This window comes from Rhipicephalus microplus, unplaced genomic scaffold, assembly GCF_043290135.1.
Source record: "Rhipicephalus microplus isolate Deutch F79 unplaced genomic scaffold, USDA_Rmic scaffold_50, whole genome shotgun sequence".
Classification (NCBI taxonomy): domain Eukaryota; kingdom Metazoa; phylum Arthropoda; class Arachnida; order Ixodida; family Ixodidae; genus Rhipicephalus; species Rhipicephalus microplus.
Window position 1 is genome coordinate 2448327 of NW_027464623.1, and position 72089 is coordinate 2520415.

Genomic DNA, 72089 nt, shown 5'->3' on the forward strand with positions numbered 1-72089 from the left:
TTTCTTTCTACTGTATAATTTCTAAACAATATATCCTCCCCTGTTCCACATTGCTCGAGTGGTCAGGCCCAAGGTGGGTCGGGCTATAGTCAGGCAGTTCATCTGCGTTTAGCGGTACCAATCTTTGAAATATGTCATGTTGAAAATCAATAAAAGCAGGTGACTCTAAAAGAGAAACCAAGGAAAGCAGAGGGGCCATTATTTGTATTGGCGTGAACTGCTCCGTTTTAAATATAACTCTAACAGTAACTAAATAAATAACGTAGACGAAGAAACACCCTTCCCGTCAGTGGGACCTGACGGAACCTAAAACCCACAACTTTCTAATCTGGTTAGACATCACATAACCTGGTGAAACTTGGCCAGACAACTAGAGGCCCGGAGTGAGACATTGACAGACCTGGCGCGGTTTAGCGTGATTCTTTGACAGCTTTTTAAAAAAAAAAAGTTGCATTAGTAAGAACATCGCATAGGTATTAGTTGGCTGCCTCTGCTTGTCCTCTGCTGGACTATAAGCGCGCTACATCAAAATACAAGTAGCTGGCGCGGTAGAGTGAGTTTTTTTTCCTAAACTGGGCATGAGATGATAATAATGGTGGTTACTATGATAGTGATTATGATTATGATAATTATATTATAAGAAGGGGCACATTGGAGTATGCTACCTTTATTGAGGCGAAAGCGTTAGATGCGTCATAAAACGCGATATTTGGCCGTCAGAATCAGCTTCTGCTTCCAGCGGCGTCGTGGACGAGCGATGCAAATTAATTATCACGTCATGATGACGCATTGCGTCACAGAAACCTGAGTTTTTGACGTCCTTGGGACGACACGTGACGTGACATCGCACAATGGCACCACTACATTGTATAGTATTACGTCGTCATAAGTGTTCCGATCATGGAAGCCACGCGAAAATGGGTGAGCTTCCTCTGATTTTTGGGGCAATGGCACACCACGATAGGTGCAGAAAGTTTTCGAGGGTCACATGGAGGCATAAAAACATCAACTTAGAAGAAAAAAAAAGATGGCTCTCGCCTTCCAGTCATCTTGCTGAGTGCATAGGGCACCCTGGAAGTATTTCTTGCAAGAATGCCTCCCCCACCCCCACCCCACTAAGTGTCGCATTCTGCGGCTACCATTATTACGGCAGTGCCGCGTTCAGAAACGTATGATCTCGAGTATCCAGTTACTCATGCGACAAGCACTCGCCTGCCATTTCTCAACTAGGCGATTAGCGACAACTGAGAGCGGTACTATGGTTACATCTAGAACTCAGACAGGAGCTCAGGAGGACATACAGCCTAAAGGAAGAATAGGGGGGACAATGATATGGCGGGTGGTGCACATGCCCTGGCCTATAGTTGTAAGTGGACACTGCCGGACGCATGTGGGTGTGGCTTGCCGGAACTACGGGTGGGCGACGTGTTCCATGCAGTAACACATAAAATTTTGGACTATCACACGCAAAGGAACTGCTGTGTCATTACGAGGCACGCGTAGCGGATGACGTACGATCAATTTAGGCCACCCAGGGTTCTTAAGGGTGCACCTATTATATTTAAGTATACGGGCCATTCAGTACTGTGCACCCCCATCAAACGTGGTCGCCGTAACAGCTAATTGAACGCACGTCTTCAAAAAAATAACATACCACGACCGCACATAATGCCACAGCATCATGTGCCCCGTAACGAGAAAAAAGCAACGCACGTCTTGCTAGAAAACATACTCAAATATGGGATGGCATGGCGTAGATTTGGGCATCCGTTTACAAACTCTTGTTGCAATAATTCAGAGGCATGACCAAGCAGTGGCGTCGTATGAATTATTGATGTGATCCCGCAAGAGTATTAATGCACAACGCCCTATGACTGAGTGATCACATCATGTGGAATGACGACGCAACCACGTAAGAACTTTAACCTGAGGCCACGTCACCAAGTTGGGACATCATGCGCCGAAGTCACATGACGGAGATGCTGATGTAGTGTGGGCGTCGATATATCTTACACACTCAGATACATTGTGCTTTCAGTTTCTGTACGGTTAAGAACACTGATTGATTGATTTGTGGGGTTTAACGTCCCAAAACCACCATTTGATTATGAGAGACGCCGTAGTGGAGGGCTCCGGAAATTTTGACCACCTGGGGTTCTTTAACGTGCACCCAAATCTGAGTACACGGGCCTACAACAGGTTAAGAACACTTAAGCGCATCTGCCTTTTTCGTTATCTTTCTTTCAAGCTAGACCTCACAGGGCAACTAAAATGTCATCCCCGTCTGATCAGCAGGTTCAATCAGTCGTTGAAACCACGTGACGATACCGCGGCAATACCAGTGACCCATCTGCTGGGTCGTGTTCAGGAAACGTGACAAAAAGACAACTGAAACTGTCGAGAAGCAGATATCATAATCTTCATTTTATCTCGATGCCCAATACAAGACGAAATCGTAGCGGCAATCTCTTATTGGCGCTGTCTTACGCTAGATGATTCCAAGTTCTTGCTAGTTTTGCGATTCATCACGCCAACCGATGCTTTCTCATCTTTGGCTAAAGTTGGTTGGGCTTGGTACGTACGCTGTAAATATTATACATATAGATTATGTGCCTTGAGCAGTAGATATTTGTCCCCTCTTCCCCCTTTGGTTGACCAAAATCGTAAACGTGAAAGACGCATAGTCAATACTTTGCCGCGGATCTACCATCTTCTTTAGAGCAAAAGCTCTACTTTGTTGTTTGTTTAAGGATATTTATTGCGTCGTAATGAGCTGATTAAGGGCAGTATAACGTCTCTACAAGTGATCCGCTGTAGCACTTGATCGACTGCGGAAAGGCATCGCAGCTGCGTTCACTGTAGCTGTCTCACCGTGGCGCCACGGGCGCTTGACTGTGAAGTCTGGCGACCACGTATGAAGCGGTCGCTGCGAGGGCGCTGCAGCGCAAGCGAATAGACTGAATCCAATTCATTAGTAGATATGGCTAGACGGCCGACTTCGAAATCTCAAGCAACGACAAAGTCGAACGCCAAAACTGGAGTGAATGGAGACCAGAATAGCTCGGTATATACACAAGCTTATTAATCGTGAAACTGCACCGAAATCAAAGCTACTGCACCCGCCGTCGTTAATCAATTCGAACAACAAAAAAGAAGCACGTTCAATTAAATAATGCACGCATAGCACTCGCCAAACCTAGCTAAACATACCTTTTATTTATTTATTTATTATTTATTTGAGCATACTGTTAACCGACATTTGTGGGTCATTACAGGGAGGGAGTACATAAAAGTAATAATTGGTATATAAAAACACTCAAGTAATGTCAACTGTCAACAACAGAATCATCAACATTGGCATGACAAAAGGAAAGCAAAACATCAACACATCATCCAACGATTTTTAGGTAACATATAGTTGTCAAGCAAATATTCAAAAGCCCTTGCATCCGTGCACTCAGCAATATGTGCAGGTAGCGCATTCCATTTTTCGATAACATTGGGGAAAAACGAATACCGAAAGACGTTTGTGCGGGTGACATATGTTCTAATGGCTGCACTATGGTTTATTCTTCTGCTAATTCTTCTGCTAATTATGCGTTAAAACTAAGGTTAACAGGAGTAAAAACTTGTTCCATTCTTTCATTCCATTATTACCATACTTATTATGATGTGGTGCTCAACCGTGTTCCTTTAGAGGTCGTTGAAGGTATGTGACACTTTCTAGATGATCCCCGCGCCAAGGGATGGCTTTTTGCTCTCCCATAGTAGAGTACAAAGTAGTCTAAATTGTGAAACACTTTTTCTAAACACACCATCTTTTGCTATCTCATAGTAGACTACCAAGTACTCTAAATCATCAACAACAATTTCTAAGCACACCTTTGCATTCTCTTAATATGAACTACGATATTTCTTCTGCTCACTGATTAGCGCTGCAGATACCATACGCCTTTCATTCTTAGTTACGTCTTTTCTTTGTGTATTTGGGATTGCGTATTTATTATGCTTATTTCTAAGCCAGCAGTGGCTATTCTAGAGATTCACGGCAGTAACAGACGTGTAACTTAGATTTTTAGCGAAGCACGTGGAAAAGTAGTCACTGCTATTTAATAGTAAGATCAACTAATCTATCCGAACATAAAACAAAGGGAGGTAGTGCTGCGGGCTGTGTAACAAGCGGTCCTGAGCCTGATATTAAAGGGGCAGTAATGAGGCTGGACAGGCCATTCTTTCCGTAATAACATCGAAAATATTCAGTAATGAAAAAAAGACTCCTAGCTTTTCTGTTTGCGAAGCTAGGTTTAAGTTAACGAACCGCAGAAACTGTTCTAAATTTCGGTGCCTTCATTTTGGGACATTGCCACAGGGATGAGTTTGATGCGGTGTGTAATTTTATTCTAGCCACTAAACGTGTCGTTCACCATATTGTGCATTTTAATAAACCCCGTTTCACTTGTAATCAAATACTCCGGAAGTAATTCTAAAACGTCATGAAATACAAGACATACATTCCAAATGAACCAAGTTAGGTAAATCTCGCTGTCTGGTCGGCTCCAAAAATGGCATTATCGTTATTGTCATAGCTCTAATTTCCTTTATTGTTGTTTCTCACTTTCTTGCTCTTTACAACTTTTTTATGTTTTCTTTCTTTCTTTCACATCATTTTTTTTTGCAAACCATAGTTCAGCTAACATTCATAGGCTACTATGTTTTCTTGGCCAATCTACCAGAGAGGCTATGTACCATGGTATCCAGGCTAAAAACAAACAAGGGTCCAGTTGGTCAACTGCCAAATATTGGAACCCAAAAAAAACTGAGTGCCCAGAGTAGTGCAGTGCACTCTAAGGCAATAATTGCAGCACGCTAGGTATTACATTAAACAGTGTATTAGCCAAATAAACAGTTAATTATTAAGCACGCATAACACATAGAGGTCACGACTGGATTATAAAATGCAAGTACGTGCTTAAAAACAGAAAACGCACAGGCCCAAGTGGGCTCAGTTTGTACAAGCCATCACTAATAGGAGATCGCTAGTAGGAGTCGATATCCTGTTGCAGGCACGATTAAAACATTGATGATGAGCACAGCACGTTATCTAACATCTTTCAAGGGAGGCGTGCTTTGCCTTACAGGATCTAACCTCGTCTGAATCATGAATATCAGGACAAAAACAAACTTTTGCGCTGAACCAAAGCTGCTGTGATGCTATAGCAGGCAGCCTCGTAATACAGCATGCAAGGAAAGCTCAGATACAGTGACGCTTTTTTTTTTTTCGAATCTCCACGGAAAGGGCGATCTTGCAACATTTCAATGGCTGTTACGCGCCACCTACCGCATTCTTGGGTCTTGGCAAGAACGACACGCTTCAACGATTATCGATCATTGTGGCGGCAGCGGCTTGCGCCTTTCCGCATTTTCAATCACGTCAGCGCGGGCGGCGTTCGGAGACATGCAGTTCAGTTAGGCGGTCGATGATCCCATAACTACGAAAGTTGACTAGTTCAGCTTCGAAGTATGCCCCTGATAAGGAAACGAACAAAAACACAAACTGACTCAACGCTATTCTCAACCTCGAACTTCCAACGCGACAATTGAAAACTTCGATCGTATGTTCTAGCCCTCCAGCTGTTTTATTTTTTTTTTCTTACATTCTTCCCCAGAAGATGAGTCAGTGTCTTGTCTTGTGGTGTAGCTGACTTGCAATCAAGGCTGATATTGCTCTGTTGTCAAACTCTGTGCGAAGAGGAAGGAGTTTACAATAGAGTGAGCTTGGGCATGTTGGTATGCTTCACTATGTTTAACAATGAAGCAAGTTTGTCGACCGTGTCTAATAGTTCCTGCGGAACTTTCACATGGACTGACGTGGACCCGTTAGTACCAGCTACATGTAGCGACGTGGCTTGAAATGAGACGCATGCATGCACAGGTCTATTATAAAAAATGTTAAGGCGTCAGCCTATAGCATGCCTCATCAAGCGCGAAAAGTTACTCTCGGTGACAGCGGCGTCAACGCATGTGATACAAAAATTGTTGTGAAGTGATGATGTCCCTCTCTGACGTCGTCATGAGGTCGCAGATAGTTAGGTGGTCCGGTGAGATTAAAAAAGTTCGCGGGTATACGTGTCAGCAGAAAGCACAGGACCGGGTTGACTGGCGGTTCACGGGAGAGGCCATTACCCGGCAGCGGGGGTAGTCAGGCTGATGACGGTGAGCTCGTTACATTGAATTACAAAAACCCGTCCTTTACCCGGCACCTGCGCAAGGTAATACCCGTCTGAGCCGGCATAGTCCACCGTGTGCGCCATTATTCACCCTGTCAACGGGTTGCTTCACGAAATGAGGCGTCCGGCGAGTTCTGCTGATGCTGTATAAGCGGCCGTAGTTGCGAACAAAACTTCCGCGTCCCCTTCATTTCTTCGTCGCTTAAGCGCCAGTGAGTGTGGACTCAAACTGAGGTGTTTATAGAGTGTTTAAGTAGTGCGTGCGAGTGTGTGTGTGTGTGTCACGCCACCTCGGGCACTCTGTCTCGTTTAGCCGAGTAAATTGCGAAGGTGCAGCGGTGGCGTCTCTGAGGAGCGCGCGCAAACGTACGTGCTACGTTTCAGGGGAAGCAACCCAATTTTTTCTTTGCAAGCACACTTCTATGAGCCGCATGAGCGGCCTTAATGAGCATCCACTAGGAGCCCGGCCTTTCGCTACGCTGGAGTCTGTTATGTGTATACAGTGCGCTAGCCCGCGGACGCCTGGTTTAATCACCCGTGGAGTATACTCTCGCACGGAATGCCCAGTTCCTGTGTTTTGGGGAAAATTACTAAAGCCCGCCTGCAGCATTGTCCGTTGAGCCTGCTCTAATGAACTTTTCCGTTGGAGCGCAGTTCCCGTTTGAAGTCTAGGTCGGCCAGAACGGTTTGGGGGTGACCGCTGCTGTTACAGCTAAGATTGACCGCCAGTTAACCGTGTCTTGTGCGTTGAAGGTCTATGTCATGTTAAAGCGTGCCAGGATAAACTTTATCGACTTTCGCCACCTTGCTTGCCACGATCAGCAAATGGTCTTTTGAGATAAAAAAAAAATGAATTGAGCTCCGTGTCACTTGGTTTGTCCTGCAAACGTTCGGAAGTTCTATGTCAACATTGGCCCGCCAGGGGGTTTTAGTGGCTGAAGCACTCGGCTGCTCACCCGCAGGTTACGGGATCAAATCCCGGCCGTGGCGGCCGCATTTTCGATGGAGGCGACACGGCTTGACGCTCGTGTGCTAAGATTTAGGCGTTGGCTAAACACCCCAGGTGATCAAAATTTCTGGAGCCCTACACTATGGCTTTTCTCATAACCTTCGGGTGGTTTAAGGACGTTAAACCCCAGCAATAATGACGGACATTGACCTTGTTAGGCCCATCAATTCGAATATAACCATGACGTTACCAACAGCCTTTATCCGAAATAAAAGCCAAACATTAATAGTAGACGAAGTCTTCGAAGCCACAAGTGCGAAGATTAGGCAAGTCGATTAGGCAAGCCGTTATTTCTATGGGGAATAAATGATCGCAGTGCCATAGCCCCCTTCATTTTATAATCTATAGAAAACTCTATGGCTTAGAAGACAGCATCGATCTCAAGTGAACCGAGTAGTGGGACGAATTTGGATGACAAATGCAGGAAGTGACGCTACCTCACACAGACGAAAGGTCAAAAGCAAACCAAATTCTTGTGTCATTAAACTTATATCGCTTACAGACCTAAGAAACAGTGTGCGAAGTTTGGCGTATTGGTCCTTGCTCCCTTGATTTCTTCTTTCTTTCTCAATTTCTCTCTTTCTTTCTTCCTTTCTTTCTTTTTTTCTGAAAGAAATAGCACAAAAGACGGAAAACAAGAGGACGCACATGCAAGAGCGCTGCATTACCTAATTTTTATTTATTTTCTTTCTTTTTTTTCTCTCTCTTTCATCATCTTTCCTTTGCTTCTTTTTTCTCTGTTTCTTTTGTCCTTCCTTATTTGTTCGTTTAGCTTGAGGGCCTCGTACGTTTATGTAGGTTCACGTATAAGAACCCCGGTGACTGAAGTTTTTTAGAGCCCTCCCCTATGCCATCCCTTATAATCATATCGTGGTTTTGGTACGTTAAACCACAACAATTGTATTATTGAAATACAAATACTACTCTTCCTTTTTATATATCTATCTCTATCCTAAAATGAAGTCGCCGCCCTTTGCGCAAAGATCTTTCCCTCCTCGGTGTAGGCGAAATGGTTGTTATTGCACTAAAGTGCTTATTTGGGCGGGTTGGCTCTTATGCGTCGCTGGTGTGGAATGAGGGAGCACCTGCACAGTTTCAATTGTGCCTAATGAGTCACGTTCTGCAGACTACTCAGGAAAGTAACATGATGAGTTCATAAACAAGAAAGTGAGGCCACATGAAGTGCCAAATGAGACGTCTATAAAACATTCGACTGACACATCTGAGTCAGCTGATCACCGACAAGCCCACAATTGACCGAGCGTGTAATATTGCTAAAGTACGCGTACAAATATGCATGAGTTTTTTTTTTATTTTTTGATACACTCATGGTCCAAGACATTACAAAACAGAGGTTAGTGAGGAAACGAGATCACAAGTAAAAGCAAACAACTGAGGCAGCAAACGATGAGTTCTTCGTATTCGGTTTACACAGCGTTAGGACCAGTTTATGGTCTTCAGTGGGGACGGGACTTACGCTAAGGTGATTGCAATCGTGCTAAACATAGGTCGAAGAACCCTTTGGAGCTCTCTCAGACTCACTCATAAAATACATTTGGCACTTTCAAAGTCACTCGGACTAAAACTCACCAAAATCTTCCTAACACAAACTCATTCCCACTCACGCTCATAACTCAATCTGAGTCTGTGTGAGTGGGACTCAGTCGACTCTTGAGTTGGCAAGCCTAGTATTATCTTTCTCAACGATGGTTTCAATGCTCTCTAACAGCAACATCTCCTGTAGCCGGTGCTCTTCTAGGCGTCGTTTCATATAGTACCTTCAAATTTGAGTCATGAGTGCTTGCAAACCATTTAGTGTCAATTTTCTTGAAAATGTCGTGTGTTTCAGAACTTCCCTGGACACCATGAAAAAAAAAGCGTGAAGTAATGATTACGATATATTGTAAATTATCAATTCAAACAGAATGGCAGCGTGGTTTAGCGATTAGTTCACTACACACTTAAATGACTGTTACTGAAGCATATTTAGTAAAAAAAGGCAGAAACGAGAAAAATATGGCTCAGAAGCAAGTGACGGTAAATAGAGACGTTCGTTTGATGGAAGAAATGGTAGTAGTCTGGTTCTACTTATTAAAGATGAATTTAATAGACTTATTTTGAACAAGTTTAAGGTAATCACTTAGTTTAGCAGTGATTGTAGTGCTATATAGCGTAATTGTACTTTATTTAGAGTGAATTAAGGTTTTCTAAAGAAGCACTTTTAGTTCTGCGGTGGCAGAAGAGAACTAACGTCGTAGTTATGCAAGCATTCTGTTTGAGGTGTTTATTATATGGTTAACATGAAGTAACCAAGTATGTTGTTATGTGTACTCCAATATATAGGGAGAATGTTATTCACTCAAGGATGGCGTTGTTACGTTGGCATATGTCTGTGTGTTAGAAGCGGTGCGGCATACACGTAAGACTTTGCATCTATTGCTGTTTAGAGCCACTAGTCAGTCGTTACACCAATCAGAAATAGCGTTAGATCAGATTGCATTGTGGCTACGTCACAGGCGTTTCACGGGCCACAATGCACTCATCAGCAAATTATTGTGAAAAGTATCGTGATGAGGTCGGGCATTACTGTAATTTAAGAAAAGGAGGGTGGGATATTGGCGCACCATGGGAATTGAACACCATCGAGTGGCCGCATTCTACGCAATATTTTGCGCACAACAACGTCTACACCAAAACCTGTTAATCATAGCTAGCTTCGCTTGAAATGAACTCTTCTGCGTTCGCATAATGTTATGCAAAAAAGATAAATGAATAAAGTACAAGGATTAAAGTGGCGTTTGCAGCGTTGCACTAATAAGGGCTTACGGTGAGATTGCGTTGAATGGCCAAACGTCATACAAAACGGCATTAGAGCATTTCGCGAAAAGTTGGCCGGCGAGTTTGTTTCAGGTAGGTGACCTTTTGTAATGGTCTGTTAAGCGCGTTCGGATACATCCCCGGAAGGTCCCGCACAGTTTGAAAGAGCCCCCCTTTGAAAGCTCTTGCGAGTGAGTGACCGTTGCGTCCACAGTTACGAACATCGCCTAAATGAACTGTTCGAAGAAGCACGTAAGGTGGGATATAGCGACGCTGTGCAGGTACCTGCTCCCTGCACCACGGGTGACTGCTCGCAGAATAACGCCACTCTACTCTAACTGGACCTGCCTCGCCTGCATGCGTTACGCGCTGCCGCTTCTGATGCACCTGATCTTCTGTTTGAGCGCCTCCCTTGACTGATTGTTCTTTGACCGTATCGGTATTAAAGCTGTTGGCTAGAGCGAAGGCGTAAGCTAGCAACACGGAGTGCATTCGGCTCTGGTATGTGGGATTTAACGTCCCAAATTGACTTGAACCGTTGGAAATGCCCGCAGTGGGGTGCTCCGGACAATGGGATAGCCACGGAGCGGCGGGTGATGCGAATAATCAATCCACCTTCTCTCCACCTTCCCCCGAATTATTTCATTTCTGTATGTGTGACTAGCTTTTTTTTTTCGAAAATCTCAGAGCTGCGATGGGTTCTTTACTTTAAGTACTTCAATTCTCCTATTTTACACAACCACTTAACTCAAGCTTGATATATTTAGCTTTCTTAATTACTGTACTAAGTTACTTTTTAACAAGCTTAGCGTGTCTGCCACTGCAGAAAAGCCAACTGTAAAAACTTCGAACAAACATTGAATTTTCCCTGATTTTAGATAACTTCGGACACATTTTTCTGAAGTGCTCGGTATGCACGCATAAACACACATACAGTGCCCGGCCACTTAAAAATATTTTTGACAATGTTAGTGGCTCCGGCTACAAGGCAACTTCCAACTTTGTGTTTTTTTTTACAGGCACCGACACATTAACCGAGAGTGAAGTCGAATTGATTGGCTCGAATAATAAGACAATGACAAGGAACACATAATATGGACAAGCGTACTACTGCAACTAAATTTTATTCTTTTGATAGCTCTGCTTCGCAAACATCTAGAATGCGTACAAGACTGAAAGACGCATGGTGTGTAATTAAGCCACCTAAAGAAATCCATCAACCAAACATGTATACTCATACTGCTAGCTGGACATGGAAATGAACCCGAAAGGAGTGGTGATGCGTTGATCCCTGAAATTTTTGTCTCCACCAGTTTCCGAGCCACCTGGTCTTATGTTCCTTTCCTTGCCTTGGTTGTGCTAATCTATTCAGCTTTGGGCTCGCTAGTAGGGCAGCAGACACTGCTAAACAAAACCAAGCGATGCTATTTGTTAAAATTTTATTTCTTGAGTATTTCTTCGCTGCGAAATGCAAGACGAGATAACTCGCTGATACCTCGCCGTTTCGTTTATGCGTTCGCAGGCAATACGCCCATCGCATAACGCACCGTCCTATATAGCATTTCGAATGATTGATTGATTGATTGATTGATTGATTGATTGATTTGTGGAGTCCCAAAACCACCATATGATTATGAGAGACGCCGTAGTGGAGGGCTCCAGAGATTTCGACCACCTGGGGTTCTTTAACGTGCACCCAGATCGGAGCACACGGGCCTACAACATTTCCGCCTCCATCAGAAATGCAACCGCCGCAGCCGGAATTCGATCCCGCGACCTGCGGGTCAGCAGCCGAGTACCTTAGCCACTAGACCACCGTGGCGGGGCCCTATATAGCATTTTGTCAGCCCCGAAATGTTACCGCTGCGGTAGGAAGCGAACCCACCATAACCACTGTACCACGGTGGAAGAAACTCGACTGGACGCACTGCCTGATGGAGCCTTCTGCAGCGAAATTCGGCTGGGCGAGGGTTTAGCGGTTGTGCAGCGTGCTTGACTGCTGCCTGTAAATTCGTGGGGTCGAATTGCAGCCGCGGTGGGATTCGATCCCGCGACTTTCCATTTCGATGGAAGCAAAACAGTATCATGGGCAAATTTTTAAGAAAGACTGGGCTGTCAAAACTTGCTGAGCCCTCCACCAAGGTATCCCTCAAAGCAGTATCTAGGTTTTGAGACGTAAAACCACTAAAGTTAATTCACAGTATATACCAAAAATAGGGTTTCGTAAGCTCTTTATCTTTGTTTTTAAAAGGATGAAGTGGATGCACCTTCAAGAGCTTGACAAAAATTAGGCGGGAACTCACTATTGTCCGCGTATTTAAAGATCGTCCAGATCGTCGTCATGCCCAAAAAACCATCCCGACTTTGTTCGTTGTTACTATAAGCCCTGAAACTAAAACCGACAATAATCTGGCTGTTCGTTCAAGAGCGGGAACGCTATTTCTTATCAAGGAAAGATGCCAACCTGCGCAGAGGAACTGAGCCGTGAGGATTATTTCCTGCTATGTTTAGCGCCAATCAAGAGTGCAGGAAAGACAATAACCGCGGAAACAGGAAGACGGCATCCGAGGACGCAGACAACTCGACAGAATAACAAGAAACGAAGAAAGAATCGGCAGGTGTAGGAAACGAGGTACCATTTGAGACTCAAATATCGGTTCGAGTAACGAGCGAAACTCCGGCAGCGCTACAGCGGCTACGTCGTCTGTCTTCTTGAGAAACATGAATACTGTGCACCGATGTCGCCGCAGGTTGATAAGAGCGATTTATATAAAGCGTATGCACGCGAACAAGGACAATTATATTCTCCTTACGGAATAACAAAATTTGCATTCTTCCTCCTTCGGTGCAACGACTGCCGCTTTTTTTTATCCAAAGAATGACGAAGGTCTCACATCCTTGTATATTTAGGTCCCCCTGTTTTGTGTGAGCTGTCCACTGTAGTTCGCCGAAAATTGGGAAGAGAAAGCCAGTATAGGAAAGGTGACAGCTTTAGTGTAATACAGCTGAAAACAACTTTTGCGCAAAAAAAATATGTCACGCTTCTTTGAAAGCATAAAGACAATAAACATTTTTCAACGGGGGCGCGTTAGCGCAGCCAACGTTTTCATAAGCGTGCTATATTTTGAAAGGCTGCAAGAGCCCGGTCGATACGAGTGCCATTTTCTACTGAATGCCGTCAGCCTATGAAAATTTGCAAGAGTGGAATGCACTGACCAACAACCGACACATCTTAGGAAAGAAAAGCATCCTGAATAATTTTTTCCGGTTTTAAATGAGTTTTTCAGGGTTATAATACGAATTTACGTAGCGCTAGATTCGACAAAACTACAGTATATACGGCTCTTTACTAGATTGTGGGACGCTTGCCTTTATAACCAGCGCTCTCAAGCTTATGAATGTCTACCCTAGCTGGGCATTGCGAAGGCCAAATTGGAAGCTGTTTGGCTGTCCTGCTTGTTTTAAGTGCGAAGTGCCTTGGGGGCCTCAGCTTGTAGCCGTCTCCTGGCCACAAGGTGCGTCGTGTCACACGTCCGTAATAAAGTTAAACCTCGCGTTACGACGACATTCACGGCTTCGTGACGACACAAATTTGACAAAATTTGTGGCGCAGTCATGACTTGACCATTACATCTCGAAGCGCCTTTGGGGTCTTGCCTCGTCGGCGTCTATATTATCATAACGGCGTGTCATGTTGTCGCGCTCCGCCTTAAGGACGCATATGCGGCACATTTACTGGGTGAACCCCTTTGCTGGGCATCACTCCACGAAAACTGGAAAAAGGCAGCATCGGTACCAACGAATAGGCGATCACATCAGCAGAGCTGGAAAAAAAACCTTGCATACATGGTGAAACACATTTACATATACGTATGCCGCTGGCATGTATGGAAGGATGTTTCGGCTCTGCTGACGTAAAGCCGAAAGGTTGGAAAAGGGTAGAACTGAAAGGTTGTGAAAGGCTCTGCAAGGGTGTTTCAGCGTGTGTGGAAGGGTGATCGGCATATAGGAAAGAAGAACAAACACAAAAATTAGAAAATGTTTCACCATCTCTAGGTTTCACGTCAATGGAACTGAAACACTCTCCCTTACATGCTTCGCTCTTAGTAAGGGTTTTTTTTTTTTTCAGAGCTCTCTGGAGTGACACTTTTTCTAATAAATTGCCGTCTCACATACGTCTGCAAATACAATCTTTCAATTATAGCATCTTGCCAATTCACATGGACGAAAATTATACATAAGTACAATGTATGCGTATCAGCTCCAGCTTACACTTTTATATGGTGTGTTATTGGCACATATTGTCCTGGAAAAGCTTTAATCTAAGAACCTCTTTGTTGGCATGGGTTCAAAGGTTGTCAATTTTTCTCCCGTCATTTTTACCGTTCGTCTATGCACTGATGAACTTTCCTGACTGCAGCGCCATGAAATTGTTTACCTACACGTATTTTGACCAAATTTTAAGAAAAACAAGTATTCATGTCGAATGGCTGGGTTAGTTCGGCCATAAAATTTACCACCGCCCTACTTTATTGCTGTTTATTATCCAAAAAATGTCCACCGCAAAGCAACACAATCTGCTTTCGTTTGGAGCCGCTCACACAAGTATCATTAACGTATGGATAAAAGGTAAACTTGGATTACATATAACTTTGAATGTATGTGACTATTGTTTTATAAAGATGGCACTAAGTTGAACGAACAAGTTGAACACTCCATCCCAACCTGCAAACGTGAAATATAAGCTTCACCACCAAGATTGTTTTGTTTTTTGCTGTTATTTTTCTTGATACATGATCTAACACATCAACCACATCTTCCGTGATCACTGGTGTATATAAGGGTGTAATGATCACTGGTGTTATCTACGTTATACCTAAGGAGTCTCAATTTTTACCAAATAATGTAATTCAAGAAGTTAACGATGTTTTCGCTTTGTGCTCTAAACAACGGCTACACGAGTTCACACGAAAGTACCAGGACAATGTCAGCCATTCTAATTCAGAAACATCCTATCTTATGCTGCATTCAATTAAGAACACCACACTACGAATACACGCACATCCGCATGTAGTGGGCCGTACTTCCAGCAGATCAAGAGCTTATAAAGACCACTTTCACGAGAGTTGTGTCCTTGAATACGGTTTTTGCCCGCAGGTTTTCGTGCTGAGCGGTGAGCATAACGATGTCACTGTGGACCTCCAGCAACAAAACATTGTGACAAAGTCTACGATGAAATGTATTAAATCTGCCTATTTTGTGCTGCGCAAAATTAAGGACGGGGTAGCATGAACCGACGCTCATTTGGGTGTACTGCACCGAACTTTCATCTATAATACCCCTGTCGCGCGGTTACCAACAAACTCTGTTAAGCTCCGTAAATCTTCCTTAACGTAAATCTCCCTTAAGGAGTTCGATAGAGATGGAGCTGTGGCAGCGTCACATGGCAATGGCAAGGTTGTAATAGTTGCCGCGAGTGGCTCAGCCGGTGCTGTTTGATTTTCGCAGAAATACCCTAACTTCTTATCCATTTGCTTTTGTTGTAAATCGACGTTATACGCATTTTACAAAAACACGCCTAAGTAGGTCTGAAGCGAACAAACATTTACAAATTATTTCAATTCAAAAAGCACTCGCTAATTGTAGCGACGCTGGCCACTTTGTTTTGTAGCCCGTGTACGAAATTTCTTGTGTTTTCTTGCCTCGTGAACGCACAATGATGCAGTGCTGACGATGATGCAGTGCTGTCAGTCGTGCCTCTCACGGCACGGCCAAACGCAAACACGGCAACAACCGCAGGTGCAGACAAAATATCATGGTCCTACTCGCGAGCCACTGTGAGGGGGGGATCGGCGTGTAGAGTATAGCTGAACTGTGGTGAGTGTATATATATGTGAAGAAACCCTTAAGTTGTTAGGTATGTGTACTACAACAAAAAAAAACGTTAAATATTGCCAAAATGTATTACTGTTTTCACTGTAGAGCAATATAGTGCTCGAAATCTTTTTTTCTGACCAGCAGACTACTGGGGACGAGAGTACCTCGTTCCGCTGCAACGGAAGATGGTCGAACTCCCTTTGCAAAATGCTTCGTTTACCTTAGTTTGCGTAAGGATGGCCGTGTGACACGGACCGCATCGCCATTGTCGCAAGGACGAGAGAGTAAAACGGTACTCGTGGGTACCTGTGTGACAGGGGTATTAGTTTTGGGGCGCAAGTAACCGCTTTCAAGCGTGAGAGCGGTGTCGCATGGGCACCGTTTCCAGGCCTGACGTTGTCACGCTCAGAAGCGAGTCATTTCGGGTCCTCTCATGGGAACATTCCGAAAACTGAACAAAACTATACAAGACCCATTGTGTAAACTATGTTTAGTTAGTTTATTTTCAGTTCAAACACTGCGCACAGTATTCAGGCGTAACTAACTGTCCCGGAGACGAACTAGGTATGCATGGTCAGTAGGCAGGCGCTTGGCTGCATAAACACCAAAAGGCTTCCGCTGGGTCACCATCCGTTCTCCTTCATGAATGCATATTGCTTTTTTTTTACTTTCCTCTACGTTTTCTAGTAGCACAGGAAGCCACCTTACATATTTCTTTTCTTAGCTCCACGTCAGGCGCGTCCGCTTATGCGGTTGACTGCAGTTTCTTTTTTTTTCTTGTCCTTGCAGCACTGTTCTTATTGACGTTTCCTTACAGATTCTTTTTTTTTTATTATCTGCCGCTGGAGCATGAGGCGATACGAGTTACTTCCAGCCCAAATGGCTTCTTTTGTCAACTTCCTTTTCGCTCGTTAGGAAGATGTCATCGAGGAAAGCATGCGGAGGTAAAAATTCACCCACTGAGTGTGTCTTAGTTGCTCCTTCCTTTCTTTTTGTTTTCTGTTTTGTTCTCGCCTTCTTTCCTTCGCTCTTTGAACGCAGTCGTGTACAGTGGTTTTCTGTCCCGATTTGTTCCAACAAACGCGTGGCGTCCCCTTTTTGTGCATGAAAAAAAGATGGCGACGTAAAAAGTGAGAAAAACAGAACTGAAAAATGCATGAGGTCGTTGTGGCTCAGCGCGACTTTCCTGCCTAGTGTTCATTTCTATGGCAGTTGAATTTGACGTTGTGAATACTTTCTTTATACTCACTGTATAACGATTTCTTTCGTTTTGCATACACCTACGTAAAGAATGTTTTTACTTTTTTTCTTTTTTATAATTTTTATGTACTGCACAGTCTATAATTTCGTTTTGCACATTGCATATTAGCGTGTCTTGTTCAGTATACACACATATATAGAATTCTTGTACACGGATTTAACTAACTTTATTTGTCATGGCCTTTCACAGCTCGTGATAAGTTCTAGGGTCCCAACTGTATAAACAGTGCCTATTGTGCTCCATTTTGTTTCAAATAATGAACTGATTGATTGAAAAAAATGAATCCTAGTTTCGGTGTCCCTGGCACAGCTACTTCCCAAATATTCAATACGCTGAGCCGCGTATGTCCGCAAATATAAACTAAGGCGAGAATCGGCGTTATTGACGAACGGTTACAGTTCGATTGTTGAAAAGACAGAACGCTTAAATAAAATCCGCGTCAAGTAATAACACACCGACATTCAAGGCCTACTAGCGTCTGTTTTTGGGCTGGTTGGTTCACAGCTGGGACGGAATTCACAGGCATAGAAGTAAGAACAACGACAAAGAACAAAGTGAATGGACAAGTGCAAGGACAAAAGAATGATGTCACGTGGAGTAACGCAAGGACAAAAGACTACCATCTATCTATCTATCTATCTATCTATCTATCTATCTATCTATCTATCTACCTCGTTCAGCACGATGACAGCAATGACATGCAGTATCTTATGACGCGAGGGTCAGGTATGGCCAAGGAGTGCCTCGTGCCAAACTACTCTCCACTCTAAACCTCTTGGGTTACCACACATACGGCTTTCTTTGAAGACTCAAACGAGCTCTCTTAGGCGATCACAATGCTCGCTTCGAAACGTCGAGGGGTCAAAAAAAAGTGTGAACGTGTCCCATTTAAAATGAGTCGTATATGCGGCAAGTCCGTACTCGACGATAAGAGCAACACAACCTTTTGCTGTTTTGTTTTTGCTTTAAGTTTCTTTTTTTAGTGTCTTGCCTGCGAGCTCCTGCCAATAGCAGCGCTGGTGATAGTAGTACCACTGACCACCGCGAAAATAGACGAGAAGGGGCAACAAAACAACACTCGTGGGCAAACCGTGAGGAATGGGAAGTAGGATAAGAAGTAAGCTGATGCAAAAATACCACTTTTTGCACCGTACGTAGAAGAACCTATAGATATGCACGCAACAGCTACAATAAGGCCGGTAATGCTTCTACGGTTCCGCACCCGGGGACTCGGGCAAAGTCTTTCTTGGTGAAAGCGGCTGGAACTATCGCACCCGGTATGCTAGAATGTTGCCGCGGCCACAATATACCAAAGTACAATCAAAATGCGGTGTTTTCTTTTTTTTCGTGATGCCGTATTGTGATACTCAAGGCAATAGAGGCCACAATGCGACGACCGAAAAATTTCTGTCGAGGTAAGAAGGTAGACTCTCTAGACCCACGCGTGTGGTCTCCCCTTTTGCTAAGGGAGGTACACGTTTTTCTATCACACCAGATCGTGCCCTTTGTCTTGTGGTGGCCAGCCTTGAAGCTAAAGCGTACGAATGAGAATAAAGTACACAGGGGCATCGTTGAACTTAAAGCACGTAAAGGTCATAGTTAGGGAGCACAGAACGTGAAAACTAAATGGTGAGCATAGAACACAAAAATCAAATATGAACGTAAAGAAGATGAAGGCCCCAAATTGCGGACATGGTACATAAGGATCATATATGGACACAAGGAAAGTATAAGACTGTAAATTGTAAGCATACAACATATTGCGGGTGATCATAAAGCACAGGTGGTAAGCAGGGGCCTTATGGACAATGATGAACATAAAGAACATAAAAAAGCATATACGGTGAGCAAAGAAGATGTGGGAGCACAGATGAATATACATACAGGGCGTAATGTTCGTTGGTGCTGAGCATTAAACACGGGTAGCATAAATGAGCACAAAGGCTGCGAAAATCATAGGTATTGGGCATCGAACATTCGCAACTACCACAGATAATATCGCCACCATGCGACAGCTGTCACAACTATCTCTTGTGGGGATCCCCACGCAGCCGGCCCATGCCCGGCGTTCAGTCGGCTTCACTTCGACGGTTCGCTGGTGCTTCTTTTTTAGCAACTGGCGGTTCGTACGATCACTGTGAGGTCAGTGCGATTACGAGACCCAGGAAGTTTGAGGAAAAACAGAAGCCAATCGGAATGGCAGATTTGGCAGCCAGACGACTGATTTGGCAGCCAGAAGCGTGCAACGCGGAAGTAAAATAGCGTTGCGCTTTTTTTTTGTCCTTTTGTTTCTTTTTGACATACGTATTTTATACAACCAGTAAAATGATCAGCCCTAAAGTAATTGAATGGTGGAGGTGGCGGTGGTATGAAATGTTGTCAAGTGCATGTCAAGCTCTTTCTGCATGGCATGCAAAAAAAAATAACAAGAAAAAGTGAAGCGCCTATGACTTTTAGTCTTCCTCTTCTTCACAAGTGAGCGGTGCGAATGCCACAGGGATTTCCGCTGGCGTACTCTATCCGCAAGCAGTAATCAAATGAATGTTCTTTTCTGTTTTTTTATTAGCCGACGCACTTCCGTATTGGTCTAGGTATATGGCATTGACGGCAGCACCCCGCGACAAGTGCATGCACTCGCTTGAACGGCTGCTGCAACCGACAGAGACGATTCAGAAAGCGGGATCAAAGGTTTTTTTCCGTCTACCATGGCAGCCACGATAATTATGTATGCAAGAAGTACGCCCACACCTGTCACACACCCCTCTTCAGAAAAGAAAAAGAAATAAATCAAACACGAAGGGAGCCTTACGGGGTGTTGTACGCCCGAAGAGGCTGCTCCCGGCGCACGACAAAACCGGATGAATCCGGAGGGATTCAAGTCTATACTTGAACGTTTTGCGAAAGAAAAAACAAAAGAGCGCAGTTGCGAGCGAGGGGCACACGAAATGTGTATGATTCGGGCCGTTTGAAACCTGATTATAATGCAGCTTTTCATCTAAAAGTCGCAATAGAAGTAGACCAACCCAACGTGGCAACGTCGTCGTAGGGTTGCACCACGTTTGCATCGAAATGGTTTGTTCAGACTGACCTTTATCGAAAACAGCAAGCTTATCACACATTCGACCCTCAGATCTGTCATGACAGCACCAGCAAGGGTTGCTGTATGGAACCTGATAAACTCGACCACACGCTCTGGAACTGAAACAGAAATACTAAATGCATCAATTCTGTTGTTTTCTCGCTGAAGTGGACCAATGCCCGGCACAGCTCAGAATTCGCCGACCAGATCAGGGTCGTCCAGCAGGCCCACCTAAGGGGCCATCATAGGCGAGGCCTGAACATTCCAACGTGTGAGCTCATAGCCCGCACCATCAACATGTAGGTTCTTTAATGAAAGCTTCTACAAACCAAGCGAGACGTCCACCCAGTCGTCTGCATTGGAGCGAAGCAAATGTGCGTATACCAAGTTTTGTTTATTGCATTCGAAGATATCTTGAGTTATCCCCCCCCCCCCCCTGCTTTTTCACACAATGATCGTTGAAAGCATACCGGATAAATTTACTTTAAGAGGGTACAAACTTGATCTCGTTGACATGGCTTCTTCGTAAAAGATAGCGTGGGTACACGGGGCAACAAAGACAACAGGACTTTGCACTGCCTAACGACACTGCGCTGGCCAGCTTGAAGTCCTGTTGTCCTTGTTCCCCCGTGTACCCGCGCTGTTTATTTTTTTTTACGATGAAGACTGGATAATTGTCCAATGCTCTATTTGTTGCTACTTAAGGACCAGTATTCGCATTAATTACCTTCGTTCTTCAAGCGTTTGGGCTGCGACGTTCTTGCTAGCTACGATTGGCGTGCCTCCATAACGCGTACGTGTCACACATCTTTTTTTTTTATTTTGCAATCGGCGTTCGTTGCTCGTTATCTCTCCCGAGTGTGCCCCTATGTGACTGCTTGAACTTGTAATTAGTATGCACGCACGCCTCGTTACGTATTGCGGTCATTCTGCAGAACTTGGAGATACGGGCCTGCGCAAACGGTTCTTGCACGTACGAATATGCAGCCGTTCAGTTTGGATATAAATCCTCTAGCAGTCGAGAAGAGGAGTTACGATGCAGTTATCTCCGCTACGAAGAAATGCCCGAAAAAAAAAACGGCCTTAAGTGCGCCTAAACTACAACATCGCACCCGGTGCTTCGTGCGAAGGATGTCTGCCTGTGGAAAATAACTACGCGGTCTCGGGAGGTTGTTAGCAGCATAAGGCCACTGCGCAAACTGGCCGTTGATGTTTACTCGTGTCGAAAATCTCATTTTATTGTTGGTTGCTTTGTAAACACTTGTATGCATAACGGTTCATCAGCAGTTCTCAATAGAATTCTTAGCACGCGCAGCGAGTTTCACGTGCTCGACCAATTAGTGTACAACGAGCGTTCGAGGAAATGATGAGCGTCGCCTCATTGTGTGTTTACTACTTTCTTATGGAAAACAGTAGCACTCACTCGTAAAAAAATATGCCTAAAACTTTTTGCTGCCCCTACAGGCGAGCAACATGCTTTTTTTTTTCTTGTTCCTCCCTTCTAGTCCTGTCTCTTGTGGCCTTGATTCTACCACCGTCAATATTCGCGTGCCACCTCGCTGCGCATGCCTACATCTGGCCAATTCTGAGTTTTACGCTTCTCCTGGGCGTCGTTTATAAAGAAGCATCTCTATACCAGGCCAGCCTATTTCGTTAGGTCATTTGGCCAGCCGCGAAGTTGACGGTGTGCCAGCTACTTGAGTGCGTTCTCTTCTTATACAGAACACAATCGCGTGAAAAGGTTCCCGTCACTGGGCATGACGCCTACGCCAGCCCGACAAAGAATCCACCTTTTTCTCGTACCATTTGCCGCATTTTTTTTTCTCTCTGTCGTATTGGACGTTACGATGTGTGAAAAATACAATGCTTTTTGTGAGACGAGCTCCTTCCACGGGAGCTGACAGCCCCGTCTTCGCGTCACTGACCCACTCTAATACTCCTTTTGTGCTCCAAAGTGGACCACGAATGACGCTTCCTGAATTCTCCTTAAGGAGAACGCTTTTGAACGTAGAGTCGTTTAATTCTTTCTCGCTTATCTTTCTTTATTTTGCTGCATATTCATAAAGTGGTTCTACGACAGCGCAACGCTTTGCTCTGAACGTCTGAGAGACGTTTTTTTTGCTGGAGCTTGTAAAGCTCTCGCGGAGTGCAACTGTTCATGACAAGGCACCGGTGTTGTAAGGAAAGAGATTTATATACGAACGAGCGCGGGAAAACCTGGAAAGTGCGAGACTCTTTGCAGCGAACTTCGGTGCAGGTCAAGCGTACACTCTTCGGAGAGTGCAGTTTGTTCCCTTTCGGCATCGCGCATGTTCCGGGCAGTGCAAGTGACGCCGCAGCCAGCGTCACCTGTTTGATTTCCTCCAGCAGACCAACACGGTATACTCAGGAGAAGTCGTGTATTCTTTGTTTTGTTTTTGTTTTTTTTCTATCTTTCACGGGGCAGTTGCCACCGACCAGGAAGAGAGCGATCTCGAGAAGAGATCCGTCGGACGTCCTTGGATGTATTCGCCACCTCACAAACGGGGAAGCACACAAAAGGCAGGCAGACCATCGCTATTACGTTTCGCGAGCCGAATCCAAGCGTTACGGAGTTGGGGAGAGTTCGGAGCGCAAGCACGCCATAACACCGCGACCTTGCACACCTGACTGACGCCACAACGTAAAACGTTTCCAACTTGAACCCTCGGCGCTGGCGCTGGGCAACACCTTGCTGGTGTTCCGTGCGCCCAAGAGTTAACGGGAGGGTTGCAATGTGGGAGCCTCGGGCATGGTTAGAGCAATCTTGAACGTCGCGCTCCGGTGCGCCGACGAAAAGGGCTGTCTAAAGCGTAGCGTGTGCCACGGGCGATGGAGCGGCGGACACGCGAGCTTCGTCGAGATCTCTGGGAATCCTTGTCTACTGCACCCTCAGCCGCTGTCAGTGACGCTCCCTTCTCTTCCCCAGCCCGTTTTCTCCTCAACGGCACGCCATCACCTGCCTTTCCATCAGTCGTTTTTTTTTCTTTCATTTACTGATTCTTCGTATTCTTGAGAATTCTTCTTTTTTTGGCATACCCGCCCGCAGGTATGTGCCTCTGTCTGACGGAAAGTGACTGACGTGAAGATACGAGAAGGGATTGGGAGATTATTCATGTCACGATCAGCAAGTCGTATCCGTCAAACCATCGTGCCCTTCCATACTAATTTTGGGTTAACCCAAGTTACAGGGGTGGTCACGAGTATTCAAGGAGAGATCCCGCATGGATGTGTCGACCACAGCTGGTGGTAGCCACTCAGCAGAACGCTTCGGAGTAGAGAACGTTCTCTTGGGCGAAACTCAAAACATCGCAATAGGCAGCAAGAGAGAGAAATGAGGGAGAGGGAAAATGGTCGAACTCTGGCTTCCCACTCGGGTGACTGCGTTTAAGGACCTACACGCGAAACGCTTGGTGCCCCCCCCCCCCCCCATGCACACACTTCACCTTCTTCCACAGAGGAGAAAACTCTGCCGTTCCGTGCTGTACTCGTTCTTTTGCCGGCAGCGGCCGAAACAATTTTCACCCCCTTTCCTCCTCGTCTACTTTTTCTTCTTAGCTTTTGTTTTTTGTTTTTTTGTGTGTTGTTGTTGTTCTGAAGAGGAAGACTTGCCAAGCCGAAGAAGGTGAGAATGTGTTCGCTGACAGGATTCAGTTCAGCGATCCATTTTATTCACCCGAGCCGCGCGGCAGTCGATAGAATGGACCGGTTCTCCTCACCTAGCGCTAAGAAGTTTGTTCGGAGGTGAGGAGGCGGGGGAGGCGGGTCTTTTGTTCGCGTGCCGAACTCGCGCAGCGGGCAACCTGTTTCGGGCGGCAGCGTGGCGGCGATGCGGACGCTGTCGTTCGCAGCGCAGCGAGAAAGTCCCGTTGCGCGAGGCATCCCACGCCAAGGTCAAGGCGCCGAGGTGATGACCCGCACGGGAGGAGAAGCCGAGAGGGCGGACGAACCGATCGAGCGAAACGAGCAGCTCCTGCCGGTGGCGGCCGTATCGAATTCGGTGCCGCACCCGGGAAACACTCTGAGAACCGCTAGGTCCGAAGTAGCTGCAGCGTCGATGGTCCAAAGGCTGTATCGGGCACCGTATCGAGCGGAGTGTCAGGGGGAGCCTGGAGTGTGCAGTGGTAGTCCTTGTGACATCGATGCTCTTAACGTATTTGAGTGAAGCCATCCAAGAATGTCGTCGCCAACGTCGTTATCAGCGTGCCTACTGTGTTTGTGTGCCAGTGAACGCGAAAGGGTTCTGTGACGGCCCTGTGTGCTGCTACTAGATGGATGTTCGACGGAGGTGTGCGCCTTCTCCACTTCCCGACGTGTTCATTTGAGACAAACTCGTTGGAAGGAGACTCGGTGATTCCTTTCTGTTTCCAAGTGCCGAAACCAACACCTGTGCCAAAAAAACGTATAACTTCAAGCAACTCGTCCACAATCTTTTTTTTTCTCTTATAGGGCGAACTGCTCATGATTGTCACCGCGTGAGTCATTTTTATAACGGCGTACGAGCCCGCTTTGTTCTTTCAGTTTACGCGACATTGGGTGCGGGACGACAGCAGACATCGACGCCACTTATCGTAATTAAGTACCGGGGCAAATAGAGGTCGCTCGAAGAAATGGTGGCCTACGAAGTGGGTCAGGAATTTCCCTCCCAGAACTCACTCCCGGTCGCAGCGAAGTGATGATTGCATGGTCATAAACTTAAATGAAACGCATCCGAGGATCTTCTTTGTCTACACAGGCAATCGTGTTTTCGAAGAACGCAAAGTTTGCTGATTGAGTGGACTAGGCGATACACTTCCTTCCAAAGCGGAGTTTCGGAACTGCTATTTGAGGAACTGCTCTTCAGCTATCACTCGTTCTAGAACCATCGTTCATCATCTGCGGAGTTGCGTCATCCATCACAGCTAAGGTATATAGTTCACAGGGTGTCACTACTGAAACTTCCGGTTACCATGCTTCCCCTTTCTTCTTATTCCTATTTATCTAACTGCATCATGGCACGTCCGACCGAGTTATTGCTTAAATGTAGTAATCCGTCTTGCAACAAACCTGACGCAACGTCCCCTCTTCACATCGTCTCACGCCGCTCTTCTGATTGCACACGCGTGAAACTATTGAGGTGTGACGATACATAATGGAAGCATGTTTGCCTTCTTCGCGGCCTTGCTTCTTCTGGGACACCTCGCGATGAGCGCGAGGACGTCTTCGTCTGCGGTCGCCGCCGAAGGAGTCGATCTGGACGTCTCGCGTCACCACGGGGGCGACCTCTTCAGGGACTGCGCAGGCTGCGGCCCGGACGCCTGGCAAGCCCCCGGCGGGGACAACGACGAGTGCCGGTGTCAGTGCGCGCCGTCGCACCACACGTACCGCGAGGACATACGGACGTGCGTGCGAGACTTGGGCGAGTGCCGACTCGGAGCCTTCGTGCGTCCTGGTGCGCCGATGGAGCAGATACCGCTGGTCTTCCTGCCGCTGGCCGGACAGATAGTCCATCCGGGGGCCCACCTCAGCCTGACTGGTAAGCGTCGAATACTCGAAAGTGCTTGCGGTAGAGATGATGCTTGCCGAATGACACGTGATAGAAGCTCACGGGGTCACTTATGCAATTGTTTTGTTTTGTTGCCTAAAAGAACTTGGTTCACCTACAAGGGGGATGGGCCATACTGTTCTGTATCAATGATACTTGAAAGTTATGCAACACAAAAAAGCATAGAGAAGGACTAAACGTAACGTAAATAAAGAAGTGCGAAAAATAAAATAGTTCGAAAAGCCAGATATAAAGTATATTAAAAAGAATAGAAAAAATTTGTATCCATCAGTTAGGTGGCATTGCTAGCAACGTACCCTTCCGGTTGCCGGAATGAATTTGTGTAGCTCAGACAGAACAACACTGGGGCTCCTACCAAACTCTCCGAAGGATAACAGGTTAGCTGTTTAAATGCTAATCCCAGCCTACCAGCCGGCCTTTCAAGAAACATTCGGCGTAGTAAGGCGAAACGGTGGCACAAGAAAAGAAAGTGATCTGTTGTAACAGGTTCATTGTAAACTGCTCGTAGGTTCGTTAATGAGAAGCTAGATCTGTGAAGATATAATATTCCATCGAAGTTTTTTACGACAAAAGCATTTGCCTAGGACAACTTGAAGGTGAAAGCTATCCGATTCGACTTTCTTCAGTTAATGTATTGAACCTTCCTCAACAAAACTTACAACTTTGCTAGTGCTGAGAATGTTCACATTATTATGGTGTTTTGCTTCTCAAAGTGACTCAATCTGTGAGAGACACCGTTGTGAGGAGCCTCGGTATAATAGAGCGTTGTGCACAATTATACCGTTAAGTGTACTGCCACTGGCCGTGGCAGTACACTTAGTCCAGCCCAGTGGCAATGCACTGCCACTTGAATAAGTGTACTGCACACTGACGTCACACACTGCACTGGTTATCTATCATTTGGACTCCATCAAAATTCGACCGCAACGGCCATGATTTAACCGGCATCTTTCGGGTCGGCATCTGAGCCCCGCGTCAGTTGAGCCACCGTTGGGGCTAAAAGACTATTAAAAAGGTAGTAGACACCACACAGCACCTTCTCAGCCAAAAGCTCACTCCAATTCATTCTTTTTATTTATTTTTTCAAATCCACCTGTAATGGTTTTCCGCGCCAAAATCTGTTGTGTGCAGCTTGATAAAAGCACATAATCATCTCTGGGCTGCTGATACTCATGAGTCCCCAAAAATGCACTGCCAAGTCTGCGACGTCTGCTCCCGTACTCCTGTGCAACACTCCAGAAAGGAAGTGGTCACTGCTTCTGTCTCTTGTTTGTACTCATACATAGCGAAGCATTTTGTATTCATTTGACGAACACTGTGCGCTGAGAGCCGTGGCCAGTGTTTGCGTAGTTATCACCTAAATAACGAGCTTTCGGCCGAGGTCCAACGCGGCTATTTTCGCACTACTGTACGTGCCGCCTGAGTGACGCAAGCACCGGTGTTGTGATTCGTATAGCACGCTCCTCCAGAAACAGGAGCGAAAGCTGCTGCGGGCCAACGCGAGAAAGGGGGTCGTCGCGACAATGCTGTCGGAGAACGTGACTTGGATGAAAACACGGAAGCGGGGTGATCTAATGAGCCGCGAGTAAAGAGAAACATGCGGAAACCTCAGAATTCCTTTTCCCTGTTCTTTTCCGTACGCATCGCAAATGGCTTCCTCTGACATTCCACATGGTTACACTCCAAGTTCTTTGAGAAAACAGTGAATTGAAAGATGGTGAGAGACAGAAAGACGCAAAGCACGAATATTCCCCAAGTGCTGAAGTTTGATTTGTAAACCTGCGCTAGATTGGAGATCTGCATATTAGAAAAAAAATGTTATTTCGCACATGTTTGAGGCAGAATGTCAACACGTCAATATACTGTGGCGTAGTTCTTCACACTATAAAAGTCATACGTAAGTAATTCTAAAAAACGTAACGTTTAACACGCTAAGCTGACAATGCAAAGTTATGCATGAAGAAGTGGGTCTTTCCTGCGCTCTGCTAAGACGATACAGTGGTGCGACTTACTAGCTGAGCGCATCGAGCGCCTCCAGAATCTCATTCACTAATTTTCTTGCGCAGAACATCAAATGAATGTTTTATTCACTCTCTCCAGATGGAGGACTATCGTCTTTCGACGACATTTGCAGTCGAACATGCTGATAGGGGTCAAATTCTTTCTTTGTTCTTGTCTTCTCCACTGAGTTCTTTTCATCGAGGGAGACGAAACCGGATTTCTGTTTCGCTTCATGACCTTAAGAAGCCTGTTTCCCTCATTAGCCAGTCAGGTTAACGAGATCGAAGACAAAGAGCACTTCCATGTTCTTTGCCCTCACAGGTACCAGGAGGTGTACTTAAGCTGTCAAATTAGATTTCTTTTTCTAACACCACTATATTGTTTCATTAAGGATTCCGGTATGGGTGGCAACGCTACCGGTGCGGTGTTTCTCGCCCCAGGTTCTGTACAAGTAATGCTGCACCAAGTAGTCCGCCAGGTTGCCACATCGTCTTCCTTTTCTTAGGGCATGTGTTTTATATTATAGGAGTAGTTCGTACGTGCAGTGGTCGGGCATACATCTAATCGGAGAAGAGCGAAATGTAAGCCGCACATGGGGTACAGTGGACTATGTTTATTCCTAATTTTCTGTGGCGAAATTTTATTTCTAACCATGGAGCTGTTCTTTGTCAAGACCTTAATGTCCAGGATCCAATGCTTCCGGGTATCATAAGCGGTTAGCGCCCCAGATATTGGGTAAATCTCGCTATAACCCCTGATTCACTACAGAAAGGCAATAGTTAGGCAAACAAATTGGCTGCCACATCGCAGTTTGTTACCAGATATGGCTTACGCAACAGCATTAACGTTCAGAAATGCTTTTTCGAAAAAAGAAAATAGAAAAACGTTCATTATTAAATTTAAAGATTTTGCTCGTATGAGACAATGCTGGAATAAACAATGGCGTGTACTCGCCTGTAAAACGCTTTTTACACTACTAGATTACGCTGTAGAATTCCGAAACAAAACGATTACCTAAATAAAGCTAGAATCAAGGCATTCCCGTTGTGCAAGTCTTGCGACAAGCTTGAACCAATAGAACCTTTATTTCTATTTGATCATTACTAGTCTCATCCGAGCAAATTATAGAAGCCCCGCTTGTAGACGTTAAGATTAGGAGTAAATGTTCTAGCAATTTTACCATTTGGTGGCACTTCATATTGGGCCACTGGAGCAGGGACGTCTCCTCCATTGTGTTTGAATAACGCAGTAGAGCTCAGTTACCTTCAGTCACGTTTCATGAACTCACTTTTCTTTTGGAACGTACCGAGGTTTTTTGTTTTGTTTTTCTAAGTGGAAAGCCTCAAATGCCTCATGAAAGGCAGAAATCTACCGTTGCCGTCGACGGCCTCACCACGTGTGATACAAAATGAAGCATCACGTAACGACTTCACAAGCTTGTGACGTTTTCGTGAAGGCACTTTGTGAAGACTCCTTGGGAAATCAATATTTCTGACGTCCTTGCGATTTGACGTTCTTGAGAAGCCACCTTGTGACGTCAATATTTGTGAAGGTCCTCGTGAGGTGGTTGTCTAAATTTCAGTGCTGTCTTGCCCTTTCAAAATTAACCAAATTTTCCAAGCCCTCACGTATCTTGTAAAGTCAGTATGACGTCACATTCCGGTGTCATCACATGATAATATTGCTTAGTGATAGGTGGGCCGAGCGGGGTGGCAGTGCAAAATTGAGAGAGGGGCACTGAACCTGCAATGCCTTAGATACTTCATCAGTGCAGTGCAATGCTATCTTAAGCAGAACAAAGGTTACGGATAGAGGGAGAGAAGGGGGATCAATAAATTCACTAAGCAGGAAAACAAAATTGTTTTCGCCTTCGTTAGGAGAATGGGGAAACCGCGAGGTTTCTTTGTGGCATAAAAAGAGGTCCGCCTTTCACTAAGTGATGATGATTGCATGGGTACTTATAATCAGTATTACTACTATCCTACTACCACTAACAGTAATAAATTTACTATTTGTAACAGTAATATATTATTAATATTATTATTATTATTCATTATTATGAATGTTATGAATAATAATATTAGTAGTATTACTGTCGCAGGAGGCTTTCGTTCTCTCGGCTGTGTTTGCAAAATGTCTCGATAATTCAGTTCTCTTATACAGCCTTCCACACATTGTAAAATACAATATGTCTTCTTCAACTTGAATATATTTCCTTCATCTGAAATAGCATGGCTAAGTCTTGCACTGACACCGTTGAGCGAGTCCAGAAAACATTCATGAGCATTCACAATCATCGCTTCACTAAAAATCCCTCTGGATCTCGTTCTAACACTACCAGATTACTATCATTGTCATCACTTCATTGCCCACGAAATCGCGCTGAACTAATATTTCTTTACGAACTAGTCCACGGTATGATATCCCACCTTCCACTGCTCATTTGTGCAAATTTTCGGATTCCGCGTAAGTTAACCAGGGAGAATCGACCATTCTGCCTTCCAACATATTTGAACACTCTACTGTTCACAGAACACAAAGTCTAAGTAATGTTAACTTTCATGATCTTGATGTTTTTCACAGTCCATCACTGCTTGTTTTATCTGAGCCTAGTACTAGTTTTTCACAAAGTACAGATTCTTCTCTTTTCCATCTTTCAAGAGGGTTTTTTCACTATAGGCGCGTATATTCCCCTTTATTTATCACTTAGATTCTATTATTCTCGTATTCCCTTTTTATTTTAGAAATTTTGCGCTGGTTTATTTTTGTCTGTGTGTTGTCACTCTTTTTACTTGATTTTTGTGAAGAGTGTCTGCATTGTGTTGTTTATTTGTATAGTTTTATTTTTGCGTGCACCTGTACTAAATCTTTATGGTTGTTCCAGGGGACATTAAACAAATGATTTATTATTATTATTATTATTATTATTATTATTATTATTATTATTATTATTATTATTATTATTATTATTATTATTATTATTATTATTATTATTATTATTAATATTATTATTATTATTATTATTATAAGAGCACCAACAATGTCACCCTCGTCCCGAAGAATGCTTCAACGAAAATTAACAGCTAAGAGTAAGTACTACATGACTTCGTCGCATACCGAACTTTCACAAGCTGAACGCACAGTCTGGAAGAGTTACCCAGGAACTGCTCGAAAATAACCTTCTTCAGCACCGTGCATCCTGTCACGCCCTTTCATTCATATACTCATGGCCACTCCACGTATTCACACACTCGTCTATGCCCTTCCCTTGCACGCTCTTGCTTACACGAACACTCACGTCCACTCAGACTTGCCTATAGTGAACTAGAATACGATTATAGTTCACTATAGACTTGCCGACATTACTTCAGGCTCCCATTGCTGTGTACTCGATTCACCGTCTCTTACTTCACTTCCAAATCATGTTATTTGGCTGTCACTCATGTTCACGAGCATTCCCGCCCCACTCAGATCGGCGTCCAAAAGCCCTTTGCGTATGCACGCTTTGGGTCAAGCAGGGGCTAACAGTTTTCGATTAGGGCCTGCAGCGCGTCGGTCACCCCCCCCCCTTCCCCGCCCCATTTTCTATGTCACTCTAGTCTTGTCCGAGAGCTGTCGCTTCAGTGCGTGCCGTCACGTTTGTCTGACGCAAAGCTTTTCAGGCAGGCTTCTATAGGCCCCCGCTATGTTCGAGAAATAGCGTCCCCAACGCAAAACACCAACCCTGTTTGGGTCACGCGCACGCGCAGTGGCCTCGACGCTATTTCTTTGGCGCCCCAATATTAAAACTTCCTATAAACTCCCGCTAATACCATGCTTACTCAGGCTCGCAACTCTCACTAACGCTCAATTTCAAGCACACGAAACCAGTGGGCAGCCGGCGCATGTTAATGCCCGTTCAAAAGCGTTCACCGTAAAACGTTTACCTGAGTCTGGAAGTTCGCCTCGGTACTCTCAAACAAGCCACGACTCAATGTCGTCCTTCGCTAAGCCTAGATGAGTAATGTACCGCCACTCGACTGAACTATGACCCAGCGCTTCTCTAGTGTTCTGGCCGATTAACGCACTTGCGGTTACCACCATATCAGACCCGTAGACAGGAATTCTTTGTCGGAGACGGGAAGAGGGGGCACTTGCTGACGGTCTTGACTATTTGGGAAAAACACCTAACTTCCCCATTTATTTTCGGAATTTCAGAAGGCGGTGTCGTTGCAGTTGGAGGTCGAACCAACCTCCCCCCCCCCCCCGCACCCCTGGCTACGTGGTGCGTGGGGGAAGGTTGGTTAAGTTATAGTTTGCTCCGATATTTACCGGAAGAAACTCAGATGCTAGGATCATAAAACCACTTTGGTATTGGCGGGATGCCTATGTATAGCCTTCACGCTTGCGGCTTCGAATGCACTTGTGGCGTTTCTAATTGTTCCATTTTCACTTTTGTTTTATATAAAACAACAGCTCATTGTGAACCTTGTGACCTGATTTGAACTAGTAAGCCTAAAACGGGGAAGCTATTCCTGGTGGGACTGCTCAACTTTTGCCAACTTCGTCTTGGGTCAAAGCGTCTGCTGGCCCCACGGAGCCGAAAGACTGAAACTTTGGCAACTTCTTGAATACTAGTCGTCATTATCCTGCTGGCTGAAGCGTTATGGCTTTGAGCTTGCATGCCAGACCTCCCGCTAGTGTACACTTAAGAAACAATGTTGTGGCTATACCTTCGGCGAAGGCAGGTGCTGCCATACACTTAATGGATTCGAAACGGAGCGTTCAGTGGAAGGACGTGCTAGAGTACGGGGCTTTGGGCTCACAGGCTTACAGTGAAGGGCTCAGCCGAAGCCACAGCCTATTCACGTTAACCCGTTGGCACGCATAGTTTGTGACGACTAAGATCGCAGCCGTCAAATAGGTAAAGATTTGAACTCGTTGAAGAACAGATGAAGCTGCGCCGAGCTAGCGCATGTGCTACAGGTCGCGCAATGACAACAAAGAGCATGGTTGTCAATTGACAACAATCTGATGTTCGGCGAAACGCTTTGACTTTTATACGATTGAGTCATCGAACATTCAAGTGTTATCCCTTTGTAAGTTGCTAAAACTGAGGACGTTCTACTGAGGGAAACGCAGCGAGCAATGGGAAGGATTGTGATAGGTGCAATATTAAGGGACAAGAAGAAAGCAATGTGGGTCACGGAGCAAACGAGTATGAAGGAAACCGCAGTCAAAATCAAGCAGAATAAATAGACATGGACAGGACCTGCAGCGTGTAAGCAAGATAAGCGCTGGTCATTAGGAATAACTGACAAGATTCTTAAAATGGCAAATGCGCAAGGCGGTGACTGAAGGTTAGGTGGGCAGATTGATTACAAGTTTGCGGGTAGCAGCATGAAGCACAGGGGAGGGTTCAATTAGCGGGACCCGGGAGAAGTCTTTGCCCTGCAGTGGGCGTAGTTACGCTGATTGTGATGATAAATTTACGGAACGTACTCAGTTACACACTTCGTTACACACTTCGTTATTTCAAAATTGAAATTTATGAGTTTTATTCTGTAAGAAAAAAACATGTTACGAGGAGGGCAGGTAAAAGCTGTGAGAACAGCTTGAGTAGCCCTGACCCCCAGTATACACAGGGTACCACAGAAGAATCACTCATTCTTCCACTGCTTCCACTGCATTGATGTTATAAGTTCGACAACCATGGTATGATTATGGGAGACATCGTAGTGGAGCGCTCTGGAAATTTTGACCAACTGGGGTTCTTTAACGGTGGGCATCCGTATCTAGGCACACAGGCCTCTATATTGCTTCCAGATGGCTGGGAGAGACAGCCCTGATTCGATCCCACCACCTTCAGACCAAGAGTCGCTCACCAGAAACAATAAGTCATCGCTGCGAGTGCTTCGCACGTTTACCTGAAGCTCTGAAAATTTCGAAAAGGTTCTTCTACATCCTGGCGCTGCTTACGTGTCATATACAATGTCCAAAAGTTTTAGACAGCTAATCCGTATTGAAATAAGAAACACACAGAAGCTCGCGTGTAAGCATAATTATCTCTTCCTAAGCCATTTTGAGGCAAATCGAGATTAAGGCTGTCTATTCGACTTGGAAGGGTGCGCGAAAATAAAAGCAGCACTGAACGATTCCGTCAGAACCGGCTTCGCACGTGGCCCCTATTATCCTTCCTCCATTAGACGTGCGCTTGGCCCCATTCCAAGCGGGTGTAAGCGCAATAGGCCATAAAGTACTTGCATACGGGGCAGCGTGATAATCTTCGGCGTATTTTAAGGTTCATGCACACCTTTTGTACGGTGCTGATCTACTCAAGTGTGATAGATGTGGCGAGCTACTTACAGCTTTCCACATCCCCTTACAATACCCTGAACCGTATAGGAACAATGATTTTCTGTTGCCTTACGTCCGACAGCAGTTCCTACTTCACTTTTTAAGTTCTTGGAGAGAGAACTACTTTTTAAACCTATAGTTTTGCTGACCATCTTAAAAATGAATATCGTTATCCTATTCGTTTCCCAGGCTTTCCGTATAACCTCCTAACATTTGCTGTGGCCCTGGTAGATTCATCAGAAAGCACGGACTTTTCTGCGTCTGGGCCCAAAAGCATTGAGGAGCTGCTTGTGCTGTCTTTAAATTCTCATATTTTGGTAGCATAATCAACACTCATTCATTCAGCACTCATAGACCACTCTGCATGCCATTGTCCTCATTTTATTGTAATGTCACTCTGGCACAAGTGCTGAAATAACATACAGGGGAGGAAACCGATGACCATTTTCTACTTGAATTCGCGAACTATCCTGTTGACCAGCAATCCTGTGCGCTCTGTACGGCGTTAGCTAGATCCGCTGTAACCTAATAAATCTTCCCTGTAGCAAAATATTACACGTTCACATCATGCGTGTATTTAGGCAAATTTACAGCCAAATTGCGTCCTGTCATGTCAATCATTTATCATTGCTAGCTTGCCGTTATATCTCATGGCGCTCGTTGGCCAACCATGGATCCGCGCCGCTGCAACCCACATATCAATGGTTTGTCTGCCATTCTTCATCTTTGGTTACGGTGTTCGGCTGCTCATCCAAAGGTCGTGGGTTCGATTTCGGTGGCGGCGGTCGCGTATCAGTGGAGGCGAAGTGGTTGAGGCTTCTTCTTACTGTGTGATGTCAATGCACGTTGAAGAACACGAAGTGGTAGAAATTTTCGGTGCCCCTCCAAACGTCCTCCCTCATATCTAGTATCGTCGTTTCAGTGCTTCCTGGATCAGACACCTTACATTGTCTTACATTGCCAACGCTATCGGCCTGCCAAACTACGATGTTTGTGTGACGTCATGATGACGCCATAGTTACGCCACAAGTTGTGATGATCTGTGCCGTCATTGCAACGTCATTTGGTGATATCATCACGTGATGCTTTTTTTGCATCACCCGTGGGACTCTGCGCCGGGGGACGCCAGTCTATTTTAGCATTTGATTAGCCGTCTAATAATATCGCGTTTAAAAAAAAGAAGCTGGCTTTTGCCTTAGAATACACAATGAACCCTGTAAGTGTACTGATTTACTACACGCTCCCGTATTCTGGTTTCTAAGTACGTGCACGACCTCTGTTCTAAAACACTGTGGAAGTAGTGGCATGCAGGCATGCCCCGGATCGATGGCATCTAAAGTTAGCCCCACATCGGTATTTGAGCCGATAGAACTACACGATGTATTATACGATATGAAATATCGCGGATAATTGGGATTTGCGCATACACAGCTACAATTCTCTTGAATATGCATTAAACGCCACTTCCTAGGATGCTTTGATTATTGTGGATCACCTTGCACTCAGGTGACCGAGAAACATGTGTTACTTTTCAAACGAAGGCAAGCTTCAATATATTTCAAGCACACAAATAAGATATGAAAACTTGAGTATTTAAAGAAAAGTTTGAAGTTAAAGCGAGCCGTTGCTGGTGTTTATGTCCTTTTAATCTGAACCGTTTGAGAACTTCAGAGGCAAGCAGAATTTCTAAGAAATTCTATCACTGCATGAAAATGAAGATTCAAAACAAGATGAGTCTCGAATTTGCTCGCCATCACGCTGTTTCTTCAGCTGTATTAAGGACCTGTGCCAAACTGCGTGAAAAAATGCCTAACAGATTTTCGGGGCTCTGGTCCGGAAATTGAAAAGATGACACTGATGGAATTCCTGAATTCATGAGCTCAGATTTCACGGAACTTTGAAGATTATGCTGGAATTTTCCGTTCTAAGTACCTACGCTGTCGGCGAAACTGAAACCAGATCTATAGTTTTAATTTCGTTTATTCTTTTGTGTTCTCGTCTACTGAAGACTACATGAAGCAGCCTTGGCCTATTGACAATATCTCAGGTTTTAAGTGCCATATGTTTAAGACGATAGTTTTCTTAGGAACCTTCGACGCAAAAATTTTGGTCTGTCAGTCTGTACATTTGTCTGTTTGTCCGTCTTTAACGGTACCTCAAACTGCACCAGACGATGCCCCAGACGCCCGACCCCATCCACAGCACCCACCAATATTGCTTGAGATTCAGCGTTCATATTTGTGGTATTGTCAATCATAAAGCAATTATTGTGCATATCTGAGGTGACATAACAACACGTCAATTTTCTGTATGTGTGTCTCTTACTAGAAAAGGCATACATAAGTAATTTTAAGGACCGTAGCGTTTATCTCGTTGCGCTGACCATGCAACGCTTGCATGAAAAGTCAAGTGTTTCCAACGCTTTGCTAAGACGACATGGTGGTGGCACTTACCCGTCGCCTTGCGTTCTACACCTTATCAACTCCGAGATGAGCGTGCACAACACGCGCTTCGTTTTCCAAGATATCTGCTAGATAGCGCTCATGTCTCACATGTGACGTGACTTGATGCGCTCGTTCACCTCCGCTGCACGTTCGAGGCACTCTAACGCAGCGCCTCCAGAATACCATTCAGCAATTTTCTTGCGCATAACATCAAATAAACGTTTTGTTCACTCTCTCCAGACGCAAGACTCTCGTATTTCGACGACATTTGCAGTGTAACATGCAGATACGGGGCCAATTTTTTCCGTCTGCATTTGCATGACTAGTACGTAATGGTTCCTCCGCTCACGTGTTCCGCTGTGCGTCACAACAATGATTTTAATTTGTGTGTCGTCATCCTGATAAGCACTGTGACCAGCTGTCCCACAAACACGCTCTGAGGTAAGCTCTCTCCTTGAGTTTTCAACACTCAGCTCTCACCGACGTCACTTGACCACTCTGCATGCACGCATTTCCCAACTTAACATCGAATGAAAGAAGGAGTCAGTTGACCCTTTGTTTCGAGGGAAATAACGGCTTTGTGCCACGATTCAGGATTAGGTAGGAAAGTGTTTTTGGGCAAACAGCGCAAGTATATTAAACTGGTATTAGCTCTTGTTGATTCACCGTATGAGTAGAGTTAGATCAGTTGACGGTACATGTCCAGTAGAGTCGCTCTCTCAAGAGACAGTTGATCGCTTCTAAACCCCTTCAAGCATGCCACTTATGCATAGTACTTTTTGTGCATCATCGTAAGATTGCAGCACGTTTCCTAAGGTTCATATGTCGTCGAGGTCAGAAGTTGTCGAAACGTGAAAATGGAGTTTTCTTGGTTATATGATCTAGCTATCAGCCTGACAATTTAGTTCACTTCCACCATTTGGAACATATATGTGCAGTTTTGGTGTAGCCAAACGATCACTGCGTAATGCGATTCTTCCAACCAGTTGTTCTACAAACACTTACAACAAATTATACAAACAGTCTACAGACAGTCTAAACCTATTTTTATGCAGTTCACAGGCTGTATAAATCTAGCCTTGTAATAACCATCAGTTTATTGTATTCCGCATGCACTGACTTTGGACTTCTCCCAAACGATGCTGCAACAATAGTTTGCAATATTTTGTGTTTGTTACTTAATTATTTCGTTTCATTTGAGGTTGATGTTTATATGCGTTCGACCGACCATTTTTTTTTTCTTTCGGGTGTAGTCTTGTAGGTAATTTTTCCTGCTGAAAGCTGCATCCAGGAGGAAAAAAGCCAAAGGGTATTAGCGTGCAAAAGGTACGCGTGTCACAATGAAAATAATAACGCAGTATGTCTGGGCGATAAACATGTTTGCCCACTTATAGTTCGCGAAATGTAAAGGTCTTAGGACTTTTGAATGTGAGAGTAAGATTCACATTTCAGGACTGAAAGCCTCCCACATGTTTATCCACAAACATCATTCAAACGCAGAAATATGAGGAAACGTTTCAAGAATGATACACGTGCGTTTATTCCTTCTCTCTTTTCTTTCTTTGTTTGCTTTCTTACTTGCTCGTGTGTTGGCTTGTTTGCGAATGTCTTACCTGTCACGTCTTCATGTTTCCGGCAGTACATCATGAAATGGCACTTACCTGCTTATGAAAACATGCATGGAGCATTACCTGAAAAAAAGAGACTGTCACGTGCACCGTGTTTACTGGAATTGGGCCACCGCATCTCGCCAATAATCGGGGACATGTCTGAGTTTTCTGCAACGTTCACAAAGCTGTGACAATATTGCTGAAACACACCCCAAGAAAGCAGCCTCTTCTTGGATTATTCGAACGCTGCGCCTAGGTGGGCGCGTAAGGCTGTACTCGAAAAGTGCATTAGCCGGCGCCTCGGAACTTGCAGCATCGCACTTCCTGATTGAATAGTACGGTGCGTATTCCCGTTACTTAATGTATTTGGCCCATGAAACTTCCTCACTGTCTTCCTCTGCTTGTGTGTATTGGGAGAGAACGAGAACACGCATGAACTTGTAGTGCATAGGGGCCTCCAGAAAGCTTAACTTGTTTTCGTGCCTCCTATCCTTATTATTTTATTCTCCATGCCTGAATATATAATCAGTCTTTATAGTACAGCCATACACTTGTTACGATTCTGGCATCGCACATATGTAAATATGTTCGTGAATGTCTCAGCTATTCTTACATTGCGAGTTTGGCGGCATGGTCTGGCGTCCTGTAATGCCGTTTTCACATTTAAATATAACAGTAATTGTTATGAGAGTGTTATAACACAATTGCTATGTTATGTGAATGCAGCTTTCCCAGCGTTTCAATGATGTCCAGCTATAATTAGTTGGTAGCCTGTGCATGCCGTAACACTTTAGGATAGACACAAAGAAAATATATCACGTCGGGTGAGCTGATGTTACAGGGAAGGTTTATATGACTAGGTAGGCTAATCCAAAACTCATTCATCCTATGTACTAAAGATTCCTAAGGCTTATGATAAATATATTATTTAAAAAACAGTGATAAACAACGGTGCCACATGTTTCAGCTGTGTTGGTTAATCATCCCTACGGAATGTTTGGCTGCTAGTGTTTTCATGATGTGATTCCTTGATTATAATTATGAATAAAGTCCCAAGTGAAGCATGTCATGCCTGGATGTTAATCATTCCTGAGCTCCTAGCTAGGTCATATATATTATGTATGCGAAACATTTAAGAGACAGAACACCTCAGGGATGAGCACGATATAAGTAAAGTAAGTAATCTTTAGTGCACCTGCAACTAACAAGGTGTGTAAATGTGAAATGCGTAAAACATTATACCAGCCACATATTACAGGTACATATTCACTGTTACGGAAAGAAAAATGCAGCCTAAGAAATCAATACATCTAAGGAAGCGGAAGACTGTTCTTAATAAAAATTATTTGATTAATTCTACTTCAGCTAAAGAGCTGTCGGTGGGCCGGTTAGCCAAGACAGTTGAGTGAGTGAGGAGGAGAGGCAATATTCATAAATTCCATCTTTGTATCAGAGGCAATCGTTTTTTCTGATGAGAACTTTGATGCATAATCAATGGCGAAAATTGACGGTCAACAGTGGCAGCGCTAGCACGAGCAATAAAAAAATACAATGATGACGTCATGGAGGGACGTCATCGCGGTGGCACCATGACTTCACATAACGTGACATCGCATATGACGTCATCGCATGACTTTGTCGCTTGTTTAAAGGTAGGCTGATCACGGAGGCTGTGCGAACGTTAAAGCAGTAAGCCTTGGGTGGTGGGAGGAAAAATTGGACAGACACGTTAAGAACTGCTCGTGAGTTGCAGCGCACTGCTCAAGCACATACAATTACACACAATTAATTCCCAAACGCGTTGAACAACATGGTCAAAGAGCACGCTAGCTGCCACCTTGTCGGACTACGTCGACTGTCGCGCACATTACTGTGGAGCTTGACATTTTTTGAAAAACGTAAAATTGGAGTCCTTTTGCTCCAGACTGCTCTCATTTTGAAAGGGCAGTGCAACGACACGAAGAAAGAAAGACAGATAAGCAAAGTCTTTCTTTCCTCCTGTTGTTCTTTCTTTCCTCGTATCGTTGCGCTGCCCTTTCAATATGAGTGCTATGAACCAGCTAGCCCAAACCAAAGTATTTCTGCCCTCAATCATCGCGATCCATCAAAATACGGCCACTGTAAAGCTTGCTGATGCAGTTCGCTGATGCAGCTTTACTACGCTAAATGTACCTATAGTAATACAAGTACCATCATGCACTGCAGCTGCGGTGGCGTAATGCAACGCGCAGAGAGATTGCTTTATTGCGCTGAGGTAATATTAGGAAGCTTTAGAATACCGTTTGCAAGCGCTGCGGGCGTTGCGGTCGTTGCAAGCGCCATATGAGTTTTAGAATAACGTTTACCCTGCTGTAAACCGCAACGTACGATCGCAGTGACACCGTAGCCTCGAATGCAGTGTTTGCGAGCCACATGCGGGCCACGATCGCCGCACGCAATTTCGGATTTTTTGCGTGTGGGCCGCGAACGCGAACGCCGACTCGCGTTACGACGCCTGCGCAGTAGCAGCCACCTTACTGCAAGGGCTCGCTTTGCGCTATTCTAAAACTCCCTATTGCAATTTAACTGGATTCTTTGCGTCGCCATCGCTCGGTTTTGATTAAAACGTGGTGCGCAACCACAGCCATGCCAGTGAGATTGTGATGCTCACGCAATCGTTAATTTATACATCGGCTCGTTTCGCCGTCATGACCTTTAGCTCTCATCAGCGGGAATAAGCAAACAACAAAAACTGTGCTGGTGGCGAAACGTGACCTGTGTCGCAAGAAACAAAACAAGCGGGCTTCAAGGTTGTGCGCTCACCACTTAGCACACAACTTCTGGAAACAGGGTTTGTACTGCAGGTGTGCACCTCGCTTTAATCAAAGCAGAATAATGGTGAGGCATAGGCAGCAAAGCGCCAAAAAAGCACTTGCCCTCCCCCCCCCCTTCCTCTTCTTTAGCTAGGCCAATACTAACTTGACACCCACCCAAGCAACACCAGTGCTCCACCACTGCGATGCGACAAGGTTTTGCAGCGAAAGACAGAAATCCTGGCGAAGCTCATAGACATAGGGTCCTGTTTACTCGCGACATAATAATATTTATGTTTAATAACTGGAAAGTGTGCTTTGGAACCAGTGTACTATATTGGCATTTTTTAGACAAAATGGAGTTGTGCAGGCCATGCTGTACTCATAGAGCAGTGAACAGATGGTCTACCTTATAGAGTAACAAATAGTTCCAACTAAAAAGATAATTATGCTGGAGATATGAAATCAGGAACTTTGAAAGCATGTCATAAATTTTTTCTAAGAAAGACAACTCTGATCAAAAATAGTTGCTAGAGGTATCCGTCCTTCAGGTGAATATGATCACATATGTAAGTTTGTGTGAAGTGCTGGTCAAAGTTAATTGACGTTTAGAAAGTTCGAAGCTAAATTCGCACCTCACCCAACGTAAATTTTGCCTAATACAATGTGACATAGACAATAGCTTTGAACAGGTTATAAAAGTTTCCTGAATGCAGCCATGAATGCAAGGCTGTACCACTTAGGAATTTCGCCACTCAGGCTAGGCCATAATGGCACAGGCTTCTGTTATTACGGTGTGTGTTGTTAGTGCAGATGCCTTAGACGCCTCGTGAAACACGAAAACTTATTGTAGGCATCTACACGAACAATGCAAGACGTCACGTGACCAGAGGTACAAGCTTTATGACGCCATCATGACGTCACGGATCGTCAATTCATTGACGTTCTTTATGACATAATCTCGAGATCACACGATGACGTAATTGCACGACATCGTCCAGTGCTCGAACGTGCGGATTTCAAACGGCGTAAAGGGTGGGAAGCTTTCTAGCGAAGGTGCGATAAATACAATAGAATGCGGAAAAGAAGCAATATAGGAAGACAACTACCTTTAAGTATACTCTTAATCAGGTCCTAGTCAAATGCTAGCTATATTCAAAAACCAGGCAGAAATATCAAGTTTACTGGCTACATCTACCCCTTCAGGCGGGACATGGTTGAGACTGTATTTTCAGGCGAATGCATAAAATACATTGTAAGTTCTTATTCGTCATGTAATTCTTGCATGGACGCAGGTATGGCTCCCATCGATCCACTCTGGTGTCGAGTGAACCGGACCCAGTACCTGAGCTCGGACGGCTGGATAGAGTCTCGGGGTTCATTGTCATCATCACCTGCCGGAGTCCAGCAACCGTTCGCGTTGTACCAGGCCAGCAACCTCACGTTCCTTCAATGGCTGGGCGACGAGCACGAACGGCGCACGCTTCAGCACAAACTGCTCCTGCTTCGCGTGCGGTGCGCGGACAAGACCGGCGCCGTGTTCGAGCCGTGCATCGCGTTTCGCGCTGGCTGGGCTCCCGGAATAGCGCCCGTGGAACGCCGAACCACAGACTTCACGGTAGTGGGGCTATGCCTGGGTGTCCTCGGGCTGGCATACGTGTTGGCGGTGCTGGTCTACCTCCGGGTACGGCAGGGCAGCGTCAAGTCCACCTTCCGCAGCTACCTGAACGAACAGCCTGGACATGGGGTGAGCCTCATGCATCTGCAGTCACGCTAGACTTGACTTCCAGCAAGAGATCTCGTCGATCTCATGGCCTCGCGGGCTCTATTTTCACACATGACTTCCTGTAGCCCTTACTTCTACACTTAAACATGGTTCTCTCCCCCGGAGATGATCCCAAATACAAAAAATGGAATTAACTCTAGGAAACTGGCACTAATTAAAGCCATCCGCGATGTTTGATCTGGTGAAGCTTGTGCTTTCGTGTTGCAAGTCTCATTTAGTGCGACTGTACAGGGTCAACCACATCTCAGGTAACCTCATTAGACAGGCCACTAAAGCTAGAATGCTCATTGTACTTCAAGAGGGAAGCGTTCATTATAAGACGTGAGATAATTTTGCGCAACAACAATAAAATCGCAATAACAATTTTTCGAGGTATGTATTTTAAAGGGTTACTGATACCATATTTCAGCGATCTGGCTCTGTCATGCAAATATTAGATATACAGAGACAGCTCTCAGCAAATGTGAAAATGAGCAAATTCTTACAAGATATTTTATTTTGCTGGTAAAGTAAATTTTTATATGGTGCACCTACCAGCATCGACACTGGCTTGACGTGAGGCAGCAGTACTGATTCTGCTGAATCCACACAGCAGTCCAGCTTTTTCTGATGACGTCAGGTATCAAAACTTCCAGAATGACCACTTTTGCGTCACCACGGAGCCACGGCGCGAAGCAGCTGTAGAAACGTCCCAATAGCTAGCGAGAACACGTGACAAGAAGCTCATTCCGTGCTGTGACGTCAGAGTACAGTATAAACCCAGAATAGCTTTCATACTATAGTGTCTCTTTCGTCATATATATATATATATATATATATATATATATATATATATATATATATATATATATATATATATATATATATATATATATATATATATATATATATATATATATATATATATGTATTACCTCCTCCATGAGAACGGTTATTTCGACAATTTTGGCCAGAGTCAGGCCTTCGTCAGGGTGATTCCTGACCTGCAGTTCCAAGGACCTGCAGTACGCTGTGAAACGCGTCGCACTTAATAATCAAACGGTCGTATGTGCCATATATTACTACTGAAATAGGTATGCATCAAGGGCTCGGTTTTCTTGTAAGACACAGCCTGATAAAATAAGCCGACTGTGAAGGCAAGGAAGGTATAAAGAATATCTTTTGTAGCCTTTCAGCTGCAGAGTACTCACGACATAAATGAAAATAAATAAACCTGGACGAAAATACACATTGCCGCTGGTTTGAGCTAAGCCTAAAATATTCAGATAACGCACTCGACGTTCTACTGAATGGGCTATTTCTAAGTCGGCGGTAGTCCTAACATTCACTTTATTGAGTATTTCTGCGACTGTAGCAGCCGGTGCTGCAGCACTGCCTCAGCTGTCACAGAGAAAAAGAAAAAAAATGAATGAACTGTGATTTCTGGATGAACATGTGTTCGCATATGGAATTCAGCCAGTGTGTTAGAATGGTACTAGCGATGACTAAAGTGTAGGGTTACTTCCTAATACCACCAGCCTTCATTAAAAATGCGCCTCAAATACGCATGCGACGACAGACCTTGACTTGGGTGATATCGTCCTCTTCAGTTTATCCTTTATAATGCCGCCCCATTTTATGTGAACCTGAGAGCTACGTTTTAATGAGGTGCTATTTGTACTTGCCTTAACACACACGCTGGCGGTGATGTTTGTTTCGGGTATGATTGCAAGAACGAAACCATAAATAAAGTTGTTACACCAATTCACGGGCAGTTCCAGCGCTACACAACAATAGGACTGACACCGTCCCGCTCGCGAATAATTAGACATGCCTGTTGCCTTCTTTAACGACCGAATGCCGTCGTTAACGTAGACCTGCACACCTTACTCTCTTGAGCTTTGTTATGCAGCCAAGCCAAGACCAGCAGCATCACCAACAACAACAACAGCAGTACCACGCGTACGACACGCCTCGCAGCACCAGAAGCGAATTGGCGACCCGTGACGTGTTCTTCAAGCGGTCTGGCAACCTGCAGCAGCAGCAGCATGGCGCCTCCACCAGCAGTGTCGACGCTCCGCAACAGGTGGCGCAGTTGCAGCACCTCGAGTCGAGGAGCTCGGTGCGGCGCGCCGCGCTCCAGATGAACCTCGGGCCCGAGCTGCTCGAGCCAGAAATGCTGGCCTGCCCGCCACCACCGGCGCAGGAGTTTCTAACGAAGGTGCCTAAAGATACTCATGTTTATGCGTTTGTGTGGCTAGTTCCACAATGCGTTAGGCAATTATTGAGTAAAGACTTCTTATGCTGTTTTGAACAAGCTTACTGAAGTACTGTATATATATATATATATATATATATATATATATATATATATATGTACGTGTGTGTGTGTGAGCCTGTTAGGCAGCTTTCCTTTTTCCTCCGCGCTATTAGGCGTCATATAGCACGTGAACTTAATAGGAGTTGGCAGCTGACCAATAGTCTCTCGTATACAACCTACAGGCATGAAGTCTACCAGTACGAGACCCTCGATAGATATGTGGGGTTTAACGTCACAAAACCACTATATGATTATGAGAGACGCCGTAGTGGAGGGCTCCGGAAATTTAGACCACCTGGGGTTCTTTAACGTGCACCCAAATATGAGCACACGGGCCTACAACATTTCCGCCTCCATCAGAAATGCGGCCGCCGCCGCCGGGATTCGAACCCGCGCCCTGCGGGTCAGCAGCCGAGTACCTTAGCCACTAGACCACCGCGGCGGGGCAGTACGAGACCCTCATTAATCGATAAGGAAACGAAGTGTATACTTAAGAGCTTGTTTTTCCGTGTTTTCACACAATATTGATGATATCTAACAGACAATAATGCCAAGGAAAATGTTATTAGACCGAATTATTATCTAAATGTGAACACAGAAAAGTGGGGGAAAAGATAGCTTGCCATGGGCAGCAATCGAGTGCGCCACACTCGCCGCCATGGCTGCTGGTGTCGCTGACGGACACTCCCACGTTTTATTTCACATATATACCCAATGAAGTGGCTGAATGATGGCTGCCGGGGTAGCTATGTTGTGTATGCCAAATTCGCAACTTCGGTATATATATATATATATATATATATATATATATATATATATATATATATATATATATATATATATATATATATATATATATATATATATATGTGTGTGTGTGTGTGTGTGTGTGTGTGTGTGTGTGTGTGTGTGTGTGTGTGTGTGTGTGCGCGCGCGCGCGTGTGTGTGTGTGTCAACGAAGTAATAATTAGAAGAGGACTGGGCTTCAAGGAAAAAAAACTGACTTTTGTGTGCCATTCCATCCGTGATGGTACGCGTCTTTTTCTGTTCATATTTTTGTGGTGTGACTGTTTTTCTTGTATTGTATCGATGTAAGCATTTCCTTTTGTTTATTCGAATGCGACCCAACGCATTCGTAACGATCTCGCACTCGGAAAGAAACCAAAGAATTATTTCATTGGGTAAATAAATAAATAAATAACAAATAACTATGTATAAAGAGCGTTATTCGTTAAAATGGTAAATAAGGAGGGTGTAGAAGGTTTCGGACCGGCCATCATCCAGGGAAGCTGGCCGTTCCTTCCTACTTTAATTGCATTTTCCTATCATTCATATTTCCCCTCATGCAGCCGCACAAAGAATCATTACGGACAACAAAAATGACCGTCTCAGTGGTTAATATCAAATGACGATCCTCATGGACAACCACACCACCAATCTCCAGGTCGAGATTCGTCTCTCCCCACTATGCTATGCATTATGCAACAGATGCAAGAACGTGTAATATAGCAACACATATTTGCAGCAGAGGCGTTCCTACCAAAACAAAAATGATTCAACGGTTCTACCACGGTTACATTTTTGTTTTTAGGCTGAGTATTACATTAAAATTGTTTGTTCTCTAGAAATAAAAACAACACCCTTGCTTTCACCGTTTTTGATATTGTCCTTTACTTATTTATTCAGAATACTGTCAATACCGGGATGGGACTATTACAGGAGTGGTGTCACATTGTACATAGTTAAAACCAGCAATACACCGACTAAAAATACATGTTGCGAGCACTTGAAATTTGAAGCGAATATCTCAAACATAGTGCAAAATTCGCCGTAGTGATAGGCAGAGAGTCTTTATGAATAAAAACATCCGATGAAATGCTGGGGCAAGCAAAAAACAAATACACAACAAAATTGTACAGACAGTTAAAACTTGCGACATCATCGATTCAGGAAATCACGTCTAAAAAGAAGTCAGCCCACATTCACTCGCTCGATTAACAAATTCATCAACTGTCGGCTGTGTCAACACTGTGGGGTGCAGGGCATTCCAAGCACGTATGGCTCGTGGAAAAAAAGAATGGCCAAAAACATTGTTCTGGAAGGGATACTCATCAAGTGTGTGACAACGTTTATTTCGTGTTTGGCGCTTACTGTTAACCTTAACATAATTAGCGGGATTTATTTTCAAAGAGTTGTGTAGCACCAGATATAAAAATCTCAGGCTATGAAGCTTGGCGCGGCTCGCCAGGGTGGGCAGATCCGCTCTTATCAAAAGAGCAGTAGGTGAGTCGGTATACGCCTATAACTGTTATATATAAAACGGACTGCTTTACGTTGTATTGTTTCAAGTGCGGCTACATGTTCGTTTGAGAAGGGGAACCAGGCCACACTCGCATATTCGAGGATTGGGCGGATAAGCATGGTATACGCTAAAAGTTTTGTTTGGGGTGTCGAATGACGAAGGGTTCGCTTAAGAAAAAATAACCTGCCGAGTGCCTTCTTTGTGATATGTTCGACATGCGCAGTCCAATTTAAGTCGGATGATATTAAGATGCCTAGATATTTGCAGGCAGCGACGTTACCAAGTGGGACATTTCCCAGCGAGTACCAAAAATTTGCCCTCGCTTTTTTCTTTGTAATTGACATGGCGGCAGTTTTCTCAGTATTTATTTCCATTTGCCACTCTCGACACCAAGTTTCGATCTTTTTTAGTGAATCATGTAGTTTTAAATGATCCTGGTAGCTGTCTATTCGCTGGTACAGGATACAGTCATCTGTGAACAATCTGATTTTTACATCGGCTCGACTGCAACGTCATTAATAAAAATAAGAAACAACATGGGGCCTAAAACAGAACCCTGGGGCACTCCCGATAATACTGTAACCGTGTCAGACACATGTGCACCATATTGAACAAATTGGTAGCGGTCGGTCAAATAGTGTTCGATCCACTTGGTCATAGGTCTGTTTCCCAGTATACCGGTTAGCTTTTGGATCAGTTTGGGATGAGAAACGCGGTCAAAAGCTTTTCACAAATCTAAAAAGACTACGTAAATCTGCGATTGATCATTAATGCCATTGGCAAGGTCATGCAAGGTCTCAACCAGGTGTGTGACAGTAGAGATAGTCCGCGACGAAAACCGTGTTGATTGGAATGGAGAATAGCATTTTCTTCCACGTATTCGGTAAGGGACTTAAGAATAATATGCTCAAGCATTTTGCAGGAAGTACACGTATTATAAATTGGTCTGTAATTAGATGGACAAGACAAGTCACCACTTTTGTGAATGGGAAGAATTTTTGCAATTTTCTATTCCGATGGAACCTGCCAATCCTTAAGCGATTTCGAAAATATAAGAAAAAGGTATTTACACACAGATTCAGCGTAACGCTTTAAAAACGCATTGGGAATCCCGTCGGGTCCACTACCTTTCTTCCCATCAATGTTCAATAAGAGTGATAGCATACCCGGCTCAGACAGTTGAGGCAAGCTTAGAGCACTCAAGTTTTTACCTCGAAACAGAAGCGACGCATGTTTACCATTGTCAGCTGTGAAGAATGACTGGAAGTAAGTGCTAAATGAATTAGCTTTGATTAATACCTGCTCCGCTGAAACGACAGTAGGGAGGTTGTTTTTTGAACCAAGATATTGCCAGAATATCTGGGGTGACTCTTTTATTATCTTACTTACTGTCGTGCTGCAAAAGTTTTCTTTGGCACAACGAATTTTTACCCTCAATGACCGGGACAAGCAAGCTATCTTTTCTTGGAACCCATAGACTGGGCTTAATTTGTTAGATTTTCTGGGTCTTTTTATTTTACGTTTAGTATGACTTATATCACGTGCGATGCAAGGGTTGGGTTTTTTTTTTGTGACTTTGGTAACCTGCGGAACAACGTTGGTCATACAATTAGTAATGATAGCTTTAAATTTAGCCCAAATTACGTCAATCACCAAAGACTCATCAGCACACATATCGAGAAAGTCGTCGAATTCATGCTCTAAATACGCCATGACTGCAGCGTCATCGGCTTTGTGAAACGCCGGGACATACTTAACCGGCCCTCGCATGCGAGAGGGGCATTGTACAGGCAGGCTGCATGAAACCATTTTGTGATCGGATAACCCCTCCAGGGTTTTTGTTAAGATATGCGTTGATGGGAAATGATCACTGACAAAGATGAGATCTAGTAAAGAACTAGATTCCCGTTGTTCACGGGTTGGCGTGGCAACAAGTTGTGTGAGATTAAATGACAATAAATAATCGCTTAAAAGGTCATCCCTAGCTGTTTCTGTATTCAGACGTTCCCAATTTACATCGGGCAGGTTGAAGTCACCAGCCATGATAACAGCACCACTGGTAACATGGTTGTGCATGTAGTCATATAAAGTTTCCAGATAAGCCAATTGCGCTTGTGGGGGCCTGTATACCACACCGATAGATATAGTGACACCACTTAGGGAAACCCTACACCAGACCGCTTCGACGTCCAGAACATCTGGCATGACTGAAAAGTTTATGCCTCGTCGTAAAACAATGCAACGCCCCCACCTCTGTGCTCTCTATCTTTCCGAACATTCATGTAGTTAGGCGGAACAATTTCGCGGTCCAATATTTCTTTGTGCAGCCAAGTTTCTGAGACTGTGACGATGTCTGGCTGATTGGCGATCAAAATGGCCTCAAACTGGTCGGCTTTGTTCACAAGACTTCGCGCATTAACGTTAATTAACGTCAGTGGCGTCGGCTTCTGGTGACCCGACCCTCCGGAAGCATACGTTTTTCGTTTTTTGACAAAGCAACAAGATTACCGCGATTGTTGTCCCAGCCGTAGAGTTTCCCATTAATGCTCACTCTATCGTGAATCACCATCACCTTTTCACCTTTGTCTCGATTTTCTTTAGTTCTATCCCAGAGTTTCTTCCTAAGGTCTCGCATTGTACGGGAGAAGTCGTCACTATTTGAGCGACCTGAACCTTTCAGTTTAGAGCAGTTTTTGAATATTTTCGTTTTGTCCTGGTAATTCGAGAATTTCAAAATAATAGGTCTTATCTTATTACCATCTTCAGTAGATGTTTTCCTAGGCGGTGAATCTTTTCTATATCCCCGGTATTTACTTTTAGTATGCCCTCAAATATTTCCTTCGATACTACACGCTGCAATGTTTGGTGTTCCCTTATTTTCGTATTGTGGCCTCCGCAGTTATATCCTGCGATGAGCAGAAATGTAACTATTCGCGGAGGCCAAGGACAATACAAGGTCTATTCAAATAGGTCGCTGGTAAGAAGCCATTGCCCGGGACATAATGTGGGGAGTTTTGGGAGCTGCGATTGAAGCGCGACTATGTGTTAAGGGAACAAACACTAATAATGAAAAATCAAGTTTGTTTCAAAGTTGAAGTAATCACTGTGCTTCACAAATGACATTTCTTTCTCCAAGAATATTAGGCAGTGTAATGAGCAATAAATTTATGACAATTTTTTTATTATTTTCGAAATTCTTTTTATAGTGCCGTCGGGCCATACTATGATTAATTATTACAGCCCTTGCCCCGCCGCGGTGGTGTAGTCGCTAACGTACTCGATTGCTGGACCACGGTTCGCGGGATCGAATTCCGGCTGCGGTGGCTGCATTTCCGATGGAGGCGGATTTCAAATGCTGTAGGCCCGTGTGCTCAGATTTGGGCGCACGTTAAAGAACCCCAGGTGGTCTAAATTTCCGGAGCCCTCCACTACAGCGTCTCTCGTAACCATATGCTGATTTTAGGACATTGAATCCCACATATCAAGCAATCAGTGCAGCCCTTGCACTGCATGGAAAGGCACGCTCGTAAAATCTGTCTGCGATGACACACCCCTTCATGCGTTTAAGTGTTCCGCACTTACTTGCACTGTTGGCTGTGCGTGAAATAGTGAAGTGACTTTTATGGCTGGTTAACGTCTTGAGCGAAGTGCCGAATGGGCAGTGGAACGATGCGGATTAAATTTAACGCTCAGTGCTTTCGTCGGTGGCTGCGGAAACGATGTGCTGTGCATGGATGCAGTAGCAATAAGCGTATGCCTGGTAACCCATGTCTTCTCGATAAGAAACAAAAAGAATTGTTCGTAGTGCAATGCCTGCTGGACTTACATCTGTTAGTATTCCTGTAGCCCGGTTTGCTTTTTGAGCATGCAGTGCCTACTATTATTCGCGTTATCGGTGAGCAGATCGCCAACGGTTATCTATCACGCTACCATTCGCATGCCTGCATTCGCATACGTAGCGGTAGTTTATCGGCGTATAATGTAAAAAACATAAAGCAAGTACTGTCCGCACACATTTTTGTGCTTATTTCCATTGTGTGCAGTGTATTAAAGTTTGCGTTATTGTGACTATTGAATAAAACTTAAAGTTCGTAATTTTGGAACGACTAAGCGTTCTTTCTTCCTGTTAAAACTGAAGAACACAAGCATTGTGCATGCTAAAGAACCTGCGTGTGTGTGTGATGCAAAGAAGCAACGCTGCAGATGTGACCGATATGCGATGTCGGTTGCTCTATCTGCCAAAGATGCGACGAACTCTGAATAAAAGTTAGGAGAACAAGCTTCCTTGTAAAACCGAGGCACAGTGAGCAGTATAGTACATTTAAGCGTCATTATATAGTAATTTGTCGGCACTGGATTGTTTGGCGTTGACTTGAAGCGCACTCGGGAAGGACTCACCGGTGATCGCCTTAGCGCGATTTCTCAGTGGTCATGGACCTATGAAAAGTAACTTGCAATGAAATGTCGTGCTAGTGCACACAAAATGACGTCACTTCTTAACCAACCGTTGCGTTACATCCTCTCTATATTTTTATTCCACCGGAAGTGTTGCCTCCTTACAGAGATGGCGCTAAGCTCTATGACCGGCTAATCAGCCGCCATTTTCTGAACGTATAGCCTTCTTGGAGCCTTCGCTACCAGTTGTATCTACCTTAGATGATACGCAGATATTCACAGTTTGCTGACCAAGTATATCGCATAGCTTTCTCCGGCGTTGCACTTTTTTAGGTGATTCTTAAAGAGAAAAGAACAGAGCAGTGAACCCTGTAATTGTCTCCATCAGAATGCGACACCTCAACAGTAGCTCACAAGGGATGGGGTAAGGAGGAATTAAAAGAACAGGATTAAAAGGTAAATAGATGGAGAGACGAAGGAGAGAGCGAGGCGCAGGGACAGTGAACGACAGAAAGCGACGAAAGTAAAGAGAAGACAGATAAGATGGACACGGTCGCGGGAGTCCGTGGACGGGGCACCACTCGGCGAGAGCTCTTGTCGGTGTCAAGAGATGGTGTAGGGGGAGCCCAGTCGGCCAGGGCTGCGCTGTCGTCGGATATCGCGGGGGCACAACCGGTCGGCACGAAATCCAGCAAGCGAGTCGCGTTGCATGCACATGATGAATGAAAGCATGTATAGGCGAAGCGATGAATTAGTGAAAGGCGCTGACTGGAAATTCCCGTTATGCCTGCTTTTTTTTGCGAAAGCTATGAATGTGCATATATATTCCAGCATAATGTGTCCATGGAGCGATTCCTTTTTCCAATGCCTACACTTGCCTCATCGAACCCATATTCGGACGCATGCATGATGATTGAACTTTTCGTTTCGTGCATTTCAGGTGCGTGAGATGGTGGCAGCGGCCAGAGCCAGGTTACGTAACTTCCGCTTCCGTCCGACCCTTGTCGACATACCGGAAGACGATTACACGAACATGCAGCACCACCAGCACCACCAGCTGCAGCACGGTCCCCATCAGTTCGCCCAGAGCTGTGGCCACAGCCCTGCTGGCGTCTGCAATGGCACCTGCGCCAGTGCCGTGCGTCACAACCCTCTTCTTGGAGTGGACAGGTAAAAGATGGAAAACGGGTGCATTCGAATGACGTTCGTCCAAACGTGATTTCTCGAACTCACCTAGACTGCTTGATCCTAATCACTAAACTGTACTTTAAAAATTCAAGCGCTAACCTGTTAGAGAGGAAAAAGAACGACGTCAGCGCTTACAGGGAACAGGTAGCTTTAATAACATTCGAGCTTTCACGTTCCAAAACTACGATATGATTGTGAAAGAGGCCGCTGTGGAGAGTTCTGGAAATTTCGACCGCCTATAGAGTTCTTAAGCATGCGCCTACATCTCAGTACACGAGCCTCAAACATTTGCTCCCCCAGAAGCAGAATGTGACACTTTGCTGAATATAGCAAATCATGGGTGGCTAAGCCTTCAGTTGACTGTATAAATGCTCGTGTCGTTGCCTTGTCCTCGTTTTGTTTTCGTTTTTTTGTACACTTGAGCAATAAGTAATGTTATTACTTGGTGTTTTACGTTCAGAAACTACGACATGATGATGAGACACGCCGTTGTGGAGGGCTCCGGCAAGTTTGACCATCTGGTCCAAGCGATGACATTGCTAACATGAGCGCTCACATCACACAGCATACGGGCCTCTATAGAAATTTACCGCCACCGAAATGCGACTTCCACGGCCGTGACTGACACCGCGATCTTTGGGCAGCAGCACTACCACGCTGGGCCTGTCAAACTTTTCAGTAACGCATATGTGCCAACTAGTTTGTTGTTCTGTTTTGCCAGCTATATGTTTATGGTGCGGGACGAGGATTTGTTTTTTTCTTACGTCACAATAGACTGTTGTTCTGTGATACATCATGCCCAACCGTGGTGTTCTATGCCTAACGTACTCCTCTGCTGGCCCGCAAGTCGCGGGATCGAATCTGGGCTGCGGTAGCTGCATTTTCGATGGAGGCGAAAATGCTGTAGGCCAGTGTGCTCAGATTAGGGAGCATGTTAAAGAACCCCAGGTGGTCAACATTTTCGGAGCCCTCTACTTCGACATCCCTCATATTTGTATGGTGGTTTTGGGGTCATTAAACCCCACACACCATTATCATCATGTGGTACGTCATTGACCTGTACTGTAGACCAGCCTCGCCAGGACAAATTATAAACGCTGCAAGGGCTCATTCACTGCCTTTGACAAACGAAACAATGCTCACATTACAATATAAGTTGTCCATCTGTGAGAAATCTAGAGTGGAGAGTAGCTAATGTAATATAAAGGGTTAAAGTAGGGATGGGGTGGTTTTCGTGCTGAAAAAATTATGGTATATCATTCGCGAACTATCCAGTAGTCATGGTAAGCCTACATAGGTCAAAGCGCAAACTGCAGAAGTAGCAGCGTATGGAAACATCTGCAGAATCAAAACCAAAAAAAGTAAAAAAAAAAATATTGAAAAACTGGAAAAAGAAGGATGTTGATTTAGCAGTGTGTTTATTGTATGCACATGTTATCCCTCATTTATAAAGACTAAGACTACAGAAGTTGAATAAGGACCCCAGGTACGCCTCGGCAAGCTTTTCTCCAGTAGTAAAAAATACCAGTGAGGTCATTTGGCGTTCCTCTAGGTCACCTCCCTCGCTTCGGCCCTGTGCAATAAAAAAGAAAAAAGAGAAGCCGGCGTCTATATATTACAGCGTCAATCTGTGCGAACGCTGTGCGGATCTTAACAGCAATAATTTCAGCGCTTACAATGGTAGTTTGCTTCGCAGTGCCTGCTCGGGGAGGGAACCATATATTCTATTAGTTTGCAAAAAACACAGAACAACAAACTTTCGAGTGCGGGCTCCTGAAACTCACCACCAGCCTTCTAAATTCATTTCCACGAAAAATAAATGACTTGCAGTCATATATTTTGGTATATATCACTAGAGTGCCTAAGATAATTTACATTACATTTGCATTCGCATCAGAGGGCACAACAAAGCCGCCGGAGTTGTCCTCTAAAAGGCCCCTATAAACAACCGTTGAGAAGAAGGAGCGCATGATTCTGTCATGGCGTTTCCCGTCTCTACGGCACAACTCGTGACGCCGTCGTCTTTACCAGGTCAAGTGCTGAGGAAATAAGCTCTCGATCGCTCTCATTACAAGGAATGTCAGTTGTGAATTTTCCCTTCTGTCCTGGTTTGCCGTGCAGTGGCACGCCCATTCTGCCTTGTCACGCGTACTGATTTCACTTCGTTTCGCGCGTTTCCCACTTCGCAAGCGATAACGACAGCGTGTAGCCGAATAGCGCGAAATCTTGATAAGCTCTATACTTATAGCTGACATTGTCCACGTGTTTTATCAAGATGTAAGTGATGAAGAATGAATAGCGCTTGCAGAAAGACAGCCAACACCCACGACAAAAACGAGAGACCTTTTTTTTTCGAATATTTTTCATTGGCCATTTTTTTTTTCATTCCTTTTCTCATTTTATTTTTTTCTTCTCCTCTACCTGATCATTAAAATTAGTTTTGGTTTCTGCGCTATCCGATATTTTTTTCATCTGTTTAAGCCCGCTATACTTGTGGTACAGGCCGAGCACGTTCGTTTACTTTTGAACGCGACATGATTTAAAGAGCTGGTTTCGTTGAAATCCCGGCGTCAAAGTCGGCTTCGTTGCTTGTGTGTGAAAAATTGTAATCTTATGCGTGACCAACAAATTAAAAATAATGCAAATAAGGTACACAAAAGATCCTGGGTTAAAGTGAGAACTTAACGTGGGTTGTTTGTTTACGAGCGGGAATCGAACCAGGGTCGTTTTCCTGGCAAGCCGATGTTCTACCTGTCAGCCACGCCTCTGTTTGCGAAAGCAGTGAAAATAACTTCATCTGCTTGTAAATCGAGTGAATGTAACTGCCATGATTTACAAACACACGCATCTTGTGCACATTCTTCACAATACACCGTGAAAGAATGCAGTAATAATTCGTGGTACAAGCGTACATTGCAATCGGACGTCAGAACATGTGATTATCATAATTACTTCACGATTTTAAGCCAGTCCCTCACTACGAAAGAAACACATGTCACAGCGCCTATTCTCTTATGGCCGCGTACTGGGTGCATGGAAAGTTCAAAACTATTTCGTGCACTAAGCGTTAGAAATACGCAACAGGGACAGGATATTGCTGTCGCGCTCAACTTTTAAAGGCGAAGCTTAAGCAATTTTCTTTTTAAATTTTGCCCCACAATAAAGGTATGTAAATCAGTTCGTCGTCTTTAAACTCGGTGAGGCTTAGACGCGCTTTTTAGGCTGCACAAACAAGATCAAGGTGCATTAAGCTTTGGTGTTCAAAAACCGGCTACGTAACTGCAATTCACGCAAAGTACCTTACGGAACTTGTCCCTTCCATCGCTTCCTGCAAGCGCTCCATCGCAATAAAAATGACCTTGAGGAGTATATCCCTCTAACGCATCTTTACGAAAACAAACTGCGCAGGTTTTTCGAAGTGAACGAGAGTTTCCAAGACTCGCCCCTGGAAGCCCTGGCGCACGTGTCGCCTTACCCTCCGCGGCCACCTGAACGCCGACGCAAGAGGGCGTGCGGCAAGGAAGCTCCGCAAGCCCGTTTCGATCTCTTCCGGTGAGTCCCTGCTTCTTCTGCTTCGCGTTGGAAGCTGTGCGCAGAGCCAGAAAGGTTTCCTCCCATTTGGAGACGGCCTGAACAGGAAGATCGGATGGCCAAACCTTGCTTTCACGCACGCTACGTAGCGCCGCTTCGACGCATGCATATACCGTTATCTGACACGTGCACACGAGGACATGGGAAGTAAAACGTCTTGCTTTCAGTGAATAGTTTAGGGTGCAAGTAGAGTTACAATCTACAAGCGCGTGAGCGTTAAGGGACATTCAACTTAACAATAATTAAAATTATACAGATATAGTATAGTGGGAAAATTCTATTGATATTTGCACTAACATGGGTTTATGGATAGACGAGGAAAAGAATGTCCAAATGTCTCTTTTACATTCCCTGCCAATATCCCCGACAGTGACGTCATCAATTTCAAAGTGTTTGTTCTTGTTCTAGCCACATTCGCTCAATAAAAGTTTCTGAAACTTGTTTTGCTAAGGCTCTGGCTCTCTCGAACTGTGATCTTCATCATTCTTGCTGATTGGGAGCTACGTATGCCTTCGACGATGCGGTCAACGTTTGTGACGTCATGGCAACTAGTTCAGAAACATCAATGTGGCGTCGCCATCAAAATACTCTTTTCTTTGCGCGTTTTTTCGCTTACGAAGTGTCTTTTTGCAGCAGTCGTGATGTTTTTTTTAATCTGGAAACTGTTCTTTTTTAACAAAGGAAAATCGCTATTTTTTTCTTGGTCACCTTTAAAGGGCGCGTAAGATTTTGGCATAGCACTTTTTTATATAAAATACAAGACAGGGTATGCACTGGTGAGGCACTGTGGCAAAATGCTTATCTATATTATTTTCATTACGGAATTTATGAAACTGTTTTGAGCATGATAATGCTGATTCAGCAGAGTGTTTAATGCGGCATCTTTCAATGCTTCAACTAGAAATAATAAGACTTTGCAAGTTGTAACACGAACACGGGTTCACAAACACTAATGAACACGAACCCAAATGAACACGCACACTAGAAACTTATATTTTCTTCAGTAAGAAACAATGCCACTGAAGGCATTAGTAGCTCATCTATTAAACCGCGCGCTATAAAGGAAGTCCGGTTTCGGAGGGGTGAGTCGGTGCGTTTTTTTTTTTGTAAGCGTTCAGCTTTTGTATAATCATCGTGGACATGTAGTAGTTGAGTTCGAACGTGGGCTTTTACTTTTCTTCCATGTATCATAGCTTAAGGAATGCAGTGAGTACATCCCGCAACAGCTTTCGAGCAGCTTTGTCTATCACACTGTCCTATTAACCAAACGCCTTTATTTTGGCTTACATGGTTGACACATTTGCATCTGGTAATCCCCGTTCGTGATAGATTACATCCAAGCGTATTGTCATTGTGTTTTATACTTCTAAGCTCATTTTTTGAGTTCTTATTCGTCGATTTGTGGTTGCCTTTCAATTAAGTTTGGCTGCTTTTCTTTACATCTGGCTGCATTTGTCTGCATCTGTCTGCTTTGCATCTGTGCTGACGATAAAACTCTTCACAAATGTCTCACGTAACCTTACAACATCGTGCTGGATGGCTATGTGAAAAGTTCGAGGAAAGAAATTCGAGCGGCAGTGCACTTGATGAAGTAACCAGCTCGACAACGCAGAATTCAGAACATGTGTACAAATACAGATCACGTGGTGACATCGAAACTAAAGAAAGCTTTCAGCCACCCGCACAGAATAAATAGCTGAAGGTTTATCGTACATAGACAAAAAACAGCAAATCAAGTCTTGTGATAGCTTCTGAAAACGAACAAATACGGTTTTCTCAAGGCTGGGTTCTTGTAACTCATAAATAGCATAATACTTGTTGTTTAGCCTGTGAAAGACGAGTGGTCCAACAGTGGAACAAATGAACTGGTACCTTAAAGCTATGACAAATATCGCTCATTCACTGAACAAATCATCGCACAAGCTCCATGCCGTAAAACTAGAACAGATAATGCTAAAGAAACCCAACGTATTTTTTTTTTCAGGAAAGACCTCTACGAGAAGCTGCAGAAACTGCAGGAAGGTCGTCCTCAACCGTCTGGACTGCGCTGCGAGCCCGACGGTAACTCGGACAGCCCTTCTTATGAGAACGTCTTGCCGGCACCCTTGCCCAAGCGCTCGCAGCAAGACGCACCTCCTCGGCCACCGCCTCGAGTCTGTTCTTCTCCCGTGGATCAGACATCGCGACAGGACGATCTGGATGGCGATGACGTGTCCTCCACGAGCATAGAGTTGGACTCGCTCTATTCTCCCTGGGACTCGTTGAACTCGAGGAATCTGTCCAAACTGTCGGTCCCTCCGGACCAGACCCTCCTGGAAGCCCTCGACGAGCCCATCATCTTCGAAACCATCCACGAGCCGCGCCCCACGTACATCGTGAACTCTGGTGGCCGGCTCAGTCCAGAGATGATCATGTCCATGTCGGGACACTTCAAGCGACCGCGGTCCGGTCTTTACATGAGCGTCGAGTCGCTGCAGAACTGCATAAAGACCAGCCAGAGGTTCGCGCCGTGTCGACGCGGCTTCGACGCGATGGACGCCCTCCGAAGAGTGACGGCGGGTGATATGGAGTTCATGCACGTCTGCCGGGGTCACCTGAGGAGACGGGACAGTATAGGGTGCTCGTCAGTGGCCTCGGACAGTCTTGTCCCATCACCGTCTGATTCGGAGTACGACCCAGACTACTCGGACCCTTCACCTCGGACGGAGGCAAGAGTAGCGGCTGCACGTCGGGCCAGAAGGCGATTACGGTCTCGTGCCGAGCGTAATGGAAAGCATGGACAGCCCTTGCCTCCGCCTCCTGACGTTACTATCATTGAAGTAGGAGACGCAGCGGGAGACATTCTTAACGGGAAAGGAAATTTTGTAACTCTAATTGAGCTCGACACGTCTGAAAGCTCCAACTGACCAAAATTAGAACACAAACGTCACTCGCTCCATTGCATAGTCATCTTCATCTCTGTGTAGACGCGTACATGCGCGCACATGTTGCGAAGATAAAACGTCAGAAATGATCTATTCAAAAGCTACAAATCGGCACTCAATTATAAGCCCCACTGTCTTCCGGTACTTCAGAGCAACAGGAAGCATAAACAAAGGGCAGATTTGGACGTACACACGTCAGTATAACGCGGGAAAACAAAGTAAGAGAATCGATGCTCTGTTTTAGCCCTAGAACAAGTTAGCACACCCAATAATTAGCAGCCAGGGTGAAGGTAGGAAGCATTCAAGCGAAAGGCAAGCTATATATTTTGAGCTCCCAAGTTTAGCTCATTGTACATATACCTAAAAATTATTACCAGGACCCCTCATACGGCGCATCGCGTAATGTTCTACTTTGTACTGGCCTATCGGAAAACACTTTTAGCTGTTTACTGAATTGCACTTGCATATAAGCAAAACATTGATTAAATTACAGGTTAGACGGTAAACGAACGTATCTTCTAATTACTCTTTCCGGGGCAAAAGAAAACAAAACATAACAACAAATGAAAACGAACTGTGTTCTTCATTTTAAGTTTCTTTTCACACGAGGCTTCTGCCTAAACGTTGTAGTTCTTTTTTTGTATAGGTGCGTAGCTAAGGGAAGGCTGAAATTTTCGCGCGCCTTTTAAATACTAGGGCGTATGCAGTGCTACTTTATTAAGGTTATAAAAACAATGTCAATCCGTATCATTGCAGCTGCTACACACTATATACATGTTGATTAAGTTAGGTTTTGTTGTATTACTAAACGTTAAGTATGCTCAAATACTTGTAAATATTTACCCATGAGTACTAAATCATAGCTACGTCGTGTTTTTTAATAGAACATGAAAGAATGCATTAACCAAATGCATTGAGGATAGAACAGCAATAAAAAAAAGAACGAAAGACTGAAGTAATAAGAAGACTGATAGCTGCCTTCCACACATCGGCGCATTGCTGAAGGAATGCGAGAATTGTGAATCTGCCATCGGCGGCTGTCTCGATTCCGTATTGTTGGAAGGTTGAAATTGTGTAGTGTTTGGTAGCGTGCTATATAGTTTCGCGTTAAGACAGAGGATATAAGAACTTTGCTATCACTTGTAAGTGTCCGTTTAAGAATCTTCATGCTATCAATAATACAGAGCTTCCACACGGGAAATGGACGAAGCTTCCCTTTCACATTGTCATAGCAAGCCATTTCAATTACCTCTTTTCAAACTCGCTCACATTACAAATAGTTTGACTGGATGCTTGAAACTGGTACAAATCCAAATTTTACCAATATTTTCAGATTTCGTCTTTGTCGTCTCGTGTATTTTACGAGGCCGGCGAATGACGAACGTGTCTAACATAATCGCGAAGTGTTCTTGCGCGTAAGCAACCATTCATTTTTATTTGCCTCCATCAGTAGGAGCGCTGTTGTTTTCAGTATTATTTTTACTATGCTGTTGATAAGTTGAACTCGACCTGAGATTTTTAGACGTATACAATCAAGCTTTTCAAGCAATATATATATATATATATATATATATATATATATATATATATATATATATATATATTTATACAATTTTTCAGTGCTGTGTTTTGGGCATAGGTCACAGAAAACGTTTTTCAGCAATTATAAATTAACTATAATAATGCAACTACATCCAAGTGTTACAAGTCTCACGACAGCGCTACCACACAATGTGTGCGCTTCGACAACACTTTGTGCCTACTTACAAATCAAATTATTCTCACGACAGTGACTTGCACTGTATACATTTTTGAAAAGTTGTATAAACTGGGCCTGAGATATATTTGCGAGTGTAAAACACAAAAAGAATAAACCTACATGAGGAAGATGTAAACTTCAGCCGCTTCTCTGCGTCAATTTTAAGGGGGTGAGTGCTTGAATACAATAGGTGATGAAGAAGTCCAACGAAGCGGAGAAAGTGGCTCACATCTTTTTTCTGTTCTTTCAACTTATAAAAGACGGTGCTGCCACCCAGCGGCTCCCATCTACACTCTGGAAGTACCGTATATAACCTTGTCAGCATAGCAGGACCCCCAGAAGCACAAGGTTTATATATTTTAATAAAGGACTTGAAAAACAGGGTCATAGCCTAAAATTTCTTTTTCAAGGAGGTGCGGGCAGGGGGAAATCAATTGTTCTTTACGCATGTACACATTTACTCATGTTCATTTGCTCGTGTACACATCATACAAAATGGCGAAAAGTTAGGACATTTCAGCTTTTGCTGATAGAAACGGGACGCTTTGCCTTAGGGAAATCGCGAAATGGGGGACTGCATGGACCGGAGCATAGTATATATATATATATATATATATATATATATATATATATATATATCTGTGGTGGGGGGGGGAAACAAGTGCATATTTAAGGGCTTTTTTGTTTTTCCATGTTTATTATTGAGATCTAACAGACAATAATGCCAAGAAAAGTATAGGGAAAGTTATTAGGCCAATGGTAATGTAGATGTGAAGAAAGAAACGTGGGTGAAAAGATAACTTGACGTGGGCAGGAGCCGAACATGCTACCTTCGAATAACGCGTTCGATGCTCTACCACTGAGCTAACACGGCGGCTATCCCCCCAGCCACTTTATTGGGTATATATGTGAATTTAAACATGGGAATATCAGTCAGCGCCACCAGTAGTCATGGCGGCGAGTGTGGCATACTCTTTATGAGCCTGTTTGGCGTCACGTAGCACGTGAACTTATTACGAGCTGGCAGCTGACCAATAGCCCTCGTATACAACCTAAAGGCACCAAGTCTGCCAGTACGAGACCCTCAGTAAAAAATGAGGGAAAGAAGTGTATACCTAAGGGCTCGTTTTTCTGTGTGTTAAACAATAATAATGAGATCTAACAGACAATAATGCCAAGGCATATCAACACTGCTCACAATATCATCTTTTTGCAGCTTGGTGTGATGATTCAAGTCGACGAGGTTGAACTGGGTTATTGGGGTAACGTGTACATGACAGGGAACCTATAAAGACAGCTGGGTCAGTGAACAGGTTTTGTGTATGTCTATTGTTTTACGATGGCTACAGATTTCGCTATGGCCACTTTTTCTACGTCTAGACTGAAATTTGGCTCTTCTTCAATTCCACCCAACGGTAACAGTGAACATCAGCAGCCGGGCTTGGGGCATGGAGGAAGGAAAAGTAAAGGCGGGAGAATTACTTCACGCGAGTTTAAGACCACCGTGTCGGCCCAACACGTAACCAAAACATCGGAGCGTGCGGTCTATAGCTTTTAGTACTCTTGGTGGTGTTCCGCTTTTGAACCTCCTGCGCGAGCCAGCCGGTCTGCGCCGAACCGGCACTGTTCTACTAAAAGCTACTGGGCGCCACAGCGCGAAGCCTCGGCAAGTCTCGTACCTTGCGTGATCTTGCCAAAAAAGAGGCGTATGTTGGGCTGACACTACTGGTTTCAAGACGGCTTGGCTTGCAAAGGCTTGCGGTGTCACGTCAAGCTCCCTCCGATCCTTTCTCTTCCTCCATGTATTGAGGTATCATCGATCGAATGGTGGCCCGAAATCGTAGAAGGGTGTGATGAGTGAATTTGACGTTAGTGCTACAGTGGTGTGCTCTCAGAGTCTTGGCCTGATGTCGCCAGTGCGGCGAACCCTATGGCATGAACATTATAGCGGCTCGCATCTCCGCCTACGGCGCCAGAACCGGTATGAACAGCACCCGTAGCCCGAACAATGGTCCCGGATGAGGTAAAATATCAGTGCTTTTTTGGAAGGGGGAGAAGTGATAATAGGAGATGTTGAAAAAGGAGGAGGACACGAACACGTGAATGCTGCGTGCGCCTCGACGATTGTGACGTCACTGCTCGCGTTCACGGGCGGCCACCACGTGCTGACCATGACATACAGTGAACTATTGGAAAAAAAAATACGGAAAATTAGCTCTGTTTGAGAACAGTCACATGTTCCAAGTAAAATTTTAAAGTTTTTTTTCAGTTTTTTTTTCTATTTTCGTTCAGTATCCCTTGAGGCAGTTTGATGTCGTAATAGAGAATTTTCAACGCTCCTGCCGCGTTGTTTTTATGCTTCGGGACGTGGACGGTGGAGGTAGTCTTCTGGTGCTTGCTCGTCCGTGAAGTATACCTCCAATTGTTTGCTGAGTACTCGTAGTCCATCGTTGCTGGTTAGTCTGTCTTTCAGCACTCGAAATGCTGTAGCACTGAACTGACGCGATATAATGAGTTCGCTTGCATCCTCAAGCAAGCTTCGAAATTGGGCTAGGTGGTCATTCATCTTCTACACACCCCGCCATGGTGGTCTAGTGGCTAAGGTACTAGGCTGCTGACCCGCAGGTCGCGGGATCGAATCCCGGCTGCGGCGGCTGCATTTTCGATGGAGGCGGAAATTTTGTAGGCCCGTGTGCTCAGATTTGGGTGCACGTTAAAGAACCCCAGGTGGTCAAAATTTCCGGAGCCCTTCACTACGGCATCTCTCACACGGTGTCTCTCATAATGATAATCATATGGTGGTTTTGGGACGTTAAACCACACATATCAGTCAATCAATCATCTTCTACAACCAGCGCGGATCGGACAGTGGTCAAGAAAGCGCACGCCGGACAGAGGTCAAGAAAGGGAACAAAGACAAGCGATGTCTCCTAACGTCGGATTAATTAAAAAAACGTGCATTTAAGTTCTTGTTGATGCTTGTTACGCGACTGCTCGCATGCACTCACGGGATGCCAACACATTTTATGTGCGTTTCTCAATCAACCGTCAGTTGGAAGCCATCGTATTTTTTTTTCTATCTTCGCTTTTGGCCGCTCTGCGTTGGTTGTTGAGGATGCTTGCAGCGCTCTGAAGACACGTGCAGAAAGAATGTTTGGCCAGACATTTGCCGTAGTGTAGCGAGGGGGTGGCACTCCAGGCCCATCCGCCTTCCCTCTCTAACTTAATTTCTTTTCGCCATGCATACGTAGCGAAACGAGAACCATGTGTCTTCCCGACCTCCACTTTCATCAAAGAATAATTGAATCCTTGAATAAATTCCCCCCCCACACACACACACGAAATAAAAAAATTATTCTACATACAAACCTGTTCACTGGCCCTTGATATCCCACTTTTGTTTTTGTGTGTGGGGGGGGGGGGGGGATCCTTTCGTGATCGGGGTCTCTGGGATCAGAAAGTTTCTAGATTTCGGCATGAAATCTTTTTAAAAAGGGGGGAATTTTCGCTGTAGAAAATTGATGATGGGGGGATCTTACTGGCCCGAGACTCTTTGCAATGCTGTCATTGCCTGCCCTTCGAAATCAATCAAGCACAAGACACGCAGACATCCCCAATCCTAGCTTCTGTCGTTGCGAACGACAAGGACCGAAAGGAGAACACACCCAAGTAGCAGACGAGCGCTAACTTCAAACTAAGTAAGTGTATGCTCAGAAATCGACGCCTGTTCATCAATCGACATTCATTGCAAAACCCTTCCTGTTACTTTCTCTTTTTTTTTTTTTGCCCTTGTCTTTAGCACTACAGTTAAAGGGACGCGTTAACAGTGGTCTAGAGGTTAATATGCTCGATTTCTGCGTGTCCCGCAGGTCGTGAAATTGAATACTGGCCGCGGCGGCTGCATTTTCGATGGGTGCGAAAATGGTTCAGGCTCGTGCACTTAGATTTAGGGGCATATTGACGAACAGCGGGTGGCCGAAATTCCCGGAGCCCTCCACTACAGCGTCTCTTCTAATCATATGGTGGTTTGGGGACGTTAAACCCGAGATAATGTCATCACTTTTACAGTTAAAGCCTAATCATCACGTGAAAAAGTTGCCACGTGTTTTTAAGGTGACTTCACAGATCGAAAAGTAAAAGACAGTTGTTATGTCATCTATCGTAACACCACACGACGAAAGAGACTTTACACGTTATGATACAGCAGCACCTTCCTTTGGGCGGTGAACATAACAGCTTATTTCGCAACCTCACGATAATAAAATAAAGATGGCGATAGGCAGTGGCGCATGAAGCCGCGACTCATGATCCCTGCTCCCTTATACATCGCCTCACAAAAAAGGAAGATGATTTTGTCCTTAAATATGGATGGGGTTTGACGACGCAAAACCCATGCTAAGATTATTGATCATTGATATGTGGGGTTTAACGTCCCAAAACCACATTATGATTATGAGAGACGCCGTAGTGGAGGGCTCCGGAAATTTCGACCACCGGGGGTTTTTTAACGTGCACACAAATCTAAGCACACGGGCCTACAACATTTCTGCCTCCATCGGAAATGCAGCCGCCACAGCCGGGATTCGAACCCGCGACTTGCGGCTCGGCAGCCAAGTACCTTAGACACTAGACCACCACGGCGGGGCCACGGTAAGATTATAGGAGACGCCGCAGTAGAGGGCTCTGAAAGTTTTGACTATTTGGTATTCTTCAAAGTGTACTAACATCGCACGTACACAGGCCTCTACCATTTCACCTCCATCGAAACACCACCGCCACGGCTGCGATCGAACCATCAACCTTAGGGTCAGTAGCCGAGCACCCTATGTACGGCTGCACCGAGAGAGACACAAGCATAAATGCCTTTAACGCAGGTAAATTTGCAGTACTTACAAGCACGCCGTTTGTTGAAAAGAACAGCAATCTGTTCCAACGTGCTCCTTCTGGCCAAGACTGCTTAGTCGGCCGCGTAGCGGGAGACTAGCAGTTTTGGCCAGAAGTCTGTTAAGCCTTATCAAATCATGACGAGCCTACTACAGTGGCCTGCGTCGTTTCGCTTTTGCCGAACGATGGCTTCTACTCGTCGTGCATCGCCAATAAGTTGCTTGCCAGCAGATCACTCTCAAAATAAAGGGTACATAAAGAGAATCTTTGTACCGCAACAGTAATCGTCATCCGGCAATAATCTTGCGTTTCCATTCTTCGAAAAGCCGGCTATCGCCACTTCCATATCAAGAACTCCACGTAACGCGAATGACATTCGTGAAATATTGGGCGTGCACTCATAACGTAAAAAAGACACGCGAGATTACGATTATCAGTGCGGGACGAAAAAAGCACACTTTTTGCGAGCTCTTTGTTCGGAGCGCAGCAGTTACAACTTGAAATATGTGTAGTGTACACATCCAGGATACTCGGCGCTGTGTTCGTTAGTTAGCACTTTACATGGCAGATGGCGCTGTATAGCATTCCGGCATAGAGTGCCTCGATGCGCGCGCCCCCGCAGCGGAGCGCACGGGCATCGAGGCACCCTATTCCGGCAGTTTGATAGGCAAGCAGGGCACGCGACAGGATTTCAGCGGCAGCGGCATTCCGTACACTGCAGATGGTGGGTTTCTGCATTTCATAGCACGCAACTAACAGACAGTGGCCTCATGTAAGTACCTTAGTTTTCTGTGTGTTGTGCTTTGTGCGTGTTGCGCATATGGCTGCACCAATCGTGTCGTTTCATTTTTCATCATGCCCCTCGGAAATAAAGTGCTAGGCCTAACCAGCAAACATTTCATTCATCTAAATCGCCCTCGAGTTTGGAGACCACTGAAATCGAAAAGGGTGGTCCGTGCCCTTCGCAGTTGTCCTCCACGCACCTTCAGACAGTCTGAAAAGGAGGGGGGGGGGGGTGAATTCGAACTTCTGTTGTGGCATAAATTGGAAGCTTCGGATGCCATATGTGACTCGAATGACCTATGTCGACGCCATGTGACGACCAAAAGGAAAAAAAAAATATGGCGTGGCGGTCATCTCCTCCGTCATGCGTGCATGGACTATGTCACCGGAAATTGGTTTTCAAACTACGATATACGCAGAAAACATTAATTTTCGTTAAAAGAACTTGCAAATGCCATCCCAGAACACACTTAAAAGGACCAATATGGGACAGCGCAGCTGGCTGCCGCAACAGCGCGCGTCAAGGCTTAACTTGTGTCCAACTGGAAAATAAGTCCACAAGTCCGCTCTGTCATAGCCATAAGCGACGATCGACGTGAGCACCGAAACGCTCCGTGTCTTTTATTTTTACAATTCTATTTTCGTTAATCTACCACAGCGTTGGCCGCGTACCTTCAGAGCTCGTAATCGCTTTCGGTGATCACGTCGGTTGCAGGAAACGGTAGTTCTGTTTTTAATACACGTGCGCTGACCACGCACGTGCCTTCAAAACTGCATCGCTATCAATGATTGCCCAATAATTGCTAACAATGATTTGCTACCAATGATTGAATCTGCCGCGTTTTTGTCCGTTAGCATGTCTTTGCGTTAACCATTGTCACTTTGGCTGGGTGAGAATTGGACGCGCGTGAACTATCGGAGTTCTGTCAGTTTCAGCGTCACCATACATAATCGTACCAAAATTTACCGTGGCTTCGTCCGCATCGATTGTGGCGAACGATAACCACAGGTATGTTTATGTGAGCGTGCGCCGCGCGCGTACTTTCGAAGTTTGCGGCACTCTATGCTCTCGACCATCGCTCTATGGTTTGATATAATGTCGGTACAACTTTCCGTGACGCGGGAAAGTTCTACTGCACGTTTACATCAACGGCTCTGAAATCAGTTCACATAACTCGATGGGTTTACAAAAAAAAAGCCTGGTTTAGAATTTTTTTTATTTACAAATACTGCTGGCCCTACTCGGGCCCAAGCAGGAGTGGGAATATTATTGTAGACAATACTAACAATAATGCTTAGAACTGTCGACAACTTCAATAGTAAACCACAATTAACAAGCCAAAGAAAATGAATGAATAAATATATTTTGCAATAACAATCACACAACATTATTTATGGTAAAATATGTACGTACGATATTTCAACACTTCAGAAGAACACTATGCATAAAAAAGTAAACGCAAAAATCAAATGCAACAAATCTGTTCAGCATAAACAGAACTTTACATATCAAAGGAAAGGGTATTTAAAAACTGAACAAATGACTCAGCTATGTTGGCGTTTACTACTTCTTCGGGTAATTTGTTCTATTGGAATATAGCATGTGAAAAAAATGGACTACTGATGTATATTAAGATTACTAAACGGCTGATTGATTGTTTTGTTGTGGTTTGTACGACCAGACCACTTGGGGGGGGGGGGGGGGGGGGCTCAGTTATGTAGATTTCGCGCGGTATTCTGTAGTGACTGTGGTGCAGCTGATACAAAAATTCCAAGCGAGGTACAGTTCTGTGATAAGCTAGCTTTTTCAATTTAGCCCTGTCACGAAGAACTGACACACTGGAAAAACGCGAGTATATAGTGTATATAAACCTCAAGGCCATGTTTTGCACTCTTTATAATTTTCTGATCAAGCTGTTTTGGTTCGGGCTCCAGATCAGATCCGCATATTCTAATTTTGGTACAACGAGAGCTTTGTATGCAGTTAACTTTGTGGTCGATGACGTATGACGTGATTTTCGTTTCAAAAATGCATGCGTTGCTTAGTCAACGCGTTGAAATCACGCACAGATGTTTAAATTTGTGGCAGAATTTCCTGCCAACCATAACCATACAAACGAAAAAAATTACCGAAATTCAGGAGCCTCCTAGAAAATGAGGTAGACCAAGCTAGTGTGCTGAAGGAAGAGCGGACCTTAGAGGCTTTCTTTGTATTTCTTTAAAGAGACCTACAAATGGTCAGAACGTGGGATTAGATCATAGTAGAAATGCAAAGAGCGTGAAATATAGGAACATATTAGACAGTTTTAGTATACCGGGCGTACCGTGATACCGGAATAGAAGTGTGCATGTGCAGATACGTACGTAACATGGCGGCGCTCTCGGACGCCCGCTTCGAAGTGATTTTGGTGTAGCGGTTGAAAGATTCACCTTGTCCGCCACAAACGACTGTTCAAAGTGGCTTCGCTTGCCTTCAGTTAGCATCGATGACCAAGTATTACAGATAAGTTTGGCGTAATTTTTGAGGTAGCTTCTCATTTCGAACGCACCTAGGCCTAACTACAAGTTCGATGTAAACAAATCGTCAACGCGAACAAATCGGCAACGTAGATGTTCTCGCGCTTGGTGCGAGGTTTATATTTATTTACTTTTATTTTCACTAAAGTAAACTTCTAATAATGCTTCGCGCGGTGGCATATCGGCAAACATAATCGTTTTGTTTTCATTTTCACTGTTTAACTTATTAACCATCTCGTAGGTGGCGCCATCATCCCAGCTGGGGCACGTAAACCACGTAAACGCTGTCCCGCTAAACTATAAGACACTGCCCACAACGAACATTTGCTCCACGGTAACGCCATTCTCTTAACTTACGCTATCGCGCTAATGCTAAACTATAACTGTCTAATGTAAACAAATTGGCAACATAATTTTTTTCTCGTTTGATGCGTGGTTCATATTTATTAGTTTTTATTATCAGCAAAACAAACTTGCAACAATGCTTCGCATGGTGGCATAGGCAAACATTCCCGTTTTCTTTTTCTTTTCACTGCATTTAGCTTATTAACCATCCGATAGGTGATGCCACCATCCCAGCTGGGGCACGTAAACGCTATCCCGCTAAACTATAAAACGCTCTCCACAACTAACGTTTGCTGCACGGTAACACCGTTCCCTTAACCTCCGCTATCACGCTAATGGTGAACTATAGCTGTCTATTTCTGCATATTTTTCGCGGCGTCACTAGGATTTATATTTCTAAATTATGCATAAATTATCAAAAAGAAAAAAAACGTCTCATTGCGCAGCGTAGCGGAAGAGCCTTGAACCTGGACTACGGAATATGCAAGTGATCACTTTGCTGAATGTGGTCGCGCCGTCTGATGCTGTCGTCCGTGCTGGTCCTCGAAATTGGAGTATGTATAATATTACCGAGTCTCACTCTAATTTGTGTTGCTTACAGCGTAAAAGGAGTAGCACGGTGAAAAGCGGCGCTGCCGTCGCAGCCGCAAGTGGACCAAACAGCCACGGCGCATGCGCGCTGAGTGCACGCATGCCCACCACTGTGCTCGAACACGAACCACCCGCACGCTCACTGTTTGCAGCATTGGAGGTTATGACAGCATATTCGCTGCTGATAGAAAAAATGGCAGCATATCCACGGGGTGAATGATGGAGAGTGGGGCGAAGCATTCGTCCGTCAATTCGTTCTTGCTTCCTTCCGTCCCTGCGTCCGTCTGTGTGACCGTCCATGCGTCCATCCGCCCGTCCGTGCGTGCGTTCACCCCTGCGTCCGCCCATGTATCCATCCGTCCGTGCAGCCAACTGTGCGTCCGTCCATGCATCTGTCTGTGTGTCCGTTTGTCCATCTATTCAACACTCCAAGTACCACCATCTCGCAACTTTTCCTCATATATTGCGCATATAGAAGCACCACCATCCAGCGGACATTCCAAGCACTAAATCAGAGGTGGCATTCTTACGGCTTGCGCTTCTTGTCTACTTCCCACCTTTAACTACCTCGAGTTCGTGGTATATACTAGTTCACAGTATTCGTGGCACTGCGGCCCAATGCTCGCTAAACCTTTCTAAAACCAAGGAAGTTGCCCCCAGCGAGTATAACCTAGCAACCCTTTCTTGTCAGATAGTGCTCAATGTACATGCCAATGGTTGTTAATTGGGAATGAGAGACAGGAGAATTCGGCTCTTAGTTAACGCACACGCTGCGAATTGCTTATTGTTCAACAACCCACAGGAGAAATCTCCCACCGGCACCACCTTGCAGGTCGAAGCGTAAGACGCACTACGACGAGGGATGAACGGGTGCCGCTTTATTTATTTATTTATTTATTTATTTATTTATTTATTTATTTATTTATTTATTTAATATAACTTCAAGGCCATGGGCATTGAAGAGGGGAGTGGGAGTAACAAGATGTACAGAATATAGAAAAACAGAGCATGTGTTTAAATACAAAAAACATAGATTATCCTGAATATACAATATTAGCTAATGCTTGATGAAACAGGTGATTAACGCGTATCGAAACCACATCGGCGGGAAGGTGGTTCCACTCTCGGGATGTTTTTGGAATGAAAGACTCAGCAAAATATTTAGTGTTAGATGAAACAACTCCAACTTTAGGATTATGGTCAATTCGACATGATATGTACTGAGGTTGTAAAAGCAGTTCAGCATGGAGAGAAGCATGGTAATAAACCTTATGAAATAAAGTTAGGCGAAAAATGCGACGTCGTGACGCTAAAGATGGGAGGTCAATACTACTTTTCATTGCCGTTACACTTGCCGGTATACGCTCCCTGGATTTCGTGCCGACCGGTTGTGCGCCCGCGCGCTCCGCGCGCTCGCGACCTTCGGCGTCATCGTAGCGCTGGCCGACTGGGCTCGCCCTACGTCATCTCCTGTCGCCGACGACCTTCGACGACAGCGCAGCTCTGATTTACTGGTCCTGCTCTACGCCATCTACAGACGCCGACACCATCTCTCGCAAGTGTACCCCGTCCTCGGACTCCAGTGACCGTTCTTCCATCTTTCCTGTCTCTCCTATCCCCTCAGTTTGTTGTTGCTTCTTCTTCCTCTTTCCTATACCTTTACTTCTACCCTTTTATCCCTCCTTACCCCCATCCCTTTGTGAGCTCTG

General features: G+C 44.7%; 1 protein-coding gene across 1 annotated transcript; it reads left to right on the forward strand.

Annotated features, from left to right (window-relative positions):
- The first annotated feature begins 25427 nt into the window (after nucleotides 1-25427).
- Nucleotides 25428-59483, forward strand: LOC142788269 (uncharacterized). The gene is made up of 6 exons (XM_075884874.1): nucleotides 25428-25803; nucleotides 42312-42763; nucleotides 44694-45002; nucleotides 52739-52968; nucleotides 56395-56538; nucleotides 58562-59483. The coding sequence occupies exons 1-6, from the start codon at nucleotides 25428-25430 to the stop codon at nucleotides 59481-59483; spliced, it is 2433 nt and encodes an 810-aa protein (XP_075740989.1).
- The last annotated feature ends 12606 nt before the right edge of the window (nucleotides 59484-72089 follow it).

What these genes read in the sequence shown, in the direction of transcription:
- LOC142788269 (XM_075884874.1), top strand. Translation starts at nt 25,428, where the DNA reads ATGTTTGCCTTCTTCGCGGCCTTGCTTCTTCTGGGACACCTCGCGATG. An exon ending in GGCCCACCTCAGCCTGACTG is followed by an intron (nt 25,804 to 42,311) that starts GTAAGCGTCGAA and finishes GCATGGACGCAG; the next exon opens with GTATGGCTCCCATCGATCCA. An exon ending in CGCAGGAGTTTCTAACGAAG is followed by an intron (nt 45,003 to 52,738) that starts GTGCCTAAAGAT and finishes CGTGCATTTCAG; the next exon opens with GTGCGTGAGATGGTGGCAGC.